The sequence below is a fragment of the Caretta caretta genome, chromosome 13, assembly GCF_965140235.1.
Source record: "Caretta caretta isolate rCarCar2 chromosome 13, rCarCar1.hap1, whole genome shotgun sequence".
Classification (NCBI taxonomy): Eukaryota; Metazoa; Chordata; order Testudines; family Cheloniidae; genus Caretta; species Caretta caretta.
The window spans coordinates 36,260,671-36,331,771 of NC_134218.1; the positions used below are offsets into that span (position 1 = coordinate 36,260,671).

The 71,101-nt window shown below is 41.1% G+C and overlaps 10 protein-coding genes across 10 annotated transcripts; all 10 read left to right on the forward strand.

Moving 5' to 3' along the window:
- The first annotated feature begins 3,856 nt into the window (after positions 1–3,856).
- LOC142068743 (olfactory receptor 10A4-like) lies at positions 3,857–4,825 on the forward strand. The gene has a single exon (XM_075118563.1). The coding sequence runs from the start codon at positions 3,857–3,859 to the stop codon at positions 4,823–4,825; it is 969 nt and encodes a 322-aa protein (XP_074974664.1).
- A 5,830-nt stretch (positions 4,826–10,655) lies between these two features.
- On the forward strand, positions 10,656–11,624 carry LOC142068744 (olfactory receptor 10A4-like). The gene has a single exon (XM_075118564.1). The coding sequence runs from the start codon at positions 10,656–10,658 to the stop codon at positions 11,622–11,624; it is 969 nt and encodes a 322-aa protein (XP_074974665.1).
- A 5,871-nt stretch (positions 11,625–17,495) lies between these two features.
- Positions 17,496–18,464, forward strand: LOC142068745 (olfactory receptor 10A4-like). Its single transcript, XM_075118565.1, has one exon. It carries the CDS (start codon positions 17,496–17,498, stop codon positions 18,462–18,464), a length of 969 nt encoding a protein of 322 aa, XP_074974666.1.
- Positions 18,465–24,294: 5,830 nt separating this feature from the next.
- Positions 24,295–25,263, forward strand: LOC142068746 (olfactory receptor 10A4-like). Its single transcript, XM_075118566.1, has one exon. The coding sequence runs from the start codon at positions 24,295–24,297 to the stop codon at positions 25,261–25,263; it is 969 nt and encodes a 322-aa protein (XP_074974667.1).
- Positions 25,264–31,110: 5,847 nt separating this feature from the next.
- LOC142068747 (olfactory receptor 10A4-like) lies at positions 31,111–32,079 on the forward strand. The gene has a single exon (XM_075118567.1). It carries the CDS (start codon positions 31,111–31,113, stop codon positions 32,077–32,079), a length of 969 nt encoding a protein of 322 aa, XP_074974668.1.
- Positions 32,080–37,902: 5,823 nt separating this feature from the next.
- LOC142068748 (olfactory receptor 10A4-like) lies at positions 37,903–38,871 on the forward strand. Its single transcript, XM_075118569.1, has one exon. The coding sequence runs from the start codon at positions 37,903–37,905 to the stop codon at positions 38,869–38,871; it is 969 nt and encodes a 322-aa protein (XP_074974670.1).
- Positions 38,872–44,678: 5,807 nt separating this feature from the next.
- LOC142068749 (olfactory receptor 10A4-like) lies at positions 44,679–45,647 on the forward strand. The gene has a single exon (XM_075118570.1). The coding sequence runs from the start codon at positions 44,679–44,681 to the stop codon at positions 45,645–45,647; it is 969 nt and encodes a 322-aa protein (XP_074974671.1).
- A 5,855-nt stretch (positions 45,648–51,502) lies between these two features.
- LOC142068750 (olfactory receptor 10A4-like) lies at positions 51,503–52,471 on the forward strand. Its single transcript, XM_075118571.1, has one exon. It carries the CDS (start codon positions 51,503–51,505, stop codon positions 52,469–52,471), a length of 969 nt encoding a protein of 322 aa, XP_074974672.1.
- A 5,840-nt stretch (positions 52,472–58,311) lies between these two features.
- Positions 58,312–59,280, forward strand: LOC142068751 (olfactory receptor 10A4-like). The gene has a single exon (XM_075118572.1). The coding sequence runs from the start codon at positions 58,312–58,314 to the stop codon at positions 59,278–59,280; it is 969 nt and encodes a 322-aa protein (XP_074974673.1).
- A 5,830-nt stretch (positions 59,281–65,110) lies between these two features.
- On the forward strand, positions 65,111–66,079 carry LOC142068752 (olfactory receptor 10A4-like). The gene has a single exon (XM_075118573.1). The coding sequence runs from the start codon at positions 65,111–65,113 to the stop codon at positions 66,077–66,079; it is 969 nt and encodes a 322-aa protein (XP_074974674.1).
- The last annotated feature ends 5,022 nt before the right edge of the window (positions 66,080–71,101 follow it).

Sequence of the window (71,101 nt, forward strand, 5' to 3'; positions counted from 1 at the left end):
AAAACGTTGTCTGGAAACATCTTTCCCCCCAAAATCCTCCCAACTCTTGCACCCCACTTCCTGGGGAAGGTTTGGTAAAAATCCTCACCAATTTGCATAGGTGACCACAGACCCAAACCCTTGGATCTGAGAACAATGAAAAAATCATGCAGTTCTTGAAAAGAAACACTTTAATAGAAGAAACAGTAAAAAGAATCACCTCTGTAAAATCAGGATGGTAAATACCTTACAGAGTAACTAGAATCCCTCTAGGCAAAACCTTAAGTTACAAAAAGACACACAGACAGAAATATTCATTCTATTCAGCACAACTTAATTTTCTCAGCCATTTAAAGAAATCATAATCTAAAACATACCTAGCTGGATTACTTACTAAGTTCTAAGATTCCATTCCTGTTCTGTCCCTGGCAAAAGCATCACACAGACAGACACAGACCCTTTGTTTTTTTCCCTCCTCCCAGCTTTTGAAAGTATCTTGTCTCCTCATTGGTCATTTTGGTCAGGTGCCAGCGAGGTTATCCTAGCTTCTTAACCCTTTACAGGGGAGAGGATTTTTCCTCTGGCCAGGAGGGATTTTAGAGGTGTTTACCCTTCCCTTTATATTTATAACACCTTCCATGGCTCTTTGTCGCATGGGATTATTTACAATAGTGGAACTTTTAATGGCTAGTGATTCAGTCTCACTGGGTCAGAACATCGGAGGAATTCAGTGTTGCAGAGTTTTTTTATATCTGATTTTCAACTTCTGCTGGGATGGATTGCCCGACCTTTCTTTCTTTCTTTCTTTCTTTCTTTCTTTCTTTCTTTCTTTCTTTCTTTCTTTCTTTCTTTCTTTCTTTCTTTCTTTCTTTCTTAGCAATCACTATTTTTACCTTTACTCAGATGACACTAAAACAAAACACCGTTAGGCTGCAAGTGCAATGGTGCATGGCATTTTAAAAACATTTAACTCATACGGGTTGTAGTTATCTCAGAGAGAGTGAACAGTTATAAAGGACCAGAAGTCCAGCTGGTGTTAACCAGTGTAGCTCCATTGGAGTCAATGGGTCCATCTATAGCTCTGCTGGATTAAATGGGTCAGTTCCCCCCTTTTGTAAATGGATGCAGTTCCATTGAAATCAATGGGGCCAGATTCCTAGCTGCTGTAAACCAGACATAACCACAGTATAGTCAATTCTGCCATTTCCAAAGATGGGTTGAATTATTTTAGTGCTATGGAGTTATGGTAATTTACATGAGCTAAATATCCTTCCTGTAATGCCTAATTTTGTCTATCTTGGTGTCTGAGATTCTTATTTCTTAACGCCACTATCCCATATTACACCTCATGGAAGATTCAAGATCACGGTTAATAGACATATGGAGAGACTGCCGAGACTTAAGACCTCGGATCACTACCCTTTCCTGCTTCTGCACGTGGGCACCAATGATACTGCCAAGAATGACTTTGAGCAGATCACTGCAGACTACGTGGCCCTGGGAAGAAGGATAAAGGAGTTTGAGGCGCAAGTGGTGTTCTCGTCCATCCTCCCCGTGGAAGGAAAAGGCCTGGGTAGAGACCGTCCAATCGTGGAAGTCAACGTGGAAGTCAATATTGAAGGTGGTAAGGATATGCAAAATACAATAATTGTTATTGCTCATTTTTATTTCAACTCTGTCATTTCACTGTCATGCCTTTTATTAAGAAGTTCCTTGTCAACAAATAACCTAGAAGTAAAACTTCTCTGGAAATCATCTCTTCATACATTGTAGGATCTTCCTTCTAAAATTCTTTGTAGCAAGGTGATTAGACAAAGATCCTCCACTGTTGTAAAGCAGTATAGCTCTTTTTATACCCATGGAGTTGTTAAGATTTACACCAGCAAAGGGATTGGCCCTAGCTCTTACTTTGAATATTGAGAGAAACCAATGCATTACAAATGTTGTGATGATAATGGCAGGAATGATTTAAGTTGTTCTCTAATATTTAAGGAAGAATAACTTTTAATAGTACACAAAAGTTCAAAGTTCCCCATTGTTTTCACCATTTATTGCACTTCTCATTATTTAAAGTGCTTCAATCATGTTGGGCTCAGCAGCATCAGTTTACTCATGTGAGTAGTCCTCACGTATGTGAATTGTAATTGCAGTGGGAATACTTGCATTCGTATCACAATTCTCATGATTAAGATCTGAATGAGATCAGAATTTGCCCTAATTTGAGAAATCTTATTTGATAAACGTGGCTGTAGAAAGAAACAAAGAAAGAAAGAAAGAAAGAAAGAAAGAAAGAAAGAAAGAAAGAAAGAAAGAAAGAAAGAAAGAAAATCCCTTTTTGAATTATCGTGTAGACAGAAAAGAAATGTGTTCGAAGAGGAAGAACAGAACCCCTGATATTAGAAACTGGTATTCCTCCATTGCTGGTATAAACTGATGTAGCTCCTTTAGAGTAAATTTATCAGATCCCCATGTGTTGTAAATCAGTTGTATTTCCACTGGTGTCAAAGTGGTCATTGTGATGGGTTGCTCCCCCGCCCCTGAGGTGCCACCTGATGTACTGGGGTAACACTCAGCCCACCTGTTCCACAAGCCTGGGGTTCCTTACATTGTCCTGCTGAGCCAGGCCGACACCCTCCTCCAGCACAAATGAAGGCAGGGACACATCCAGCTGTGGAAAGAAACAGACACTGAAATCACAACTGCATGGGAAGGCTTCAGCTAGGGAATTGCCCAGGACTAGAGTTGGTGGAATCTCCATCCTTAGAGGTTTTTAAGGCCTGGTTTGACAAAGTCCTGGCTGTGATGATTTAGTTGGTGTTGGTCCTCCTGAGGTCTCTTCCAACCCCCGTCTTCTATGATTCTATGATTAGCCAGCAAATAAAACAAAAACACAATATAAGCTTAATACACTAAAGAAACTCGTTACAAATAGTAATTTCTCACCCTAAATGTTCATTTAGGCAGATTTCAGAAGTTCTTGAAAGCAAGCTGCTCTTGCTTGCAGTTAAAACTCCAGGTATTTCTTTCACAGGTCAGACACCTTTTCAACCTGGGCTCAACCCTTATCCCCCCCTTTATCTTTGTTCCTTATATGTTTCCAGCAGTCATCCTGGGCGGGGATTCAGTGAAGAATGAACCCTAATTATCTCACTCCCCTGCCTTAAATAAGATTTACATATGGCAGGAATCCTTTGTCTTTCAGTGTGATTCCCACACCCCTCAGTGGAAAAATACTGGTGTTTTATCATGGAAACCAGTACCTTGTGACTTGAACACATGACCGTGCACTGTCAAAGCAGCCATAGGTCACAGGCAGTTTGTAGCTTCCCTGGAAAGCTTCTCAGGAAGGTGGGAGATTAGCATCTTTAAAGACCTATTGTTCTTCCTAATGGTCCATTGACTTGTTCCCAGCTAGCCAGCCGGAATGATTGCATTCTGTCTAGTGGGCATTCCCCAGGTACAAACACTTTTGCTAACTTTAGATACAGCAATGATACTTGCATACAGATAAGCTAATCATATTCAGTCGATCATAACCTCTCCAATGATACCTCATATAACCTATTTTGCATAAAATACATTAGGATTATGACACAATCATATCATATTATTACTATGAAAAATATGGGAAGCAGTGTCACAGTCATATCTCCAGGTGATCTACAAAGTCACAGCTTGATTGATATCAATACAGCTATACCAGTTTATACTCAATGATGATTGGGCCCAGTTACATCTTTATATCCAGAACTGCAGCAAGTTTTTGTCTGACGCGTCCCAACATGTAGGAAACCAGTATGAATTGTATGATTCACATGCACACATATGGTATTCTTCAGATTCAGCTCCAGTGTCTCTCTCTTTGTCACCCTTGCAGATGACATATTCTGAGAGAGAGCCTGATGAGAACCAGACCATTTCTGAGGTGTTCATCTTGGTGGGGTTTTCGTACCTTACCAGACTCCAAATCCTTCTGTTTCTGGTGTTTCTGGTCATCTACCTGGTCACCCTGGTGGGGAACCTGCTCACTATCCTCCTTATAAAGCTAAACCCCTCACTTCATACCCCCATGTATTTCTTCCTGCTCAACTTGTCCTTCTTGGAAATCTGCTACACAAGCAGTGTGGTCCCTCAGCTGCTGGCTCACCTCCTGGTGGAGCAAAAGACCCTCTCCATTGCAGGCTGCGCTGCCCAGATGTACATCTTCACCATCATGGGCCTCACGGAATGCTGCCTTCTAGCAGCCATGGCGTATGATCGCTACATAGCTATATGCAACCCCCTGCACTACAGAACCATCATGAGTGGCCAGGTGTGCGCACAGCTTGTGGGTGCTTCATGGACCATTGGCATCTTGGTGGAAGTAGCTCAAACCACGTGGATCTTCAGCCTTCCCTTCTGTGGCTCCAACCGCATCCACCACTTCTTCTGCGACATCCCACCAGTGATAAAGAGGGCATGCACAGACACATCCAAAAACCAAATTGTGGTCTTGGCTCTGTCCGTGCTGTTTATCATGAGCCCTTTCCTGCTGATAATCCTGTCCTACATCTGCATTATCTCCACCATACTCAAACTGCCGTCGGTAGAGGGAAGGCGTAAAGCCTTCTCCACCTGCTCCTCCCACCTCATGGTGGTGACTTTGTTCTATGGAACAGCCCTTTTCACCTACCTGAGGCCCAAGTCTATCTCCACCCCGGAGGGTGATCAACTGATTTCCCTCATGTACACAGTTGTCACCCCAGTGTTGAACCCCATAATATACACTCTCAGGAACAAAGAGGTGAAGGGAGCCTTTAGAAAAACAATAGGGAAGAGCATCTCTTCACACAACCAGAGAAATTAAAGAACGAAAAGCAGAGTCAATCAAAATGGGGGGAATAAGGGAAATTCATAAACATTTTGTTGAATTTCTCCCGATGACCCTCACTTTTTTAATTGGAATTTTTCATTTGAAAAACTTTGGCTTGTTCTAAACCTGTTGGGAAAATAGGAAGAGAAACTTTTCTTAAATGAAATAAATAAATAAATAAACTTTCTTCAAACTTTTGATAGCCAGAACCTTTTGACCAGATCTAAAGATCATTGAAAAATCAAATGATCATCTTTAATCAAAGTAGTGTCCTGATTTTACATCTTCAAAATTTGAAATGAGACAAAGCAAAAAAAAAAAACAATTAACATAAAAAGCATTTCATAAAATGTTCATCTTGGTTAGTTGGAATTTAACAATTTTCACCAAAATTTTAATAGTTGAATAATTCCAACCAGCTCTATAGAAAAGTCAATTTAGGCTTCCCCTTTTCCTACTCTGGAAGTCCAGTGCAGCATTTTAGGTTTTGGGTCGGGTTGTGATTTTTCGGCTGTCGAATGCATTTCCCCAGTGCTCCCTCTGGCCTAATTTAAAATAACATTCCTCGGCACTTATGGCTTCCTATATAAGACACTGATCTATTTTTCAATGCCCAACCTGATCATATCACACAACAACTCTGGGAGATGGCTCTTGACTTCCATGGCATTTTTTACTAGCAGATCAGATTGTAAGATTATGGTGTTTATCATAGATTCATCAATTTTAAGGTAATAAGGGTCCATTTTGATTATCTAGTCTGATATCAGCAATTTCAAGGGATGTCCAACATTGCTTATTTTGCCTGGTACTGGAGCACGCCCTGTGGGGATGGGCATGCACTGTCCAGTCATGGATAGGAGCTCTAAGCCCAGAACTCTAAGAAGCAACTATTGAGCATGTGGAAACTGAGATTTTTTCAAATGCTCATAACTTGGCCAAGTCTGGGTGTTGTTTCCTGGAAGCAGCAAAAGGTGCATCCCTGAAACCAGGGTGATCCCCCCCCCCCCATATTTAATTTTTCTGCTTCAATGCCTACCGGTGCTAGAGTGTCCGGAAAGAGAATTCTTCCTCTTTGTTAACACAGGGGAACCAATGTATTTTCCCGTAATCTCTTTCTTGGAAATGACTGAACCTTTTTTGGGGGGAACCCTTAAGAAAATTTTCTATTGAGGCAGACATCCAACACGAAAACTTTCAGCCCAAATGGTTAAAGTTTTAGGACGTTATAAGGAATTAAAAATGGGGTCTTGTAAATGCAAAGTGTTGGGTAACATCATTTATAGGGTTTTCTCCCATTGCCACCCCTTGTCTGGAGTCTATCTAGATTCATAGATTCTAAGGCCAGACAGAACCACAGTGATAATCTAGTCTGACGTCCGGTATAACATGGGCCATAAAACTTCCTCAAAATAATTCCTAAAGCATAACTTTTAGTAAAAACATCCAGTCTTGACTGGATCCACCACATACCTCAATAATTTTTTGCAGTGGTTAATTGACCTCACCATTAAAAATGTACAATATATTTCCAGTCTGAATCAGCGCCAGGTCCTGAGCTTGTGTAAACTGACACAGTTCAACTGATTCCAGAGTAGCTAGGGCTATTTATGCCAACTCAGGATCTGGTTCTTTCAGTGGAACTACCATGATTTAAACCACCTGGAGATCTGTCCCATTGACTTCCACGGACCTGTGGTTGATTTACTCCCACTCGGGATCCAGTCTATTACACAGTTTCAGATCCATAATCTTTGCCTGTCATTCTGAAAGAAAGATGAGTCAAAAGTTCTTAACCCATCTGCCCTTCTGTCAAGGTTTCTTCCCCACTCTGAACTCTAGGGTACAGATGTGGGGACCTGCATGAAAACCTCCTAAACTTACTTTTACCAGCTTAGATTAAAACTTCCCCAAGGCACAAACTATTTTACCCTTTGCCCTTGGACTTCCACTGCCACCACCAAACTTTATCTGGGTTCCTGAGAAAACGTTGTCTGGAAACATCTTTCCCCCCAAAATCCTCCCAACTCTTGCACCCCACTTCCTGGGGAAGGTTTGGTAAAAATCCTCACCAATTTGCATAGGTGACCACAGACCCAAACCCTTGGATCTGAGAACAATGAAAAAATCATGCAGTTCTTGAAAAGAAACACTTTAATAGAAGAAACAGTAAAAAGAATCACCTCTGTAAAATCAGGATGGTAAATACCTTACAGAGTAACTAGAATCCCTCTAGGCAAAACCTTAAGTTACAAAAAGACACACAGACAGAAATATTCATTCTATTCAGCACAACTTAATTTTCTCAGCCATTTAAAGAAATCATAATCTAAAACATACCTAGCTGGATTACTTACTAAGTTCTAAGATTCCATTCCTGTTCTGTCCCTGGCAAAAGCATCACACAGACAGACACAGACCCTTTGTTTTTTTCCCTCCTCCCAGCTTTTGAAAGTATCTTGTCTCCTCATTGGTCATTTTGGTCAGGTGCCAGCGAGGTTATCCTAGCTTCTTAACCCTTTACAGGGGAGAGGATTTTTCCTCTGGCCAGGAGGGATTTTAGAGGTGTTTACCCTTCCCTTTATATTTATAACACCTTCCATGGCTCTTTGTCGCATGGGATTATTTACAATAGTGGAACTTTTAATGGCTAGTGATTCAGTCTCACTGGGTCAGAACATCGGAGGAATTCAGTGTTGCAGAGTTTTTTTATATCTGATTTTCAACTTCTGCTGGGATGGATTGCCCGACCTTTCTTTCTTTCTTTCTTTCTTTCTTTCTTTCTTTCTTTCTTTCTTTCTTTCTTTCTTTCTTTCTTTCTTAGCAATCACTATTTTTACCTTTACTCAGATGACACTAAAACAAAACACCGTTAGGCTGCAAGTGCAATGGTGCATGGCATTTTAAAAACATTTAACTCATACGGGTTGTAGTTATCTCAGAGAGAGTGAACAGTTATAAAGGACCAGAAGTCCAGCTGGTGTTAACCAGTGTAGCTCCATTGGAGTCAATGGGTCCATCTATAGCTCTGCTGGATTAAATGGGTCAGTTCCCCCCTTTTGTAAATGGATGCAGTTCCATTGAAATCAATGGGGCCAGATTCCTAGCTGCTGTAAACCAGACATAACCACAGTATAGTCAATTCTGCCATTTCCAAAGATGGGTTGAATTATTTTAGTGCTATGGAGTTATGGTAATTTACATGAGCTAAATATCCTTCCTGTAATGCCTAATTTTGTCTATCTTGGTGTCTGAGATTCTTATTTCTTAACGCCACTATCCCATATTACACCTCATGGAAGATTCAAGATCACAGTTAATAGACATATGGAGAGACTGCCGAGACTTAAGACCTCGGATCACTACCCTTTCCTGCTTCTGCACGTGGGCACCAATGATACTGCCAAGAATGACTTTGAGCAGATCACTGCAGACTACGTGGCCCTGGGAAGAAGGATAAAGGAGTTTGAGGCGCAAGTGGTGTTCTCGTCCATCCTCCCCGTGGAAGGAAAAGGCCTGGGTAGAGACCGTCCAATCGTGGAAGTCAACGTGGAAGTCAATATTGAAGGTGGTAAGGATATGCAAAATACAATAATTGTTATTGCTCATTTTTATTTCAACTCTGTCATTTCACTGTCATGCCTTTTATTAAGAAGTTCCTTGTCAACAAATAACCTAGAAGTAAAACTTCTCTGGAAATCATCTCTTCATACATTGTAGGATCTTCCTTCTAAAATTCTTTGTAGCAAGGTGATTAGACAAAGATCCTCCACTGTTGTAAAGCAGTATAGCTCTTTTTATACCCATGGAGTTGTTAAGATTTACACCAGCAAAGGGATTGGCCCTAGCTCTTACTTTGAATATTGAGAGAAACCAATGCATTACAAATGTTGTGATGATAATGGCAGGAATGATTTAAGTTGTTCTCTAATATTTAAGGAAGAATAACTTTTAATAGTACACAAAAGTTCAAAGTTCCCCATTGTTTTCACCATTTATTGCACTTCTCATTATTTAAAGTGCTTCAATCATGTTGGGCTCAGCAGCATCAGTTTACTCATGTGAGTAGTCCTCACGTATGTGAATTGTAATTGCAGTGGGAATACTTGCATTCGTATCACAATTCTCATGATTAAGATCTGAATGAGATCAGAATTTGCCCTAATTTGAGAAATCTTATTTGATAAACGTGGCTGTAGAAAGAAAGAAAGAAAGAAAGAAAGAAAGAAAGAAAGAAAGAAAGAAAGAAAGAAAGAAAGAAAGAAAGAAAGAAAATCCCTTTTTGAATTATCGTGTAGACAGAAAAGAAATGTGTTCGAAGAGGAAGAACAGAACCCCTGATATTAGAAACTGGTATTCCTCCATTGCTGGTATAAACTGATGTAGCTCCTTTAGAGTAAATTTATCAGATCCCCATGTGTTGTAAATCAGTTGTATTTCCACTGGTGTCAAAGTGGTCATTGTGATGGGTTGCTCCCCCGCCCCTGAGGTGCCACCTGATGTACTGGGGTAACACTCAGCCCACCTGTTCCACAAGCCTGGGGTTCCTTACATTGTCCTGCTGAGCCAGGCCGACACCCTCCTCCAGCACAAATGAAGGCAGGGACACATCCAGCTGTGGAAAGAAACAGACACTGAAATCACAACTGCATGGGAAGGCTTCAGCTAGGGAATTGCCCAGGACTAGAGTTGGTGGAATCTCCATCCTTAGAGGTTTTTAAGGCCTGGTTTGACAAAGTCCTGGCTGTGATGATTTAGTTGGTGTTGGTCCTCCTGAGGTCTCTTCCAACCCCCGTCTTCTATGATTCTATGATTAGCCAGCAAATAAAACAAAAACACAATATAAGCTTAATATACTAAAGAAACTCGTTACAAATAGTAATTTCTCACCCTAAATGTTCATTTAGGCAGATTTCAGAAGTTCTTGAAAGCAAGCTGCTCTTGCTTGCAGTTAAAACTCCAGGTATTTCTTTCACAGGTCAGACACCTTTTCAACCTGGGCTCAACCCTTATCCCCCCCTTTATCTTTGTTCCTTATATGTTTCCAGCAGTCATCCTGGGCGGGGATTCAGTGAAGAATGAACCCTAATTATCTCACTCCCCTGCCTTAAATAAGATTTACATATGGCAGGAATCCTTTGTCTTTCAGTGTGATTCCCACACCCCTCAGTGGAAAAATACTGGTGTTTTATCATGGAAACCAGTACCTTGTGACTTGAACACATGACCGTGCACTGTCAAAGCAGCCATAGGTCACAGGCAGTTTGTAGCTTCCCTGGAAAGCTTCTCAGGAAGGTGGGAGATTAGCATCTTTAAAGACCTATTGTTCTTCCTAATGGTCCATTGACTTGTTCCCAGCTAGCCAGCCGGAATGATTGCATTCTGTCTAGTGGGCATTCCCCAGGTACAAACACTTTTGCTAACTTTAGATACAGCAATGATACTTGCATACAGATAAGCTAATCATATTCAGTCGATCATAACCTCTCCAATGATACCTCATATAACCTATTTTGCATAAAATACATTAGGATTATGACACAATCATATCATATTATTACTATGAAAAATATGGGAAGCAGTGTCACAGTCATATCTCCAGGTGATCTACAAAGTCACAGCTTGATTGATATCAATACAGCTATACCAGTTTATACTCAATGATGATTGGGCCCAGTTACATCTTTATATCCAGAACTGCAGCAAGTTTTTGTCTGACGCGTCCCAACATGTAGGAAACCAGTATGAATTGTATGATTCACATGCACACATATGGTATTCTTCAGATTCAGCTCCAGTGTCTCTCTCTTTGTCACCCTTGCAGATGACATATTCTGAGAGAGAGCCTGATGAGAACCAGACCGTTTCTGAGGTGTTCATCTTGGTGGGGTTTTCGTACCTTACCAGACTCCAAATCCTTCTGTTTCTGGTGTTTCTGGTCATCTACCTGGTCACCCTGGTGGGGAACCTGCTCATTATCCTCCTTATAAAGCTAAACCCCTCACTTCATACCCCCATGTATTTCTTCCTGCTCAACTTGTCCTTCTTGGAAATCTGCTACACAAGCAGTGTGGTCCCTCAGCTGCTGGCTCACCTCCTGGTGGAGCAAAAGACCCTCTCCATTGCAGGCTGCGCTGCCCAGATGTACATCTTCACCATCATGGGCCTCACGGAATGCTGCCTTCTAGCAGCCATGGCGTATGATCGCTACATAGCTATATGCAACCCCCTGCACTACAGAACCATCATGAGTGGCCAGGTGTGCGCACAGCTTGTGGGTGCTTCATGGACCATTGGCATCTTGGTGGAAGTAGCTCAAACCACGTGGATCTTCAGCCTTCCCTTCTGTGGCTCCAACCGCATCCACCACTTCTTCTGCGACATCCCACCAGTGATAAAGAGGGCATGCACAGACACATCCAAAAACCAAATTGTGGTCTTGGCTCTGTCCGTGCTGTTTATCATGAGCCCTTTCCTGCTGATAATCCTGTCCTACATCTGCATTATCTCCACCATACTCAAACTGCCGTCGGTAGAGGGAAGGCGTAAAGCCTTCTCCACCTGCTCCTCCCACCTCATGGTGGTGACTTTGTTCTATGGAACAGCCCTTTTCACCTACCTGAGGCCCAAGTCTATCTCCACCCCGGAGGGTGATCAACTGATTTCCCTCATGTACACAGTTGTCACCCCAGTGTTGAACCCCATAATATACACTCTCAGGAACAAAGAGGTGAAGGGAGCCTTTAGAAAAACAATAGGGAAGAGCATCTCTTCACACAACCAGAGAAATTAAAGAACGAAAAGCAGAGTCAATCAAAATGGGGGGAATAAGGGAAATTCATAAACATTTTGTTGAATTTCTCCCGATGACCCTCACTTTTTTAATTGGAATTTTTCCATTTGAAAAACTTTGGCTTGTTCTAAACCTGTTGGGAAAATAGGAAGAGAAACTTTTCTTAAATGAAATAAATAAATAAATAAACTTTCTTCAAACTTTTGATAGCCAGAACCTTTTGACCAGATCTAAAGATCATTGAAAAATCAAATGATCATCTTTAATCAAAGTAGTGTCCTGATTTTACATCTTCAAAATTTGAAATGAGACAAAGCAAAAAAAAAAAACAATTAACATAAAAAGCATTTCATAAAATGTTCATCTTGGTTAGTTGGAATTTAACAATTTTCACCAAAATTTTAATAGTTGAATAATTCCAACCAGCTCTATAGAAAAGTCAATTTAGGCTTCCCCTTTTCCTACTCTGGAAGTCCAGTGCAGCATTTTAGGTTTTGGGTCGGGTTGTGATTTTTCGGCTGTCGAATGCATTTCCCCAGTGCTCCCTCTGGCCTAATTTAAAATAACATTCCTCGGCACTTATGGCTTCCTATATAAGACACTGATCTATTTTTCAATGCCCAACCTGATCATATCACACAACAACTCTGGGAGATGGCTCTTGACTTCCATGGCATTTTTTACTAGCAGATCAGATTGTAAGATTATGGTGTTTATCATAGATTCATCAATTTTAAGGTAATAAGGGTCCATTTTGATTATCTAGTCTGATATCAGCAATTTCAAGGGATGTCCAACATTGCTTATTTTGCCTGGTACTGGAGCACGCCCTGTGGGGATGGGCATGCACTGTCCAGTCATGGATAGGAGCTCTAAGCCCAGAACTCTAAGAAGCAACTATTGAGCATGTGGAAACTGAGATTTTTTCAAATGCTCATAACTTGGCCAAGTCTGGGTGTTGTTTCCTGGAAGCAGCAAAAGGTGCATCCCTGAAACCAGGGTGATCCCCCCCCCCCCATATTTAATTTTTCTGCTTCAATGCCTACCGGTGCTAGAGTGTCCGGAAAGAGAATTCTTCCTCTTTGTTAACACAGGGGAACCAATGTATTTTCCCGTAATCTCTTTCTTGGAAATGACTGAACCTTTTTTGGGGGGAACCCTTAAGAAAATTTTCTATTGAGGCAGACATCCAACACGAAAACTTTCAGCCCAAATGGTTAAAGTTTTAGGACGTTATAAGGAATTAAAAATGGGGTCTTGTAAATGCAAAGTGTTGGGTAACATCATTTATAGGGTTTTCTCCCATTGCCACCCCTTGTCTGGAGTCTATCTAGATTCATAGATTCTAAGGCCAGACAGAACCACAGTGATAATCTAGTCTGACGTCCGGTATAACATGGGCCATAAAACTTCCTCAAAATAATTCCTAAAGCATAACTTTTAGTAAAAACATCCAGTCTTGACTGGATCCACCACATACCTCAATAATTTTTTGCAGTGGTTAATTGACCTCACCATTAAAAATGTACAATATATTTCCAGTCTGAATCAGCGCCAGGTCCTGAGCTTGTGTAAACTGACACAGTTCAACTGATTCCAGAGTAGCTAGGGCTATTTATGCCAACTCAGGATCTGGTTCTTTCAGTGGAACTACAATGATTTAAACCACCTGGAGATCTGTCCCATTGACTTCCACGGACCTGTGGTTGATTTACTCCCACTCGGGATCCAGTCTATTACACAGTTTCAGATCCATAATCTTTGCCTGTCATTCTGAAAGAAAGATGAGTCAAAAGTTCTTAACCCATCTGCCCTTCTGTCAAGGTTTCTTCCCCACTCTGAACTCTAGGGTACAGATGTGGGGACCTGCATGAAAACCTCCTAAACTTACTTTTACCAGCTTAGATTAAAACTTCCCCAAGGCACAAACTATTTTACCCTTTGCCCTTGGACTTCCACTGCCACCACCAAACTTTATCTGGGTTCCTGAGAAAACGTTGTCTGGAAACATCTTTCCCCCCAAAATCCTCCCAACTCTTGCACCCCACTTCCTGGGGAAGGTTTGGTAAAAATCCTCACCAATTTGCATAGGTGACCACAGACCCAAACCCTTGGATCTGAGAACAATGAAAAAATCATGCAGTTCTTGAAAAGAAACACTTTAATAGAAGAAACAGTAAAAAGAATCACCTCTGTAAAATCAGGATGGTAAATACCTTACAGAGTAACTAGAATCCCTCTAGGCAAAACCTTAAGTTACAAAAAGACACACAGACAGAAATATTCATTCTATTCAGCACAACTTAATTTTCTCAGCCATTTAAAGAAATCATAATCTAAAACATACCTAGCTGGATTACTTACTAAGTTCTAAGATTCCATTCCTGTTCTGTCCCTGGCAAAAGCATCACACAGACAGACACAGACCCTTTGTTTTTTTCCCTCCTCCCAGCTTTTGAAAGTATCTTGTCTCCTCATTGGTCATTTTGGTCAGGTGCCAGCGAGGTTATCCTAGCTTCTTAACCCTTTACAGGGGAGAGGATTTTTCCTCTGGCCAGGAGGGATTTTAGAGGTGTTTACCCTTCCCTTTATATTTATAACACCTTCCATGGCTCTTTGTCGCATGGGATTATTTACAATAGTGGAACTTTTAATGGCTAGTGATTCAGTCTCACTGGGTCAGAACATCGGAGGAATTCAGTGTTGCAGAGTTTTTTTATATCTGATTTTCAACTTCTGCTGGGATGGATTGCCCGACCTTTCTTTCTTTCTTTCTTTCTTTCTTTCTTTCTTTCTTTCTTTCTTTCTTTCTTTCTTTCTTTCTTTCTTTCTTTCTTTCTTTCTTTCTTTCTTTCTTTCTTTCTTTCTTTCTTAGCAATCACTATTTTTACCTTTACTCAGATGACACTAAAACAAAACACCGTTAGGCTGCAAGTGCAATGGTGCATGGCATTTTAAAAACATTTAACTCATACGGGTTGTAGTTATCTCAGAGAGAGTGAACAGTTATAAAGGACCAGAAGTCCAGCTGGTGTTAACCAGTGTAGCTCCATTGGAGTCAATGGGTCCATCTATAGCTCTGCTGGATTAAATGGGTCAGTTCCCCCCTTTTGTAAATGGATGCAGTTCCATTGAAATCAATGGGGCCAGATTCCTAGCTGCTGTAAACCAGACATAACCACAGTATAGTCAATTCTGCCATTTCCAAAGATGGGTTGAATTATTTTAGTGCTATGGAGTTATGGTAATTTACATGAGCTAAATATCCTTCCTGTAATGCCTAATTTTGTCTATCTTGGTGTCTGAGATTCTTAATTCTTAACGCCACTATCCCATATTACACCTCATGGAAGATTCAAGATCACGGTTAATAGACATATGGAGAGACTGCCGAGACTTAAGACCTCGGATCACTACCCTTTCCTGCTTCTGCACGTGGGCACCAATGATACTGCCAAGAATGACTTTGAGCAGATCACTGCAGACTACGTGGCCCTGGGAAGAAGGATAAAGGAGTTTGAGGCGCAAGTGGTGTTCTCGTCCATCCTCCCCGTGGAAGGAAAAGGCCTGGGTAGAGACCGTCCAATCGTGGAAGTCAACGTGGAAGTCAATATTGAAGGTGGTAAGGATATGCAAAATACAATAATTGTTATTGCTCATTTTTATTTCAACTCTGTCATTTCACTGTCATGCCTTTTATTAAGAAGTTCCTTGTCAACAAATAACCTAGAAGTAAAACTTCTCTGGAAATCATCTCTTCATACATTGTAGGATCTTCCTTCTAAAATTCTTTGTAGCAAGGTGATTAGACAAAGATCCTCCACTGTTGTAAAGCAGTATAGCTCTTTTTATACCCATGGAGTTGTTAAGATTTACACCAGCAAAGGGATTGGCCCTAGCTCTTACTTTGAATATTGAGAGAAACCAATGCATTACAAATGTTGTGATGATAATGGCAGGAATGATTTAAGTTGTTCTCTAATATTTAAGGAAGAATAACTTTTAATAGTACACAAAAGTTCAAAGTTCCCCATTGTTTTCACCATTTATTGCACTTCTCATTATTTAAAGTGCTTCAATCATGTTGGGCTCAGCAGCATCAGTTTACTCATGTGAGTAGTCCTCACGTATGTGAATTGTAATTGCAGTGGGAATACTTGCATTCGTATCACAATTCTCATGATTAAGATCTGAATGAGATCAGAATTTGCCCTAATTTGAGAAATCTTATTTGATAAACGTGGCTGTAGAAAGAAAGAAAGAAAGAAAGAAAGAAAGAAAGAAAGAAAGAAAGAAAGAAAGAAAGAAAGAAAGAAAGAAAATCCCTTTTTGAATTATCGTGTAGACAGAAAAGAAATGTGTTCGAAGAGGAAGAACAGAACCCCTGATATTAGAAACTGGTATTCCTCCATTGCTGGTATAAACTGATGTAGCTCCTTTAGAGTAAATTTATCAGATCCCCATGTGTTGTAAATCAGTTGTATTTCCACTGGTGTCAAAGTGGTCATTGTGATGGGTTGCTCCCCCGCCCCTGAGGTGCCACCTGATGTACTGGGGTAACACTCAGCCCACCTGTTCCACAAGCCTGGGGTTCCTTACATTGTCCTGCTGAGCCAGGCCGACACCCTCCTCCAGCACAAATGAAGGCAGGGACACATCCAGCTGTGGAAAGAAACAGACACTGAAATCACAACTGCATGGGAAGGCTTCAGCTAGGGAATTGCCCAGGACTAGAGTTGGTGGAATCTCCGTCCTTAGAGGTTTTTAAGGCCTGGTTTGACAAAGTCCTGGCTGTGATGATTTAGTTGGTGTTGGTCCTCCTGAGGTCTCTTCCAACCCCCGTCTTCTATGATTCTATGATTAGCCAGCAAATAAAACAAAAACACAATATAAGCTTAATATACTAAAGAAACTCGTTACAAATAGTAATTTCTCACCCTAAATGTTCATTTAGGCAGATTTTAGAAGTTCTTGAAAGCAAGCTGCTCTTGCTTGCAGTTAAAACTCCAGGTATTTCTTTCACAGGTCAGACACCTTTTCAACCTGGGCTCAACCCTTATCCCCCCCTTTATCTTTGTTCCTTATATGTTTCCAGCAGTCATCCTGGGCGGGGATTCAGTGAAGAATGAACCCTAATTATCTCACTCCCCTGCCTTAAATAAGATTTACATATGGCAGGAATCCTTTGTCTTTCAGTGTGATTCCCACACCCCTCAGTGGAAAAATACTGGTGTTTTATCATGGAAACCAGTACCTTGTGACTTGAACACATGACCGTGCACTGTCAAAGCAGCCATAGGTCACAGGCAGTTTGTAGCTTCCCTGGAAAGCTTCTCAGGAAGGTGGGAGATTAGCATCTTTAAAGACCTATTGTTCTTCCTAATGGTCCATTGACTTGTTCCCAGCTAGCCAGCCGGAATGATTGCATTCTGTCTAGTGGGCATTCCCCAGGTACAAACACTTTTGCTAACTTTAGATACAGCAATGATACTTGCATACAGATAAGCTAATCATATTCAGTCGATCATAACCTCTCCAATGATACCTCATATAACCTATTTTGCATAAAATACATTAGGATTATGACACAATCATATCATATTATTACTATGAAAAATATGGGAAGCAGTGTCACAGTCATATCTCCAGGTGATCTACAAAGTCACAGCTTGATTGATATCAATACAGCTATACCAGTTTATACTCAATGATGATTGGGCCCAGTTACATCTTTATATCCAGAACTGCAGCAAGTTTTTGTCTGACGCGTCCCAACATGTAGGAAACCAGTATGAATTGTATGATTCACATGCACACATATGGTATTCTTCAGATTCAGCTCCAGTGTCTCTCTCTTTGTCACCCTTGCAGATGACATATTCTGAGAGAGAGCCTGATGAGAACCAGACCATTTCTGAGGTGTTCATCTTGGTGGGGTTGTCGTACCTTACCAGACTCCAAATCCTTCTGTTTCTGGTGTTTCTGGTCATCTACCTGGTCACCCTGGTGGGGAACCTGCTCACTATCCTCCTTATAAAGCTAAACCCCTCACTTCATACCCCCATGTATTTCTTCCTGCTCAACTTGTCCTTCTTGGAAATCTGCTACACAAGCAGTGTGGTCCCTCAGCTGCTGGCTCACCTCCTGGTGGAGCAAAAGACCCTCTCCATTGCAGGCTGCGCTGCCCAGATGTACATCTTCACCATCATGGGCCTCACGGAATGCTGCCTTCTAGCAGCCATGGCGTATGATCGCTACATAGCTATATGCAACCCCCTGCACTACAGAACCATCATGAGTGGCCAGGTGTGCGCACAGCTTGTGGGTGCTTCATGGACCATTGGCATCTTGGTGGAAGTAGCTCAAACCACGTGGATCTTCAGCCTTCCCTTCTGTGGCTCCAACCGCATCCACCACTTCTTCTGCGACATCCCACCAGTGATAAAGAGGGCATGCACAGACACATCCAAAAACCAAATTGTGGTCTTGGCTCTGTCCGTGCTGTTTATCATGAGCCCTTTCCTGCTGATAATCCTGTCCTACATCTGCATTATCTCCACCATACTCAAACTGCCGTCGGTAGAGGGAAGGCGTAAAGCCTTCTCCACCTGCTCCTCCCACCTCATGGTGGTGACTTTGTTCTATGGAACAGCCCTTTTCACCTACCTGAGGCCCAAGTCTATCTCCACCCCGGAGGGTGATCAACTGATTTCCCTCATGTACACAGTTGTCACCCCAGTGTTGAACCCCATAATATACACTCTCAGGAACAAAGAGGTGAAGGGAGCCTTTAGAAAAACAATAGGGAAGAGCATCTCTTCACACAACCAGAGAAATTAAAGAACGAAAAGCAGAGTCAATCAAAATGGGGGGAATAAGGGAAATTCATAAACATTTTGTTGAATTTCTCCCGATGACCCTCACTTTTTTAATTGGAATTTTTCCATTTGAAAAACTTTGGCTTGTTCTAAACCTGTTGGGAAAATAGGAAGAGAAACTTTTCTTAAATGAAATAAATAAATAAATAAACTTTCTTCAAACTTTTGATAGCCAGAACCTTTTGACCAGATCTAAAGATCATTGAAAAATCAAATGATCATCTTTAATCAAAGTAGTGTCCTGATTTTACATCTTCAAAATTTGAAATGAGACAAAGCAAAAAAAAAAAACAATTAACATAAAAAGCATTTCATAAAATGTTCATCTTGGTTAGTTGGAATTTAACAATTTTCACCAAAATTTTAATAGTTGAATAATTCCAACCAGCTCTATAGAAAAGTCAATTTAGGCTTCCCCTTTTCCTACTCTGGAAGTCCAGTGCAGCATTTTAGGTTTTGGGTCGGGTTGTGATTTTTCGGCTGTCGAATGCATTTCCCCAGTGCTCCCTCTGGCCTAATTTAAAATAACATTCCTCGGCACTTATGGCTTCCTATATAAGACACTGATCTATTTTTCAATGCCCAACCTGATCATATCACACAACAACTCTGGGAGATGGCTCTTGACTTCCATGGCATTTTTTACTAGCAGATCAGATTGTAAGATTATGGTGTTTATCATAGATTCATCAATTTTAAGGTAATAAGGGTCCATTTTGATTATCTAGTCTGATATCAGCAATTTCAAGGGATGTCCAACATTGCTTATTTTGCCTGGTACTGGAGCACGCCCTGTGGGGATGGGCATGCACTGTCCAGTCATGGATAGGAGCTCTAAGCCCAGAACTCTAAGAAGCAACTATTGAGCATGTGGAAACTGAGATTTTTTCAAATGCTCATAACTTGGCCAAGTCTGGGTGTTGTTTCCTGGAAGCAGCAAAAGGTGCATCCCTGAAACCAGGGTGATCCCCCCCCCCCATATTTAATTTTTCTGCTTCAATGCCTACCGGTGCTAGAGTGTCCGGAAAGAGAATTCTTCCTCTTTGTTAACACAGGGGAACCAATGTATTTTCCCGTAATCTCTTTCTTGGAAATGACTGAACCTTTTTTGGGGGGAACCCTTAAGAAAATTTTCTATTGAGGCAGACATCCAACACGAAAACTTTCAGCCCAAATGGTTAAAGTTTTAGGACGTTATAAGGAATTAAAAATGGGGTCTTGTAAATGCAAAGTGTTGGGTAACATCATTTATAGGGTTTTCTCCCATTGCCACCCCTTGTCTGGAGTCTATCTAGATTCATAGATTCTAAGGCCAGACAGAACCACAGTGATAATCTAGTCTGACGTCCGGTATAACATGGGCCATAAAACTTCCTCAAAATAATTCCTAAAGCATAACTTTTAGTAAAAACATCCAGTCTTGACTGGATCCACCACATACCTCAATAATTTTTTGCAGTGGTTAATTGACCTCACCATTAAAAATGTACAATATATTTCCAGTCTGAATCAGCGCCAGGTCCTGAGCTTGTGTAAACTGACACAGTTCAACTGATTCCAGAGTAGCTAGGGCTATTTATGCCAACTCAGGATCTGGTTCTTTCAGTGGAACTACAATGATTTAAACCACCTGGAGATCTGTCCCATTGACTTCCACGGACCTGTGGTTGATTTACTCCCACTCGGGATCCAGTCTATTACACAGTTTCAGATCCATAATCTTTGCCTGTCATTCTGAAAGAAAGATGAGTCAAAAGTTCTTAACCCATCTGCCCTTCTGTCAAGGTTTCTTCCCCACTCTGAACTCTAGGGTACAGATGTGGGGACCTGCATGAAAACCTCCTAAACTTACTTTTACCAGCTTAGATTAAAACTTCCCCAAGGCACAAACTATTTTACCCTTTGCCCTTGGACTTCCACTGCCACCACCAAACTTTATCTGGGTTCCTGAGAAAACGTTGTCTGGAAACATCTTTCCCCCCAAAATCCTCCCAACTCTTGCACCCCACTTCCTGGGGAAGGTTTGGTAAAAATCCTCACCAATTTGCATAGGTGACCACAGACCCAAACCCTTGGATCTGAGAACAATGAAAAAATCATGCAGTTCTTGAAAAGAAACACTTTAATAGAAGAAACAGTAAAAAGAATCACCTCTGTAAAATCAGGATGGTAAATACCTTACAGAGTAACTAGAATCCCTCTAGGCAAAACCTTAAGTTACAAAAAGACACACAGACAGAAATATTCATTCTATTCAGCACAACTTAATTTTCTCAGCCATTTAAAGAAATCATAATCTAAAACATACCTAGCTGGATTACTTACTAAGTTCTAAGATTCCATTCCTGTTCTGTCCCTGGCAAAAGCATCACACAGACAGACACAGACCCTTTGTTTTTTTCCCTCCTCCCAGCTTTTGAAAGTATCTTGTCTCCTCATTGGTCATTTTGGTCAGGTGCCAGCGAGGTTATCCTAGCTTCTTAACCCTTTACAGGGGAGAGGATTTTTCCTCTGGCCAGGAGGGATTTTAGAGGTGTTTACCCTTCCCTTTATATTTATAACACCTTCCATGGCTCTTTGTCGCATGGGATTATTTACAATAGTAGAACTTTTAATGGCTAGTGATTCAGTCTCACTGGGTCAGAACATCGGAGGAATTCAGTGTTGCAGAGTTTTTTTATATCTGATTTTCAACTTCTGCTGGGATGGATTGCCTGACCTTTCTTTCTTTCTTTCTTTCTTTCTTTCTTTCTTTCTTTCTTTCTTTCTTTCTTTCTTTCTTTCTTTCTTTCTTTCTTTCTTAGCAATCACTATTTTTACCTTTACTCAGATGACACTAAAACAAAACACCGTTAGGCTGCAAGTGCAATGGTGCATGGCATTTTAAAAACATTTAACTCATACGGGTTGTAGTTATCTCAGAGAGAGTGAACAGTTATAAAGGACCAGAAGTCCAGCTGGTGTTAACCAGTGTAGCTCCATTGGAGTCAATGGGTCCATCTATAGCTCTGCTGGATTAAATGGGTCAGTTCCCCCCTTTTGTAAATGGATGCAGTTCCATTGAAATCAATGGGGCCAGATTCCTAGCTGCTGTAAACCAGACATAACCACAGTATAGTCAATTCTGCCATTTCCAAAGATGGGTTGAATTATTTTAGTGCTATGGAGTTATGGTAATTTACATGAGCTAAATATCCTTCCTGTAATGCCTAATTTTGTCTATCTTGGTGTCTGAGATTCTTATTTCTTAACGCCACTATCCCATATTACACCTCATGGAAGATTCAAGATCACGGTTAATAGACATATGGAGAGACTGCCGAGACTTAAGACCTCGGATCACTACCCTTTCCTGCTTCTGCACGTGGGCACCAATGATACTGCCAAGAATGACTTTGAGCAGATCACTGCAGACTACGTGGCCCTGGGAAGAAGGATAAAGGAGTTTGAGGCGCAAGTGGTGTTCTCGTCCATCCTCCCCGTGGAAGGAAAAGGCCTGGGTAGAGACCGTCCAATCGTGGAAGTCAACGTGGAAGTCAATATTGAAGGTGGTAAGGATATGCAAAATACAATAATTGTTATTGCTCATTTTTATTTCAACTCTGTCATTTCACTGTCATGCCTTTTATTAAGAAGTTCCTTGTCAACAAATAACCTAGAAGTAAAACTTCTCTGGAAATCATCTCTTCATACATTGTAGGATCTTCCTTCTAAAATTCTTTGTAGCAAGGTGATTAGACAAAGATCCTCCACTGTTGTAAAGCAGTATAGCTCTTTTTATACCCATGGAGTTGTTAAGATTTACACCAGCAAAGGGATTGGCCCTAGCTCTTACTTTGAATATTGAGAGAAACCAATGCATTACAAATGTTGTGATGATAATGGCAGGAATGATTTAAGTTGTTCTCTAATATTTAAGGAAGAATAACTTTTAATAGTACACAAAAGTTCAAAGTTCCCCATTGTTTTCACCATTTATTGCACTTCTCATTATTTAAAGTGCTTCAATCATGTTGGGCTCAGCAGCATCAGTTTACTCATGTGAGTAGTCCTCACGTATGTGAATTGTAATTGCAGTGGGAATACTTGCATTCGTATCACAATTCTCATGATTAAGATCTGAATGAGATCAGAATTTGCCCTAATTTGAGAAATCTTATTTGATAAACGTGGCTGTAGAAAGAAAGAAAGAAAGAAAGAAAGAAAGAAAGAAAGAAAGAAAGAAAGAAAGAAAGAAAGAAAATCCCTTTTTGAATTATCGTGTAGACAGAAAAGAAATGTGTTCGAAGAGGAAGAACAGAACCCCTGATATTAGAAACTGGTATTCCTCCATTGCTGGTATAAACTGATGTAGCTCCTTTAGAGTAAATTTATCAGATCCCCATGTGTTGTAAATCAGTTGTATTTCCACTGGTGTCAAAGTGGTCATTGTGATGGGTTGCTCCCCCGCCCCTGAGGTGCCACCTGATGTACTGGGGTAACACTCAGCCCACCTGTTCCACAAGCCTGGGGTTCCTTACATTGTCCTGCTGAGCCAGGCCGACACCCTCCTCCAGCACAAATGAAGGCAGGGACACATCCAGCTGTGGAAAGAAACAGACACTGAAATCACAACTGCATGGGAAGGCTTCAGCTAGGGAATTGCCCAGGACTAGAGTTGGTGGAATCTCCGTCCTTAGAGGTTTTTAAGGCCTGGTTTGACAAAGTCCTGGCTGTGATGATTTAGTTGGTGTTGGTCCTCCTGAGGTCTCTTCCAACCCCCGTCTTCTATGATTCTATGATTAGCCAGCAAATAAAACAAAAACACAATATAAGCTTAATATACTAAAGAAACTCGTTACAAATAGTAATTTCTCACCCTAAATGTTCATTTAGGCAGATTTTAGAAGTTCTTGAAAGCAAGCTGCTCTTGCTTGCAGTTAAAACTCCAGGTATTTCTTTCACAGGTCAGACACCTTTTCAACCTGGGCTCAACCCTTATCCCCCCCTTTATCTTTGTTCCTTATATGTTTCCAGCAGTCATCCTGGGCGGGGATTCAGTGAAGAATGAACCCTAATTATCTCACTCCCCTGCCTTAAATAAGATTTACATATGGCAGGAATCCTTTGTCTTTCAGTGTGATTCCCACACCCCTCAGTGGAAAAATACTGGTGTTTTATCATGGAAACCAGTACCTTGTGACTTGAACACATGACCGTGCACTGTCAAAGCAGCCATAGGTCACAGGCAGTTTGTAGCTTCCCTGGAAAGCTTCTCAGGAAGGTGGGAGATTAGCATCTTTAAAGACCTATTGTTCTTCCTAATGGTCCATTGACTTGTTCCCAGCTAGCCAGCCGGAATGATTGCATTCTGTCTAGTGGGCATTCCCCAGGTACAAACACTTTTGCTAACTTTAGATACAGCAATGATACTTGCATACAGATAAGCTAATCATATTCAGTCGATCATAACCTCTCCAATGATACCTCATATAACCTATTTTGCATAAAATACATTAGGATTATGACACAATCATATCATATTATTACTATGAAAAATATGGGAAGCAGTGTCACAGTCATATCTCCAGGTGATCTACAAAGTCACAGCTTGATTGATATCAATACAGCTATACCAGTTTATACTCAATGATGATTGGGCCCAGTTACATCTTTATATCCAGAACTGCAGCAAGTTTTTGTCTGACGCGTCCCAACATGTAGGAAACCAGTATGAATTGTATGATTCACATGCACACATATGGTATTCTTCAGATTCAGCTCCAGTGTCTCTCTCTTTGTCACCCTTGCAGATGACATATTCTGAGAGAGAGCCTGATGAGAACCAGACCATTTCTGAGGTGTTCATCTTGGTGGGGTTGTCGTACCTTACCAGACTCCAAATCCTTCTGTTTCTGGTGTTTCTGGTCATCTACCTGGTCACCCTGGTGGGGAACCTGCTCACTATCCTCCTTATAAAGCTAAACCCCTCACTTCATACCCCCATGTATTTCTTCCTGCTCAACTTGTCCTTCTTGGAAATCTGCTACACAAGCAGTGTGGTCCCTCAGCTGCTGGCTCACCTCCTGGTGGAGCAAAAGACCCTCTCCATTGCAGGCTGCGCTGCCCAGATGTACATCTTCACCATCATGGGCCTCACGGAATGCTGCCTTCTAGCAGCCATGGCGTATGATCGCTACATAGCTATATGCAACCCCCTGCACTACAGAACCATCATGAGTGGCCAGGTGTGCGCACAGCTTGTGGGTGCTTCATGGACCATTGGCATCTTGGTGGAAGTAGCTCAAACCACGTGGATCTTCAGCCTTCCCTTCTGTGGCTCCAACCGCATCCACCACTTCTTCTGCGACATCCCACCAGTGATAAAGAGGGCATGCACAGACACATCCAAAAACCAAATTGTGGTCTTGGCTCTGTCCGTGCTGTTTATCATGAGCCCTTTCCTGCTGATAATCCTGTCCTACATCTGCATTATCTCCACCATACTCAAACTGCCGTCGGTAGAGGGAAGGCGTAAAGCCTTCTCCACCTGCTCCTCCCACCTCATGGTGGTGACTTTGTTCTATGGAACAGCCCTTTTCACCTACCTGAGGCCCAAGTCTATCTCCACCCCGGAGGGTGATCAACTGATTTCCCTCATGTACACAGTTGTCACCCCAGTGTTGAACCCCATAATATACACTCTCAGGAACAAAGAGGTGAAGGGAGCCTTTAGAAAAACAATAGGGAAGAGCATCTCTTCACACAACCAGAGAAATTAAAGAACGAAAAGCAGAGTCAATCAAAATGGGGGGAATAAGGGAAATTCATAAACATTTTGTTGAATTTCTCCCGATGACCCTCACTTTTTTAATTGGAATTTTTCCATTTGAAAAACTTTGGCTTGTTCTAAACCTGTTGGGAAAATAGGAAGAGAAACTTTTCTTAAATGAAATAAATAAATAAATAAACTTTCTTCAAACTTTTGATAGCCAGAACCTTTTGACCAGATCTAAAGATCATTGAAAAATCAAATGATCATCTTTAATCAAAGTAGTGTCCTGATTTTACATCTTCAAAATTTGAAATGAGACAAAGCAAAAAAAAAAAACAATTAACATAAAAAGCATTTCATAAAATGTTCATCTTGGTTAGTTGGAATTTAACAATTTTCACCAAAATTTTAATAGTTGAATAATTCCAACCAGCTCTATAGAAAAGTCAATTTAGGCTTCCCCTTTTCCTACTCTGGAAGTCCAGTGCAGCATTTTAGGTTTTGGGTCGGGTTGTGATTTTTCGGCTGTCGAATGCATTTCCCCAGTGCTCCCTCTGGCCTAATTTAAAATAACATTCCTCGGCACTTATGGCTTCCTATATAAGACACTGATCTATTTTTCAATGCCCAACCTGATCATATCACACAACAACTCTGGGAGATGGCTCTTGACTTCCATGGCATTTTTTACTAGCAGATCAGATTGTAAGATTATGGTGTTTATCATAGATTCATCAATTTTAAGGTAATAAGGGTCCATTTTGATTATCTAGTCTGATATCAGCAATTTCAAGGGATGTCCAACATTGCTTATTTTGCCTGGTACTGGAGCACGCCCTGTGGGGATGGGCATGCACTGTCCAGTCATGGATAGGAGCTCTAAGCCCAGAACTCTAAGAAGCAACTATTGAGCATGTGGAAACTGAGATTTTTTCAAATGCTCATAACTTGGCCAAGTCTGGGTGTTGTTTCCTGGAAGCAGCAAAAGGTGCATCCCTGAAACCAGGGTGATCCCCCCCCCCCCATATTTAATTTTTCTGCTTCAATGCCTACCGGTGCTAGAGTGTCCGGAAAGAGAATTCTTCCTCTTTGTTAACACAGGGGAACCAATGTATTTTCCCGTAATCTCTTTCTTGGAAATGACTGAACCTTTTTTGGGGGGAACCCTTAAGAAAATTTTCTATTGAGGCAGACATCCAACACGAAAACTTTCAGCCCAAATGGTTAAAGTTTTAGGACGTTATAAGGAATTAAAAATGGGGTCTTGTAAATGCAAAGTGTTGGGTAACATCATTTATAGGGTTTTCTCCCATTGCCACCCCTTGTCTGGAGTCTATCTAGATTCATAGATTCTAAGGCCAGACAGAACCACAGTGATAATCTAGTCTGACGTCCGGTATAACATGGGCCATAAAACTTCCTCAAAATAATTCCTAAAGCATAACTTTTAGTAAAAACATCCAGTCTTGACTGGATCCACCACATACCTCAATAATTTTTTGCAGTGGTTAATTGACCTCACCATTAAAAATGTACAATATATTTCCAGTCTGAATCAGCGCCAGGTCCTGAGCTTGTGTAAACTGACACAGTTCAACTGATTCCAGAGTAGCTAGGGCTATTTATGCCAACTCAGGATCTGGTTCTTTCAGTGGAACTACAATGATTTAAACCACCTGGAGATCTGTCCCATTGACTTCCACGGACCTGTGGTTGATTTACTCCCACTCGGGATCCAGTCTATTACACAGTTTCAGATCCATAATCTTTGCCTGTCATTCTGAAAGAAAGATGAGTCAAAAGTTCTTAACCCATCTGCCCTTCTGTCAAGGTTTCTTCCCCACTCTGAACTCTAGGGTACAGATGTGGGGACCTGCATGAAAACCTCCTAAACTTACTTTTACCAGCTTAGATTAAAACTTCCCCAAGGCACAAACTATTTTACCCTTTGCCCTTGGACTTCCACTGCCACCACCAAACTTTATCTGGGTTCCTGAGAAAACGTTGTCTGGAAACATCTTTCCCCCCAAAATCCTCCCAACTCTTGCACCCCACTTCCTGGGGAAGGTTTGGTAAAAATCCTCACCAATTTGCATAGGTGACCACAGACCCAAACCCTTGGATCTGAGAACAATGAAAAAATCATGCAGTTCTTGAAAAGAAACACTTTAATAGAAGAAACAGTAAAAAGAATCACCTCTGTAAAATCAGGATGGTAAATACCTTACAGAGTAACTAGAATCCCTCTAGGCAAAACCTTAAGTTACAAAAAGACACACAGACAGAAATATTCATTCTATTCAGCACAACTTAATTTTCTCAGCCATTTAAAGAAATCATAATCTAAAACATACCTAGCTGGATTACTTACTAAGTTCTAAGATTCCATTCCTGTTCTGTCCCTGGCAAAAGCATCACACAGACAGACACAGACCCTTTGTTTTTTTCCCTCCTCCCAGCTTTTGAAAGTATCTTGTCTCCTCATTGGTCATTTTGGTCAGGTGCCAGCGAGGTTATCCTAGCTTCTTAACCCTTTACAGGGGAGAGGATTTTTCCTCTGGCCAGGAGGGATTTTAGAGGTGTTTACCCTTCCCTTTATATTTATAACACCTTCCATGGCTCTTTGTCGCATGGGATTATTTACAATAGTAGAACTTTTAATGGCTAGTGATTCAGTCTCACTGGGTCAGAACATCGGAGGAATTCAGTGTTGCAGAGTTTTTTTATATCTGATTTTCAACTTCTGCTGGGATGGATTGCCTGACCTTTCTTTCTTTCTTTCTTTCTTTCTTTCTTTCTTTCTTTCTTTCTTTCTTTCTTTCTTTCTTTCTTTCTTTCTTTCTTTCTTTCTTTCTTTCTTTCTTAGCAATCACTATTTTTACCTTTACTCAGATGACACTAAAACAAAACACCGTTAGGCTGCAAGTGCAATGGTGCATGGCATTTTAAAAACATTTAACTCATACGGGTTGTAGTTATCTCAGAGAGAGTGAACAGTTATAAAGGACCAGAAGTCCAGCTGGTGTTAACCAGTGTAGCTCCATTGGAGTCAATGGGTCCATCTATAGCTCTGCTGGATTAAATGGGTCAGTTCCCCCCTTTTGTAAATGGATGCAGTTCCATTGAAATCAATGGGGCCAGATTCCTAGCTGCTGTAAACCAGACATAACCACAGTATAGTCAATTCTGCCATTTCCAAAGATGGGTTGAATTATTTTAGTGCTATGGAGTTATGGTAATTTACATGAGCTAAATATCCTTCCTGTAATGCCTAATTTTGTCTATCTTGGTGTCTGAGATTCTTATTTCTTAACGCCACTATCCCATATTACACCTCATGGAAGATTCAAGATCACGGTTAATAGACATATGGAGAGACTGCCGAGACTTAAGACCTCGGATCACTACCCTTTCCTGCTTCTGCACGTGGGCACCAATGATACTGCCAAGAATGACTTTGAGCAGATCACTGCAGACTACGTGGCCCTGGGAAGAAGGATAAAGGAGTTTGAGGCGCAAGTGGTGTTCTCGTCCATCCTCCCCGTGGAAGGAAAAGGCCTGGGTAGAGACCGTCCAATCGTGGAAGTCAACGTGGAAGTCAATATTGAAGGTGGTAAGGATATGCAAAATACAATAATTGTTATTGCTCATTTTTATTTCAACTCTGTCATTTCACTGTCATGCCTTTTATTAAGAAGTTCCTTGTCAACAAATAACCTAGAAGTAAAACTTCTCTGGAAATCATCTCTTCATACATTGTAGGATCTTCCTTCTAAAATTCTTTGTAGCAAGGTGATTAGACAAAGATCCTCCACTGTTGTAAAGCAGTATAGCTCTTTTTATACCCATGGAGTTGTTAAGATTTACACCAGCAAAGGGATTGGCCCTAGCTCTTACTTTGAATATTGAGAGAAACCAATGCATTACAAATGTTGTGATGATAATGGCAGGAATGATTTAAGTTGTTCTCTAATATTTAAGGAAGAATAACTTTTAATAGTACACAAAAGTTCAAAGTTCCCCATTGTTTTCACCATTTATTGCACTTCTCATTATTTAAAGTGCTTCAATCATGTTGGGCTCAGCAGCATCAGTTTACTCATGTGAGTAGTCCTCACGTATGTGAATTGTAATTGCAGTGGGAATACTTGCATTCGTATCACAATTCTCATGATTAAGATCTGAATGAGATCAGAATTTGCCCTAATTTGAGAAATCTTATTTGATAAACGTGGCTGTAGAAAGAAAGAAAGAAAGAAAGAAAGAAAGAAAGAAAGAAAGAAAGAAAGAAAGAAAGAAAGAAAATCCCTTTTTGAATTATCGTGTAGACAGAAAAGAAATGTGTTCGAAGAGGAAGAACAGAACCCCTGATATTAGAAACTGGTATTCCTCCATTGCTGGTATAAACTGATGTAGCTCCTTTAGAGTAAATTTATCAGATCCCCATGTGTTGTAAATCAGTTGTATTTCCACTGGTGTCAAAGTGGTCATTGTGATGGGTTGCTCCCCCGCCCCTGAGGTGCCACCTGATGTACTGGGGTAACACTCAGCCCACCTGTTCCACAAGCCTGGGGTTCCTTACATTGTCCTGCTGAGCCAGGCCGACACCCTCCTCCAGCACAAATGAAGGCAGGGACACATCCAGCTGTGGAAAGAAACAGACACTGAAATCACAACTGCATGGGAAGGCTTCAGCTAGGGAATTGCCCAGGACTAGAGTTGGTGGAATCTCCATCCTTAGAGGTTTTTAAGGCCTGGTTTGACAAAGTCCTGGCTGTGATGATTTAGTTGGTGTTGGTCCTCCTGAGGTCTCTTCCAACCCCCGTCTTCTATGATTCTATGATTAGCCAGCAAATAAAACAAAAACACAATATAAGCTTAATATACTAAAGAAACTCGTTACAAATAGTAATTTCTCACCCTAAATGTTCATTTAGGCAGATTTCAGAAGTTCTTGAAAGCAAGCTGCTCTTGCTTGCAGTTAAAACTCCAGGTATTTCTTTCACAGGTCAGACACCTTTTCAACCTGGGCTCAACCCTTATCCCCCCCTTTATCTTTGTTCCTTATATGTTTCCAGCAGTCATCCTGGGCGGGGATTCAGTGAAGAATGAACCCTAATTATCTCACTCCCCTGCCTTAAATAAGATTTACATATGGCAGGAATCCTTTGTCTTTCAGTGTGATTCCCACACCCCTCAGTGGAAAAATACTGGTGTTTTATCATGGAAACCAGTACCTTGTGACTTGAACACATGACCGTGCACTGTCAAAGCAGCCATAGGTCACAGGCAGTTTGTAGCTTCCCTGGAAAGCTTCTCAGGAAGGTGGGAGATTAGCATCTTTAAAGACCTATTGTTCTTCCTAATGGTCCATTGACTTGTTCCCAGCTAGCCAGCCGGAATGATTGCATTCTGTCTAGTGGGCATTCCCCAGGTACAAACACTTTTGCTAACTTTAGATACAGCAATGATACTTGCATACAGATAAGCTAATCATATTCAGTCGATCATAACCTCTCCAATGATACCTCATATAACCTATTTTGCATAAAATACATTAGGATTATGACACAATCATATCATATTATTACTATGAAAAATATGGGAAGCAGTGTCACAGTCATATCTCCAGGTGATCTACAAAGTCACAGCTTGATTGATATCAATACAGCTATACCAGTTTATACTCAATGATGATTGGGCCCAGTTACATCTTTATATCCAGAACTGCAGCAAGTTTTTGTCTGACGCGTCCCAACATGTAGGAAACCAGTATGAATTGTATGATTCACATGCACACATATGGTATTCTTCAGATTCAGCTCCAGTGTCTCTCTCTTTGTCACCCTTGCAGATGACATATTCTGAGAGAGAGCCTGATGAGAACCAGACCATTTCTGAGGTGTTCATCTTGGTGGGGTTTTCGTACCTTACCAGACTCCAAATCCTTCTGTTTCTGGTGTTTCTGGTCATCTACCTGGTCACCCTGGTGGGGAACCTGCTCATTATCCTCCTTATAAAGCTAAACCCCTCACTTCATACCCCCATGTATTTCTTCCTGCTCAACTTGTCCTTCTTGGAAATCTGCTACACAAGCAGTGTGGTCCCTCAGCTGCTGGCTCACCTCCTGGTGGAGCAAAAGACCCTCTCCATTGCAGGCTGCGCTGCCCAGATGTACATCTTCACCATCATGGGCCTCACGGAATGCTGCCTTCTAGCAGCCATGGCGTATGATCGCTACATAGCTATATGCAACCCCCTGCACTACAGAACCATCATGAGTGGCCAGGTGTGCGCACAGCTTGTGGGTGCTTCATGGACCATTGGCATCTTGGTGGAAGTAGCTCAAACCACGTGGATCTTCAGCCTTCCCTTCTGTGGCTCCAACCGCATCCACCACTTCTTCTGCGACATCCCACCAGTGATAAAGAGGGCATGCACAGACACATCCAAAAACCAAATTGTGGTCTTGGCTCTGTCCGTGCTGTTTATCATGAGCCCTTTCCTGCTGATAATCCTGTCCTACATCTGCATTATCTCCACCATACTCAAACTGCCGTCGGTAGAGGGAAGGCGTAAAGCCTTCTCCACCTGCTCCTCCCACCTCATGGTGGTGACTTTGTTCTATGGAACAGCCCTTTTCACCTACCTGAGGCCCAAGTCTATCTCCACCCCGGAGGGTGATCAACTGATTTCCCTCATGTACACAGTTGTCACCCCAGTGTTGAACCCCATAATATACACTCTCAGGAACAAAGAGGTGAAGGGAGCCTTTAGAAAAACAATAGGGAAGAGCATCTCTTCACACAACCAGAGAAATTAAAGAACGAAAAGCAGAGTCAATCAAAATGGGGGGAATAAGGGAAATTCATAAACATTTTGTTGAATTTCTCCCGATGACCCTCACTTTTTTAATTGGAATTTTTCCATTTGAAAAACTTTGGCTTGTTCTAAACCTGTTGGGAAAATAGGAAGAGAAACTTTTCTTAAATGAAATAAATAAATAAATAAACTTTCTTCAAACTTTTGATAGCCAGAACCTTTTGACCAGATCTAAAGATCATTGAAAAATCAAATGATCATCTTTAATCAAAGTAGTGTCCTGATTTTACATCTTCAAAATTTGAAATGAGACAAAGCAAAAAAAAAAAACAATTAACATAAAAAGCATTTCATAAAATGTTCATCTTGGTTAGTTGGAATTTAACAATTTTCACCAAAATTTTAATAGTTGAATAATTCCAACCAGCTCTATAGAAAAGTCAATTTAGGCTTCCCCTTTTCCTACTCTGGAAGTCCAGTGCAGCATTTTAGGTTTTGGGTCGGGTTGTGATTTTTCGGCTGTCGAATGCATTTCCCCAGTGCTCCCTCTGGCCTAATTTAAAATAACATTCCTCGGCACTTATGGCTTCCTATATAAGACACTGATCTATTTTTCAATGCCCAACCTGATCATATCACACAACAACTCTGGGAGATGGCTCTTGACTTCCATGGCATTTTTTACTAGCAGATCAGATTGTAAGATTATGGTGTTTATCATAGATTCATCAATTTTAAGGTAATAAGGGTCCATTTTGATTATCTAGTCTGATATCAGCAATTTCAAGGGATGTCCAACATTGCTTATTTTGCCTGGTACTGGAGCACGCCCTGTGGGGATGGGCATGCACTGTCCAGTCATGGATAGGAGCTCTAAGCCCAGAACTCTAAGAAGCAACTATTGAGCATGTGGAAACTGAGATTTTTTCAAATGCTCATAACTTGGCCAAGTCTGGGTGTTGTTTCCTGGAAGCAGCAAAAGGTGCATCCCTGAAACCAGGGTGATCCCCCCCCCCCCATATTTAATTTTTCTGCTTCAATGCCTACCGGTGCTAGAGTGTCCGGAAAGAGAATTCTTCCTCTTTGTTAACACAGGGGAACCAATGTATTTTCCCGTAATCTCTTTCTTGGAAATGACTGAACCTTTTTTGGGGGGAACCCTTAAGAAAATTTTCTATTGAGGCAGACATCCAACACGAAAACTTTCAGCCCAAATGGTTAAAGTTTTAGGACGTTATAAGGAATTAAAAATGGGGTCTTGTAAATGCAAAGTGTTGGGTAACATCATTTATAGGGTTTTCTCCCATTGCCACCCCTTGTCTGGAGTCTATCTAGATTCATAGATTCTAAGGCCAGACAGAACCACAGTGATAATCTAGTCTGACGTCCGGTATAACATGGGCCATAAAACTTCCTCAAAATAATTCCTAAAGCATAACTTTTAGTAAAAACATCCAGTCTTGACTGGATCCACCACATACCTCAATAATTTTTTGCAGTGGTTAATTGACCTCACCATTAAAAATGTACAATATATTTCCAGTCTGAATCAGCGCCAGGTCCTGAGCTTGTGTAAACTGACACAGTTCAACTGATTCCAGAGTAGCTAGGGCTATTTATGCCAACTCAGGATCTGGTTCTTTCAGTGGAACTACAATGATTTAAACCACCTGGAGATCTGTCCCATTGACTTCCACGGACCTGTGGTTGATTTACTCCCACTCGGGATCCAGTCTATTACACAGTTTCAGATCCATAATCTTTGCCTGTCATTCTGAAAGAAAGATGAGTCAAAAGTTCTTAACCCATCTGCCCTTCTGTCAAGGTTTCTTCCCCACTCTGAACTCTAGGGTACAGATGTGGGGACCTGCATGAAAACCTCCTAAACTTACTTTTACCAGCTTAGATTAAAACTTCCCCAAGGCACAAACTATTTTACCCTTTGCCCTTGGACTTCCACTGCCACCACCAAACTTTATCTGGGTTCCTGAGAAAACGTTGTCTGGAAACATCTTTCCCCCCAAAATCCTCCCAACTCTTGCACCCCACTTCCTGGGGAAGGTTTGGTAAAAATCCTCACCAATTTGCATAGGTGACCACAGACCCAAACCCTTGGATCTGAGAACAATGAAAAAATCATGCAGTTCTTGAAAAGAAACACTTTAATAGAAGAAACAGTAAAAAGAATCACCTCTGTAAAATCAGGATGGTAAATACCTTACAGAGTAACTAGAATCCCTCTAGGCAAAACCTTAAGTTACAAAAAGACACACAGACAGAAATATTCATTCTATTCAGCACAACTTAATTTTCTCAGCCATTTAAAGAAATCATAATCTAAAACATACCTAGCTGGATTACTTACTAAGTTCTAAGATTCCATTCCTGTTCTGTCCCTGGCAAAAGCATCACACAGACAGACACAGACCCTTTGTTTTTTTCCCTCCTCCCAGCTTTTGAAAGTATCTTGTCTCCTCATTGGTCATTTTGGTCAGGTGCCAGCGAGGTTATCCTAGCTTCTTAACCCTTTACAGGGGAGAGGATTTTTCCTCTGGCCAGGAGGGATTTTAGAGGTGTTTACCCTTCCCTTTATATTTATAACACCTTCCATGGCTCTTTGTCGCATGGGATTATTTACAATAGTGGAACTTTTAATGGCTAGTGATTCAGTCTCACTGGGTCAGAACATCGGAGGAATTCAGTGTTGCAGAGTTTTTTTATATCTGATTTTCAACTTCTGCTGGGATGGATTGCCTGACCTTTCTTTCTTTCTTTCTTTCTTTCTTTCTTTCTTTCTTTCTTTCTTTCTTTCTTTCTTTCTTTCTTTCTTTCTTTCTTTCTTAGCAATCACTATTTTTACCTTTACTCAGATGACACTAAAACAAAACACCGTTAGGCTGCAAGTGCAATGGTGCATGGCATTTTAAAAACATTTAACTCATACGGGTTGTAGTTATCTCAGAGAGAGTGAACAGTTATAAAGGACCAGAAGTCCAGCTGGTGTTAACCAGTGTAGCTCCATTGGAGTCAATGGGTCCATCTATAGCTCTGCTGGATTAAATGGGTCAGTTCCCCCCTTTTGTAAATGGATGCAGTTCCATTGAAATCAATGGGGCCAGATTCCTAGCTGCTGTAAACCAGACATAACCACAGTATAGTCAATTCTGCCATTTCCAAAGATGGGTTGAATTATTTTAGTGCTATGGAGTTATGGTAATTTACATGAGCTAAATATCCTTCCTGTAATGCCTAATTTTGTCTATCTTGGTGTCTGAGATTCTTATTTCTTAACGCCACTATCCCATATTACACCTCATGGAAGATTCAAGATCACGGTTAATAGACATATGGAGAGACTGCCGAGACTTAAGACCTCGGATCACTACCCTTTCCTGCTTCTGCACGTGGGCACCAATGATACTGCCAAGAATGACTTTGAGCAGATCACTGCAGACTACGTGGCCCTGGGAAGAAGGATAAAGGAGTTTGAGGCGCAAGTGGTGTTCTCGTCCATCCTCCCCGTGGAAGGAAAAGGCCTGGGTAGAGACCGTCCAATCGTGGAAGTCAACGTGGAAGTCAATATTGAAGGTGGTAAGGATATGCAAAATACAATAATTGTTATTGCTCATTTTTATTTCAACTCTGTCATTTCACTGTCATGCCTTTTATTAAGAAGTTCCTTGTCAACAAATAACCTAGAAGTAAAACTTCTCTGGAAATCATCTCTTCATACATTGTAGGATCTTCCTTCTAAAATTCTTTGTAGCAAGGTGATTAGACAAAGATCCTCCACTGTTGTAAAGCAGTATAGCTCTTTTTATACCCATGGAGTTGTTAAGATTTACACCAGCAAAGGGATTGGCCCTAGCTCTTACTTTGAATATTGAGAGAAACCAATGCATTACAAATGTTGTGATGATAATGGCAGGAATGATTTAAGTTGTTCTCTAATATTTAAGGAAGAATAACTTTTAATAGTACACAAAAGTTCAAAGTTCCCCATTGTTTTCACCATTTATTGCACTTCTCATTATTTAAAGTGCTTCAATCATGTTGGGCTCAGCAGCATCAGTTTACTCATGTGAGTAGTCCTCACGTATGTGAATTGTAATTGCAGTGGGAATACTTGCATTCGTATCACAATTCTCATGATTAAGATCTGAATGAGATCAGAATTTGCCCTAATTTGAGAAATCTTATTTGATAAACGTGGCTGTAGAAAGAAAGAAAGAAAGAAAGAAAGAAAGAAAGAAAGAAAGAAAGAAAGAAAGAAAATCCCTTTTTGAATTATCGTGTAGACAGAAAAGAAATGTGTTCGAAGAGGAAGAACAGAACCCCTGATATTAGAAACTGGTATTCCTCCATTGCTGGTATAAACTGATGTAGCTCCTTTAGAGTAAATTTATCAGATCCCCATGTGTTGTAAATCAGTTGTATTTCCACTGGTGTCAAAGTGGTCATTGTGATGGGTTGCTCCCCCGCCCCTGAGGTGCCACCTGATGTACTGGGGTAACACTCAGCCCACCTGTTCCACAAGCCTGGGGTTCCTTACATTGTCCTGCTGAGCCAGGCCGACACCCTCCTCCAGCACAAATGAAGGCAGGGACACATCCAGCTGTGGAAAGAAACAGACACTGAAATCACAACTGCATGGGAAGGCTTCAGCTAGGGAATTGCCCAGGACTAGAGTTGGTGGAATCTCCGTCCTTAGAGGTTTTTAAGGCCTGGTTTGACAAAGTCCTGGCTGTGATGATTTAGTTGGTGTTGGTCCTCCTGAGGTCTCTTCCAACCCCCGTCTTCTATGATTCTATGATTAGCCAGCAAATAAAACAAAAACACAATATAAGCTTAATATACTAAAGAAACTCGTTACAAATAGTAATTTCTCACCCTAAATGTTCATTTAGGCAGATTTCAGAAGTTCTTGAAAGCAAGCTGCTCTTGCTTGCAGTTAAAACTCCAGGTATTTCTTTCACAGGTCAGACACCTTTTCAACCTGGGCTCAACCCTTATCCCCCCCTTTATCTTTGTTCCTTATATGTTTCCAGCAGTCATCCTGGGCGGGGATTCAGTGAAGAATGAACCCTAATTATCTCACTCCCCTGCCTTAAATAAGATTTACATATGGCAGGAATCCTTTGTCTTTCAGTGTGATTCCCACACCCCTCAGTGGAAAAATACTGGTGTTTTATCATGGAAACCAGTACCTTGTGACTTGAACACATGACCGTGCACTGTCAAAGCAGCCATAGGTCACAGGCAGTTTGTAGCTTCCCTGGAAAGCTTCTCAGGAAGGTGGGAGATTAGCATCTTTAAAGACCTATTGTTCTTCCTAATGGTCCATTGACTTGTTCCCAGCTAGCCAGCCGGAATGATTGCATTCTGTCTAGTGGGCATTCCCCAGGTACAAACACTTTTGCTAACTTTAGATACAGCAATGATACTTGCATACAGATAAGCTAATCATATTCAGTCGATCATAACCTCTCCAATGATACCTCATATAACCTATTTTGCATAAAATACATTAGGATTATGACACAATCATATCATATTATTACTATGAAAAATATGGGAAGCAGTGTCACAGTCATATCTCCAGGTGATCTACAAAGTCACAGCTTGATTGATATCAATACAGCTATACCAGTTTATACTCAATGATGATTGGGCCCAGTTACATCTTTATATCCAGAACTGCAGCAAGTTTTTGTCTGACGCGTCCCAACATGTAGGAAACCAGTATGAATTGTATGATTCACATGCACACATATGGTATTCTTCAGATTCAGCTCCAGTGTCTCTCTCTTTGTCACCCTTGCAGATGACATATTCTGAGAGAGAGCCTGATGAGAACCAGACCATTTCTGAGGTGTTCATCTTGGTGGGGTTGTCGTACCTTACCAGACTCCAAATCCTTCTGTTTCTGGTGTTTCTGGTCATCTACCTGGTCACCCTGGTGGGGAACCTGCTCACTATCCTCCTTATAAAGCTAAACCCCTCACTTCATACCCCCATGTATTTCTTCCTGCTCAACTTGTCCTTCTTGGAAATCTGCTACACAAGCAGTGTGGTCCCTCAGCTGCTGGCTCACCTCCTGGTGGAGCAAAAGACCCTCTCCATTGCAGGCTGCGCTGCCCAGATGTACATCTTCACCATCATGGGCCTCACGGAATGCTGCCTTCTAGCAGCCATGGCGTATGATCGCTACATAGCTATATGCAACCCCCTGCACTACAGAACCATCATGAGTGGCCAGGTGTGCGCACAGCTTGTGGGTGCTTCATGGACCATTGGCATCTTGGTGGAAGTAGCTCAAACCACGTGGATCTTCAGCCTTCCCTTCTGTGGCTCCAACCGCATCCACCACTTCTTCTGCGACATCCCACCAGTGATAAAGAGGGCATGCACAGACACATCCAAAAACCAAATTGTGGTCTTGGCTCTGTCCGTGCTGTTTATCATGAGCCCTTTCCTGCTGATAATCCTGTCCTACATCTGCATTATCTCCACCATACTCAAACTGCCGTCGGTAGAGGGAAGGCGTAAAGCCTTCTCCACCTGCTCCTCCCACCTCATGGTGGTGACTTTGTTCTATGGAACAGCCCTTTTCACCTACCTGAGGCCCAAGTCTATCTCCACCCCGGAGGGTGATCAACTGATTTCCCTCATGTACACAGTTGTCACCCCAGTGTTGAACCCCATAATATACACTCTCAGGAACAAAGAGGTGAAGGGAGCCTTTAGAAAAACAATAGGGAAGAGCATCTCTTCACACAACCAGAGAAATTAAAGAACGAAAAGCAGAGTCAATCAAAATGGGGGGAATAAGGGAAATTCATAAACATTTTGTTGAATTTCTCCCGATGACCCTCACTTTTTTAATTGGAATTTTTCCATTTGAAAAACTTTGGCTTGTTCTAAACCTGTTGGGAAAATAGGAAGAGAAACTTTTCTTAAATGAAATAAATAAATAAATAAACTTTCTTCAAACTTTTGATAGCCAGAACCTTTTGACCAGATCTAAAGATCATTGAAAAATCAAATGATCATCTTTAATCAAAGTAGTGTCCTGATTTTACATCTTCAAAATTTGAAATGAGACAAAGCAAAAAAAAAAAACAATTAACATAAAAAGCATTTCATAAAATGTTCATCTTGGTTAGTTGGAATTTAACAATTTTCACCAAAATTTTAATAGTTGAATAATTCCAACCAGCTCTATAGAAAAGTCAATTTAGGCTTCCCCTTTTCCTACTCTGGAAGTCCAGTGCAGCATTTTAGGTTTTGGGTCGGGTTGTGATTTTTCGGCTGTCGAATGCATTTCCCCAGTGCTCCCTCTGGCCTAATTTAAAATAACATTCCTCGGCACTTATGGCTTCCTATATAAGACACTGATCTATTTTTCAATGCCCAACCTGATCATATCACACAACAACTCTGGGAGATGGCTCTTGACTTCCATGGCATTTTTTACTAGCAGATCAGATTGTAAGATTATGGTGTTTATCATAGATTCATCAATTTTAAGGTAATAAGGGTCCATTTTGATTATCTAGTCTGATATCAGCAATTTCAAGGGATGTCCAACATTGCTTATTTTGCCTGGTACTGGAGCACGCCCTGTGGGGATGGGCATGCACTGTCCAGTCATGGATAGGAGCTCTAAGCCCAGAACTCTAAGAAGCAACTATTGAGCATGTGGAAACTGAGATTTTTTCAAATGCTCATAACTTGGCCAAGTCTGGGTGTTGTTTCCTGGAAGCAGCAAAAGGTGCATCCCTGAAACCAGGGTGATCCCCCCCCCCCCATATTTAATTTTTCTGCTTCAATGCCTACCGGTGCTAGAGTGTCCGGAAAGAGAATTCTTCCTCTTTGTTAACACAGGGGAACCAATGTATTTTCCCGTAATCTCTTTCTTGGAAATGACTGAACCTTTTTTGGGGGGAACCCTTAAGAAAATTTTCTATTGAGGCAGACATCCAACACGAAAACTTTCAGCCCAAATGGTTAAAGTTTTAGGACGTTATAAGGAATTAAAAATGGGGTCTTGTAAATGCAAAGTGTTGGGTAACATCATTTATAGGGTTTTCTCCCATTGCCACCCCTTGTCTGGAGTCTATCTAGATTCATAGATTCTAAGGCCAGACAGAACCACAGTGATAATCTAGTCTGACGTCCGGTATAACATGGGCCATAAAACTTCCTCAAAATAATTCCTAAAGCATAACTTTTAGTAAAAACATCCAGTCTTGACTGGATCCACCACATACCTCAATAATTTTTTGCAGTGGTTAATTGACCTCACCATTAAAAATGTACAATATATTTCCAGTCTGAATCAGCGCCAGGTCCTGAGCTTGTGTAAACTGACACAGTTCAACTGATTCCAGAGTAGCTAGGGCTATTTATGCCAACTCAGGATCTGGTTCTTTCAGTGGAACTACAATGATTTAAACCACCTGGAGATCTGTCCCATTGACTTCCACGGACCTGTGGTTGATTTACTCCCACTCGGGATCCAGTCTATTACACAGTTTCAGATCCATAATCTTTGCCTGTCATTCTGAAAGAAAGATGAGTCAAAAGTTCTTAACCCATCTGCCCTTCTGTCAAGGTTTCTTCCCCACTCTGAACTCTAGGGTACAGATGTGGGGACCTGCATGAAAACCTCCTAAACTTACTTTTACCAGCTTAGATTAAAACTTCCCCAAGGCACAAACTATTTTACCCTTTGCCCTTGGACTTCCACTGCCACCACCAAACTTTATCTGGGTTCCTGAGAAAACGTTGTCTGGAAACATCTTTCCCCCCAAAATCCTCCCAACTCTTGCACCCCACTTCCTGGGGAAGGTTTGGTAAAAATCCTCACCAATTTGCATAGGTGACCACAGACCCAAACCCTTGGATCTGAGAACAATGAAAAAATCATGCAGTTCTTGAAAAGAAACACTTTAATAGAAGAAACAGTAAAAAGAATCACCTCTGTAAAATCAGGATGGTAAATACCTTACAGAGTAACTAGAATCCCTCTAGGCAAAACCTTAAGTTACAAAAAGACACACAGACAGAAATATTCATTCTATTCAGCACAACTTAATTTTCTCAGCCATTTAAAGAAATCATAATCTAAAACATACCTAGCTGGATTACTTACTAAGTTCTAAGATTCCATTCCTGTTCTGTCCCTGGCAAAAGCATCACACAGACAGACACAGACCCTTTGTTTTTTTCCCTCCTCCCAGCTTTTGAAAGTATCTTGTCTCCTCATTGGTCATTTTGGTCAGGTGCCAGCGAGGTTATCCTAGCTTCTTAACCCTTTACAGGGGAGAGGATTTTTCCTCTGGCCAGGAGGGATTTTAGAGGTGTTTACCCTTCCCTTTATATTTATAACACCTTCCATGGCTCTTTGTCGCATGGGATTATTTACAATAGTGGAACTTTTAATGGCTAGTGATTCAGTCTCACTGGGTCAGAACATCGGAGGAATTCAGTGTTGCAGAGTTTTTTTATATCTGATTTTCAACTTCTGCTGGGATGGATTGCCTGACCTTTCTTTCTTTCTTTCTTTCTTTCTTTCTTTCTTTCTTTCTTTCTTTCTTTCTTTCTTTCTTTCTTTCTTTCTTTCTTAGCAATCACTATTTTTACCTTTACTCAGATGACACTAAAACAAAACACCGTTAGGCTGCAAGTGCAATGGTGCATGGCATTTTAAAAACATTTAACTCATACGGGTTGTAGTTATCTCAGAGAGAGTGAACAGTTATAAAGGACCAGAAGTCCAGCTGGTGTTAACCAGTGTAGCTCCATTGGAGTCAATGGGTCCATCTATAGCTCTGCTGGATTAAATGGGTCAGTTCCCCCCTTTTGTAAATGGATGCAGTTCCATTGAAATCAATGGGGCCAGATTCCTAGCTGCTGTAAACCAGACATAACCACAGTATAGTCAATTCTGCCATTTCCAAAGATGGGTTGAATTATTTTAGTGCTATGGAGTTATGGTAATTTACATGAGCTAAATATCCTTCCTGTAATGCCTAATTTTGTCTATCTTGGTGTCTGAGATTCTTATTTCTTAACGCCACTATCCCATATTACACCTCATGGAAGATTCAAGATCACGGTTAATAGACATATGGAGAGACTGCCGAGACTTAAGACCTCGGATCACTACCCTTTCCTGCTTCTGCACGTGGGCACCAATGATACTGCCAAGAATGACTTTGAGCAGATCACTGCAGACTACGTGGCCCTGGGAAGAAGGATAAAGGAGTTTGAGGCGCAAGTGGTGTTCTCGTCCATCCTCCCCGTGGAAGGAAAAGGCCTGGGTAGAGACCGTCCAATCGTGGAAGTCAACGTGGAAGTCAATATTGAAGGTGGTAAGGATATGCAAAATACAATAATTGTTATTGCTCATTTTTATTTCAACTCTGTCATTTCACTGTCATGCCTTTTATTAAGAAGTTCCTTGTCAACAAATAACCTAGAAGTAAAACTTCTCTGGAAATCATCTCTTCATACATTGTAGGATCTTCCTTCTAAAATTCTTTGTAGCAAGGTGATTAGACAAAGATCCTCCACTGTTGTAAAGCAGTATAGCTCTTTTTATACCCATGGAGTTGTTAAGATTTACACCAGCAAAGGGATTGGCCCTAGCTCTTACTTTGAATATTGAGAGAAACCAATGCATTACAAATGTTGTGATGATAATGGCAGGAATGATTTAAGTTGTTCTCTAATATTTAAGGAAGAATAACTTTTAATAGTACACAAAAGTTCAAAGTTCCCCATTGTTTTCACCATTTATTGCACTTCTCATTATTTAAAGTGCTTCAATCATGTTGGGCTCAGCAGCATCAGTTTACTCATGTGAGTAGTCCTCACGTATGTGAATTGTAATTGCAGTGGGAATACTTGCATTCGTATCACAATTCTCATGATTAAGATCTGAATGAGATCAGAATTTGCCCTAATTTGAGAAATCTTATTTGATAAACGTGGCTGTAGAAAGAAAGAAAGAAAGAAAGAAAGAAAGAAAGAAAGAAAGAAAATCCCTTTTTGAATTATCGTGTAGACAGAAAAGAAATGTGTTCGAAGAGGAAGAACAGAACCCCTGATATTAGAAACTGGTATTCCTCCATTGCTGGTATAAACTGATGTAGCTCCTTTAGAGTAAATTTATCAGATCCCCATGTGTTGTAAATCAGTTGTATTTCCACTGGTGTCAAAGTGGTCATTGTGATGGGTTGCTCCCCCGCCCCTGAGGTGCCACCTGATGTACTGGGGTAACACTCAGCCCACCTGTTCCACAAGCCTGGGGTTCCTTACATTGTCCTGCTGAGCCAGGCCGACACCCTCCTCCAGCACAAATGAAGGCAGGGACACATCCAGCTGTGGAAAGAAACAGACACTGAAATCACAACTGCATGGGAAGGCTTCAGCTAGGGAATTGCCCAGGACTAGAGTTGGTGGAATCTCCGTCCTTAGAGGTTTTTAAGGCCTGGTTTGACAAAGTCCTGGCTGTGATGATTTAGTTGGTGTTGGTCCTCCTGAGGTCTCTTCCAACCCCCGTCTTCTATGATTCTATGATTAGCCAGCAAATAAAACAAAAACACAATATAAGCTTAATATACTAAAGAAACTCGTTACAAATAGTAATTTCTCACCCTAAATGTTCATTTAGGCAGATTTTAGAAGTTCTTGAAAGCAAGCTGCTCTTGCTTGCAGTTAAAACTCCAGGTATTTCTTTCACAGGTCAGACACCTTTTCAACCTGGGCTCAACCCTTATCCCCCCCTTTATCTTTGTTCCTTATATGTTTCCAGCAGTCATCCTGGGCGGGGATTCAGTGAAGAATGAACCCTAATTATCTCACTCCCCTGCCTTAAATAAGATTTACATATGGCAGGAATCCTTTGTCTTTCAGTGTGATTCCCACACCCCTCAGTGGAAAAATACTGGTGTTTTATCATGGAAACCAGTACCTTGTGACTTGAACACATGACCGTGCACTGTCAAAGCAGCCATAGGTCACAGGCAGTTTGTAGCTTCCCTGGAAAGCTTCTCAGGAAGGTGGGAGATTAGCATCTTTAAAGACCTATTGTTCTTCCTAATGGTCCATTGACTTGTTCCCAGCTAGCCAGCCGGAATGATTGCATTCTGTCTAGTGGGCATTCCCCAGGTACAAACACTTTTGCTAACTTTAGATACAGCAATGATACTTGCATACAGATAAGCTAATCATATTCAGTCGATCATAACCTCTCCAATGATACCTCATATAACCTATTTTGCATAAAATACATTAGGATTATGACACAATCATATCATATTATTACTATGAAAAATATGGGAAGCAGTGTCACAGTCATATCTCCAGGTGATCTACAAAGTCACAGCTTGATTGATATCAATACAGCTATACCAGTTTATACTCAATGATGATTGGGCCCAGTTACATCTTTATATCCAGAACTGCAGCAAGTTTTTGTCTGACGCGTCCCAACATGTAGGAAACCAGTATGAATTGTATGATTCACATGCACACATATGGTATTCTTCAGATTCAGCTCCAGTGTCTCTCTCTTTGTCACCCTTGCAGATGACATATTCTGAGAGAGAGCCTGATGAGAACCAGACCATTTCTGAGGTGTTCATCTTGGTGGGGTTGTCGTACCTTACCAGACTCCAAATCCTTCTGTTTCTGGTGTTTCTGGTCATCTACCTGGTCACCCTGGTGGGGAACCTGCTCACTATCCTCCTTATAAAGCTAAACCCCTCACTTCATACCCCCATGTATTTCTTCCTGCTCAACTTGTCCTTCTTGGAAATCTGCTACACAAGCAGTGTGGTCCCTCAGCTGCTGGCTCACCTCCTGGTGGAGCAAAAGACCCTCTCCATTGCAGGCTGCGCTGCCCAGATGTACATCTTCACCATCATGGGCCTCACGGAATGCTGCCTTCTAGCAGCCATGGCGTATGATCGCTACATAGCTATATGCAACCCCCTGCACTACAGAACCATCATGAGTGGCCAGGTGTGCGCACAGCTTGTGGGTGCTTCATGGACCATTGGCATCTTGGTGGAAGTAGCTCAAACCACGTGGATCTTCAGCCTTCCCTTCTGTGGCTCCAACCGCATCCACCACTTCTTCTGCGACATCCCACCAGTGATAAAGAGGGCATGCACAGACACATCCAAAAACCAAATTGTGGTCTTGGCTCTGTCCGTGCTGTTTATCATGAGCCCTTTCCTGCTGATAATCCTGTCCTACATCTGCATTATCTCCACCATACTCAAACTGCCGTCGGTAGAGGGAAGGCGTAAAGCCTTCTCCACCTGCTCCTCCCACCTCATGGTGGTGACTTTGTTCTATGGAACAGCCCTTTTCACCTACCTGAGGCCCAAGTCTATCTCCACCCCGGAGGGTGATCAACTGATTTCCCTCATGTACACAGTTGTCACCCCAGTGTTGAACCCCATAATATACACTCTCAGGAACAAAGAGGTGAAGGGAGCCTTTAGAAAAACAATAGGGAAGAGCATCTCTTCACACAACCAGAGAAATTAAAGAACGAAAAGCAGAGTCAATCAAAATGGGGGGAATAAGGGAAATTCATAAACATTTTGTTGAATTTCTCCCGATGACCCTCACTTTTTTAATTGGAATTTTTCCATTTGAAAAACTTTGGCTTGTTCTAAACCTGTTGGGAAAATAGGAAGAGAAACTTTTCTTAAATGAAATAAATAAATAAATAAACTTTCTTCAAACTTTTGATAGCCAGAACCTTTTGACCAGATCTAAAGATCATTGAAAAATCAAATGATCATCTTTAATCAAAGTAGTGTCCTGATTTTACATCTTCAAAATTTGAAATGAGACAAAGCAAAAAAAAAAAACAATTAACATAAAAAGCATTTCATAAAATGTTCATCTTGGTTAGTTGGAATTTAACAATTTTCACCAAAATTTTAATAGTTGAATAATTCCAACCAGCTCTATAGAAAAGTCAATTTAGGCTTCCCCTTTTCCTACTCTGGAAGTCCAGTGCAGCATTTTAGGTTTTGGGTCGGGTTGTGATTTTTCGGCTGTCGAATGCATTTCCCCAGTGCTCCCTCTGGCCTAATTTAAAATAACATTCCTCGGCACTTATGGCTTCCTATATAAGACACTGATCTATTTTTCAATGCCCAACCTGATCATATCACACAACAACTCTGGGAGATGGCTCTTGACTTCCATGGCATTTTTTACTAGCAGATCAGATTGTAAGATTATGGTGTTTATCATAGATTCATCAATTTTAAGGTAATAAGGGTCCATTTTGATTATCTAGTCTGATATCAGCAATTTCAAGGGATGTCCAACATTGCTTATTTTGCCTGGTACTGGAGCACGCCCTGTGGGGATGGGCATGCACTGTCCAGTCATGGATAGGAGCTCTAAGCCCAGAACTCTAAGAAGCAACTATTGAGCATGTGGAAACTGAGATTTTTTCAAATGCTCATAACTTGGCCAAGTCTGGGTGTTGTTTCCTGGAAGCAGCAAAAGGTGCATCCCTGAAACCAGGGTGATCCCCCCCCCCCCATATTTAATTTTTCTGCTTCAATGCCTACCGGTGCTAGAGTGTCCGGAAAGAGAATTCTTCCTCTTTGTTAACACAGGGGAACCAATGTATTTTCCCGTAATCTCTTTCTTGGAAATGACTGAACCTTTTTTGGGGGGAACCCTTAAGAAAATTTTCTATTGAGGCAGACATCCAACACGAAAACTTTCAGCCCAAATGGTTAAAGTTTTAGGACGTTATAAGGAATTAAAAATGGGGTCTTGTAAATGCAAAGTGTTGGGTAACATCATTTATAGGGTTTTCTCCCATTGCCACCCCTTGTCTGGAGTCTATCTAGATTCATAGATTCTAAGGCCAGACAGAACCACAGTGATAATCTAGTCTGACGTCCGGTATAACATGGGCCATAAAACTTCCTCAAAATAATTCCTAAAGCATAACTTTTAGTAAAAACATCCAGTCTTGACTGGATCCACCACATACCTCAATAATTTTTTGCAGTGGTTAATTGACCTCACCATTAAAAATGTACAATATATTTCCAGTCTGAATCAGCGCCAGGTCCTGAGCTTGTGTAAACTGACACAGTTCAACTGATTCCAGAGTAGCTAGGGCTATTTATGCCAACTCAGGATCTGGTTCTTTCAGTGGAACTACAATGATTTAAACCACCTGGAGATCTGTCCCATTGACTTCCACGGACCTGTGGTTGATTTACTCCCACTCGGGATCCAGTCTATTACACAGTTTCAGATCCATAATCTTTGCCTGTCATTCTGAAAGAAAGATGAGTCAAAAGTTCTTAACCCATCTGCCCTTCTGTCAAGGTTTCTTCCCCACTCTGAACTCTAGGGTACAGATGTGGGGACCTGCATGAAAACCTCCTAAACTTACTTTTACCAGCTTAGATTAAAACTTCCCCAAGGCACAAACTATTTTACCCTTTGCCCTTGGACTTCCACTGCCACCACCAAACTTTATCTGGGTTCCTGAGAAAACGTTGTCTGGAAACATCTTTCCCCCCAAAATCCTCCCAACTCTTGCACCCCACTTCCTGGGGAAGGTTTGGTAAAAATCCTCACCAATTTGCATAGGTGACCACAGACCCAAACCCTTGGATCTGAGAACAATGAAAAAATCATGCAGTTCTTGAAAAGAAACACTTTAATAGAAGAAACAGTAAAAAGAATCACCTCTGTAAAATCAGGATGGTAAATACCTTACAGAGTAACTAGAATCCCTCTAGGCAAAACCTTAAGTTACAAAAAGACACACAGACAGAAATATTCATTCTATTCAGCACAACTTAATTTTCTCAGCCATTTAAAGAAATCATAATCTAAAACATACCTAGCTGGATTACTTACTAAGTTCTAAGATTCCATTCCTGTTCTGTCCCTGGCAAAAGCATCACACAGACAGACACAGACCCTTTGTTTTTTTCCCTCCTCCCAGCTTTTGAAAGTATCTTGTCTCCTCATTGGTCATTTTGGTCAGGTGCCAGCGAGGTTATCCTAGCTTCTTAACCCTTTACAGGGGAGAGGATTTTTCCTCTGGCCAGGAGGGATTTTAGAGGTGTTTACCCTTCCCTTTATATTTATAACACCTTCCATGGCTCTTTGTCGCATGGGATTATTTACAATAGTGGAACTTTTAATGGCTAGTGATTCAGTCTCACTGGGTCAGAACATCGGAGGAATTCAGTGTTGCAGAGTTTTTTTATATCTGATTTTCAACTTCTGCTGGGATGGATTGCCCGACCTTTCTTTCTTTCTTTCTTTCTTTCTTTCTTTCTTTCTTTCTTTCTTTCTTTCTTTCTTTCTTTCTTTCTTTCTTTCTTTCTTTCTTTCTTTCTTTCTTTCTTAGCAATCACTATTTTTACCTTTACTCAGATGACACTAAAACAAAACACCGTTAGGCTGCAAGTGCAATGGTGCATGGCATTTTAAAAACATTTAACTCATACGGGTTGTAGTTATCTCAGAGAGAGTGAACAGTTATAAAGGACCAGAAGTCCAGCTGGTGTTAACCAGTGTAGCTCCATTGGAGTCAATGGGTCCATCTATAGCTCTGCTGGATTAAATGGGTCAGTTCCCCCCTTTTGTAAATGGATGCAGTTCCATTGAAATCAATGGGGCCAGATTCCTAGCTGCTGTAAACCAGACATAACCACAGTATAGTCAATTCTGCCATTTCCAAAGATGGGTTGAATTATTTTAGTGCTATGGAGTTATGGTAATTTACATGAGCTAAATATCCTTCCTGTAATGCCTAATTTTGTCTATCTTGGTGTCTGAGATTCTTATTTCTTAACGCCACTATCCCATATTACACCTCATGGAAGATTCAAGATCACGGTTAATAGACATATGGAGAGACTGCCGAGACTTAAGACCTCGGATCACTACCCTTTCCTGCTTCTGCACGTGGGCACCAATGATACTGCCAAGAATGACTTTGAGCAGATCACTGCAGACTACGTGGCCCTGGGAAGAAGGATAAAGGAGTTTGAGGCGCAAGTGGTGTTCTCGTCCATCCTCCCCGTGGAAGGAAAAGGCCTGGGTAGAGACCGTCCAATCGTGGAAGTCAACGTGGAAGTCAATATTGAAGGTGGTAAGGATATGCAAAATACAATAATTGTTATTGCTCATTTTTATTTCAACTCTGTCATTTCACTGTCATGCCTTTTATTAAGAAGTTCCTTGTCAACAAATAACCTAGAAGTAAAACTTCTCTGGAAATCATCTCTTCATACATTGTAGGATCTTCCTTCTAAAATTCTTTGTAGCAAGGTGATTAGACAAAGATCCTCCACTGTTGTAAAGCAGTATAGCTCTTTTTATACCCATGGAGTTGTTAAGATTTACACCAGCAAAGGGATTGGCCCTAGCTCTTACTTTGAATATTGAGAGAAACCAATGCATTACAAATGTTGTGATGATAATGGCAGGAATGATTTAAGTTGTTCTCTAATATTTAAGGAAGAATAACTTTTAATAGTACACAAAAGTTCAAAGTTCCCCATTGTTTTCACCATTTATTGCACTTCTCATTATTTAAAGTGCTTCAATCATGTTGGGCTCAGCAGCATCAGTTTACTCATGTGAGTAGTCCTCACGTATGTGAATTGTAATTGCAGTGGGAATACTTGCATTCGTATCACAATTCTCATGATTAAGATCTGAATGAGATCAGAATTTGCCCTAATTTGAGAAATCTTATTTGATAAACGTGGCTGTAGAAAGAAAGAAAGAAAGAAAGAAAGAAAGAAAGAAAGAAAGAAAGAAAGAAAGAAAGAAAGAAAGAAAATCCCTTTTTGAATTATCGTGTAGACAGAAAAGAAATGTGTTCGCAGAGGAAGAACAGAACCCCTGATATTAGAAACTGGTATTCCTCCATTGCTGGTATAAACTGATGTAGCTCCTTTAGAGTAAATTTATCAGATCCCCATGTGTTGTAAATCAGTTGTATTTCCACTGGTGTCAAAGTGGTCATTGTGATGGGTTGCTCCCCCGCCCCTGAGGTGCCACCTGATGTACTGGGGTAACACTCAGCCCACCTGTTCCACAAGCCTGGGGTTCCTTACATTGTCCTGCTGAGCCAGGCCGACACCCTCCTCCAGCACAAATGAAGGCAGGGACACATCCAGCTGTGGAAAGAAACAGACACTGAAATCACAACTGCATGGGAAGGCTTCAGCTAGGGAATTGCCCAGGACTAGAGTTGGTGGAATCTCCATCCTTAGAGGTTTTTAAGGCCTGGTTTGACAAAGTCCTGGCTGTGATGATTTAGTTGGTGTTGGTCCTCCTGAGGTCTCTTCCAACCCCCGTCTTCTATGATTCTATGATTAGCCAGCAAATAAAACAAAAACACAATATAAGCTTAATATACTAAAGAAACTCGTTACAAATAGTAATTTCTCACCCTAAATGTTCATTTAGGCAGATTTCAGAAGTTCTTGAAAGCAAGCTGCTCTTGCTTGCAGTTAAAACTCCAGGTATTTCTTTCACAGGTCAGACACCTTTTCAACCTGGGCTCAACCCTTATCCCCCCCTTTATCTTTGTTCCTTATATGTTTCCAGCAGTCATCCTGGGCGGGGATTCAGTGAAGAATGAACCCTAATTATCTCACTCCCCTGCCTTAAATAAGATTTACATATGGCAGGAATCCTTTGTCTTTCAGTGTGATTCCCACACCCCTCAGTGGAAAAATACTGGTGTTTTATCATGGAAACCAGTACCTTGTGACTTGAACACATGACCGTGCACTGTCAAAGCAGCCATAGGTCACAGGCAGTTTGTAGCTTCCCTGGAAAGCTTCTCAGGAAGGTGGGAGATTAGCATCTTTAAAGACCTATTGTTCTTCCTAATGGTCCATTGACTTGTTCCCAGCTAGCCAGCCGGAATGATTGCATTCTGTCTAGTGGGCATTCCCCAGGTACAAACACTTTTGCTAACTTTAGATACAGCAATGATACTTGCATACAGATAAGCTAATCATATTCAGTCGATCATAACCTCTCCAATGATACCTCATATAACCTATTTTGCATAAAATACATTAGGATTATGACACAATCATATCATATTATTACTATGAAAAATATGGGAAGCAGTGTCACAGTCATATCTCCAGGTGATCTACAAAGTCACAGCTTGATTGATATCAATACAGCTATACCAGTTTATACTCAATGATGATTGGGCCCAGTTACATCTTTATATCCAGAACTGCAGCAAGTTTTTGTCTGACGCGTCCCAACATGTAGGAAACCAGTATGAATTGTATGATTCACATGCACACATATGGTATTCTTCAGATTCAGCTCCAGTGTCTCTCTCTTTGTCACCCTTGCAGATGACATATTCTGAGAGAGAGCCTGATGAGAACCAGACCATTTCTGAGGTGTTCATCTTGGTGGGGTTGTCGTACCTTACCAGACTCCAAATCCTTCTGTTTCTGGTGTTTCTGGTCATCTACCTGGTCACCCTGGTGGGGAACCTGCTCACTATCCTCCTTATAAAGCTAAACCCCTCACTTCATACCCCCATGTATTTCTTCCTGCTCAACTTGTCCTTCTTGGAAATCTGCTACACAAGCAGTGTGGTCCCTCAGCTGCTGGCTCACCTCCTGGTGGAGCAAAAGACCCTCTCCATTGCAGGCTGCGCTGCCCAGATGTACATCTTCACCATCATGGGCCTCACGGAATGCTGCCTTCTAGCAGCCATGGCGTATGATCGCTACATAGCTATATGCAACCCCCTGCACTACAGAACCATCATGAGTGGCCAGGTGTGCGCACAGCTTGTGGGTGCTTCATGGACCATTGGCATCTTGGTGGAAGTAGCTCAAACCACGTGGATCTTCAGCCTTCCCTTCTGTGGCTCCAACCGCATCCACCACTTCTTCTGCGACATCCCACCAGTGATAAAGAGGGCATGCACAGACACATCCAAAAACCAAATTGTGGTCTTGGCTCTGTCCGTGCTGTTTATCATGAGCCCTTTCCTGCTGATAATCCTGTCCTACATCTGCATTATCTCCACCATACTCAAACTGCCGTCGGTAGAGGGAAGGCGTAAAGCCTTCTCCACCTGCTCCTCCCACCTCATGGTGGTGACTTTGTTCTATGGAACAGCCCTTTTCACCTACCTGAGGCCCAAGTCTATCTCCACCCCGGAGGGTGATCAACTGATTTCCCTCATGTACACAGTTGTCACCCCAGTGTTGAACCCCATAATATACACTCTCAGGAACAAAGAGGTGAAGGGAGCCTTTAGAAAAACAATAGGGAAGAGCATCTCTTCACACAACCAGAGAAATTAAAGAACGAAAAGCAGAGTCAATCAAAATGGGGGGAATAAGGGAAATTCATAAACATTTTGTTGAATTTCTCCCGATGACCCTCACTTTTTTAATTGGAATTTTTCATTTGAAAAACTTTGGCTTGTTCTAAACCTGTTGGGAAAATAGGAAGAGAAACTTTTCTTAAATGAAATAAATAAATAAATAAACTTTCTTCAAACTTTTGATAGCCAGAACCTTTTGACCAGATCTAAAGATCATTGAAAAATCAAATGATCATCTTTAATCAAAGTAGTGTCCTGATTTTACATCTTCAAAATTTGAAATGAGACAAAGCAAAAAAAAAAACAATTAACATAAAAAGCATTTCATAAAATGTTCATCTTGGTTAGTTGGAATTTAACAATTTTCACCAAAATTTTAATAGTTGAATAATTCCAACCAGCTCTATAGAAAAGTCAATTTAGGCTTCCCCTTTTCCTACTCTGGAAGTCCAGTGCAGCATTTTAGGTTTTGGGTCGGGTTGTGATTTTTCGGCTGTCGAATGCATTTCCCCAGTGCTCCCTCTGGCCTAATTTAAAATAACATTCCTCGGCACTTATGGCTTCCTATATAAGACACTGATCTATTTTTCAATGCCCAACCTGATCATATCACACAACAACTCTGGGAGATGGCTCTTGACTTCCATGGCATTTTTTACTAGCAGATCAGATTGTAAGATTATGGTGTTTATCATAGATTCATCAATTTTAAGGTAATAAGGGTCCATTTTGATTATCTAGTCTGATATCAGCAATTTCAAGGGATGTCCAACATTGCTTATTTTGCCTGGTACTGGAGCACGCCCTGTGGGGATGGGCATGCACTGTCCAGTCATGGATAGGAGCTCTAAGCCCAGAACTCTAAGAAGCAACTATTGAGCATGTGGAAACTGAGATTTTTTCAAATGCTCATAACTTGGCCAAGTCTGGGTGTTGTTTCCTGGAAGCAGCAAAAGGTGCATCCCTGAAACCAGGGTGATCCCCCCCCCCCATATTTAATTTTTCTGCTTCAATGCCTACCGGTGCTAGAGTGTCCGGAAAGAGAATTCTTCCTCTTTGTTAACACAGGGGAACCAATGTATTTTCCCGTAATCTCTTTCTTGGAAATGACTGAACCTTTTTTGGGGGGAACCCTTAAGAAAATTTTCTATTGAGGCAGACATCCAACACGAAAACTTTCAGCCCAAATGGTTAAAGTTTTAGGACGTTATAAGGAATTAAAAATGGGGTCTTGTAAATGCAAAGTGTTGGGTAACATCATTTATAGGGTTTTCTCCCATTGCCACCCCTTGTCTGGAGTCTATCTAGATTCATAGATTCTAAGGCCAGACAGAACCACAGTGATAATCTAGTCTGACGTCCGGTATAACATGGGCCATAAAACTTCCTCAAAATAATTCCTAAAGCATAACTTTTAGTAAAAACATCCAGTCTTGACTGGATCCACCACATACCTCAATAATTTTTTGCAGTGGTTAATTGACCTCACCATTAAAAATGTACAATATATTTCCAGTCTGAATCAGCGCCAGGTCCTGAGCTTGTGTAAACTGACACAGTTCAACTGATTCCAGAGTAGCTAGGGCTATTTATGCCAACTCAGGATCTGGTTCTTTCAGTGGAACTACAATGATTTAAACCACCTGGAGATCTGTCCCATTGACTTCCACGGACCTGTGGTTGATTTACTCCCACTCGGGATCCAGTCTATTACACAGTTTCAGATCCATAATCTTTGCCTGTCATTCTGAAAGAAAGATGAGTCAAAAGTTCTTAACCCATCTGCCCTTCTGTCAAGGTTTCTTCCCCACTCTGAACTCTAGGGTACAGATGTGGGGACCTGCATGAAAACCTCCTAAACTTACTTTTACCAGCTTAGATTAAAACTTCCCCAAGGCACAAACTATTTTACCCTTTGCCCTTGGACTTCCACTGCCACCACCAAACTTTATCTGGGTTCCTGAGAAAACGTTGTCTGGAAACATCTTTCCCCCCAAAATCCTCCCAACTCTTGCACCCCACTTCCTGGGGAAGGTTTGGTAAAAATCCTCACCAATTTGCATAGGTGACCACAGACCCAAACCCTTGGATCTGAGAACAATGAAAAAATCATGCAGTTCTTGAAAAGAAACACTTTAATAGAAGAAACAGTAAAAAGAATCACCTCTGTAAAATCAGGATGGTAAATACCTTACAGAGTAACTAGAATCCCTCTAGGCAAAACCTTAAGTTACAAAAAGACACACAGACAGAAATATTCATTCTATTCAGCACAACTTAATTTTCTCAGCCATTTAAAGAAATCATAATCTAAAACATACCTAGCTGGATTACTTACTAAGTTCTAAGATTCCATTCCTGTTCTGTCCCTGGCAAAAGCATCACACAGACAGACACAGACCCTTTGTTTTTTTCCCTCCTCCCAGCTTTTGAAAGTATCTTGTCTCCTCATTGGTCATTTTGGTCAGGTGCCAGCGAGGTTATCCTAGCTTCTTAACCCTTTACAGGGGAGAGGATTTTTCCTCTGGCCAGGAGGGATTTTAGAGGTGTTTACCCTTCCCTTTATATTTATAACACCTTCCATGGCTCTTTGTCGCATGGGATTATTTACAATAGTGGAACTTTTAATGGCTAGTGATTCAGTCTCACTGGGTCAGAACATCGGAGGAATTCAGTGTTGCAGAGTTTTTTTATATCTGATTTTCAACTTCTGCTGGGATGGATTGCCCGACCTTTCTTTCTTTCTTTCTTTCTTTCTTTCTTTCTTTCTTTCTTTCTTTCTTTCTTTCTTTCTTTCTTTCTTTCTTTCTTTCTTAGCAATCACTATTTTTACCTTTACTCAGATGACACTAAAACAAAACACCGTTAGGCTGCAAGTGCAATGGTGCATGGCATTTTAAAAACATTTAACTCATACGGGTTGTAGTTATCTCAGAGAGAGTGAACAGTTATAAAGGACCAGAAGTCCAGCTGGTGTTAACCAGTGTAGCTCCATTGGAGTCAATGGGTCCATCTATAGCTCTGCTGGATTAAATGGGTCAGTTCCCCCCTTTTGTAAATGGATGCAGTTCCATTGAAATCAATGGGGCCAGATTCCTAGCTGCTGTAAACCAGACATAACCACAGTATAGTCAATTCTGCCATTTCCAAAGATGGGTTGAATTATTTTAGTGCTATGGAGTTATGGTAATTTACATGAGCTAAATATCCTTCCTGTAATGCCTAATTTTGTCTATCTTGGTGTCTGAGATTCTTATTTCTTAACGCCACTATCCCATATTACACCTCATGGAAGATTCAAGATCACGGTTAATAGACATATGGAGAGACTGCCGAGACTTAAGACCTCGGATCACTACCCTTTCCTGCTTCTGCACGTGGGCACCAATGATACTGCCAAGAATGACTTTGAGCAGATCACTGCAGACTACGTGGCCCTGGGAAGAAGGATAAAGGAGTTTGAGGCGCAAGTGGTGTTCTCGTCCATCCTCCCCGTGGAAGGAAAAGGCCTGGGTAGAGACCGTCCAATCGTGGAAGTCAACGTGGAAGTCAATATTGAAGGTGGTAAGGATATGCAAAATACAATAATTGTTATTGCTCATTTTTATTTCAACTCTGTCATTTCACTGTCATGCCTTTTATTAAGAAGTTCCTTGTCAACAAATAACCTAGAAGTAAAACTTCTCTGGAAATCATCTCTTCATACATTGTAGGATCTTCCTTCTAAAATTCTTTGTAGCAAGGTGATTAGACAAAGATCCTCCACTGTTGTAAAGCAGTATAGCTCTTTTTATACCCATGGAGTTGTTAAGATTTACACCAGCAAAGGGATTGGCCCTAGCTCTTACTTTGAATATTGAGAGAAACCAATGCATTACAAATGTTGTGATGATAATGGCAGGAATGATTTAAGTTGTTCTCTAATATTTAAGGAAGAATAACTTTTAATAGTACACAAAAGTTCAAAGTTCCCCATTGTTTTCACCATTTATTGCACTTCTCATTATTTAAAGTGCTTCAATCATGTTGGGCTCAGCAGCATCAGTTTACTCATGTGAGTAGTCCTCACGTATGTGAATTGTAATTGCAGTGGGAATACTTGCATTCGTATCACAATTCTCATGATTAAGATCTGAATGAGATCAGAATTTGCCCTAATTTGAGAAATCTTATTTGATAAACGTGGCTGTAGAAAGAAAGAAAGAAAGAAAGAAAGAAAGAAAGAAAGAAAGAAAGAAAGAAAGAAAGAAAGAAAGAAAGAAAGAAAATCCCTTTTTGAATTATCGTGTAGACAGAAAAGAAATGTGTTCGCAGAGGAAGAACAGAACCCCTGATATTAGAAACTGGTATTCCTCCATTGCTGGTATAAACTGATGTAGCTCCTTTAGAGTAAATTTATCAGATCCCCATGTGTTGTAAATCAGTTGTATTTCCACTGGTGTCAAAGTGGTCATTGTGATGGGTTGCTCCCCCGCCCCTGAGGTGCCACCTGATGTACTGGGGTAAGACTCAGCCCACCTGTTCCACAAGCCTGGGGTTCCTTACATTGTCCTGCTGAGCCAGGCCGACACCCTCCTCCAGCACAAATGAAGGCAGGGACACATCCAGCTGTGGAAAGAAACAGACACTGAAATCACAACTGCATGGGAAGGCTTCAGCTAGGGAATTGCCCAGGACTAGAGTTGGTGGAATCTCCATCCTTAGAGGTTTTTAAGGCCTGGTTTGACAAAGTCCTGGCTGTGATGATTTAGTTGGTGTTGGTCCTCCTGAGGTCTCTTCCAACCCCCGTCTTCTATGATTCTATGATTAGCCAGCAAATAAAACAAAAACACAATATAAGCTTAATATACTAAAGAAACTCGTTACAAATAGTAATTTCTCACCCTAAATGTTCATTTAGGCAGATTTCAGAAGTTCTTGAAAGCAAGCTGCTCTTGCTTGCAGTTAAAACTCCAGGTATTTCTTTCACAGGTCAGACACCTTTTCAACCTGGGCTCAACCCTTATCCCCCCCTTTATCTTTGTTCCTTATATGTTTCCAGCAGTCATCCTGGGCGGGGATTCAGTGAAGAATGAACCCTAATTATCTCACTCCCCTGCCTTAAATAAGATTTACATATGGCAGGAATCCTTTGTCTTTCAGTGTGATTCCCACACCCCTCAGTGGAAAAATACTGGTGTTTTATCATGGAAACCAGTACCTTGTGACTTGAACACATGACCGTGCACTGTCAAAGCAGCCATAGGTCACAGGCAGTTTGTAGCTTCCCTGGAAAGCTTCTCAGGAAGGTGGGAGATTAGCATCTTTAAAGACCTATTGTTCTTCCTAATGGTCCATTGACTTGTTCCCAGCTAGCCAGCCGGAATGATTGCATTCTGTCTAGTGGGCATTCCCCAGGTACAAACACTTTTGCTAACTTTAGATACAGCAATGATACTTGCATACAGATAAGCTAATCATATTCAGTCGATCATAACCTCTCCAATGATACCTCATATAACCTATTTTGCATAAAATACATTAGGATTATGACACAATCATATCATATTATTACTATGAAAAATATGGGAAGCAGTGTCACAGTCATATCTCCAGGTGATCTACAAAGTCACAGCTTGATTGATATCAATACAGCTATACCAGTTTATACTCAATGATGATTGGGCCCAGTTACATCTTTATATCCAGAACTGCAGCAAGTTTTTGTCTGACGCGTCCCAACATGTAGGAAACCAGTATGAATTGTATGATTCACATGCACACATATGGTATTCTTCAGATTCAGCTCCAGTGTCTCTCTCTTTGTCACCCTTGCAGATGACATATTCTGAGAGAGAGCCTGATGAGAACCAGACCATTTCTGAGGTGTTCATCTTGGTGGGGTTTTCGTACCTTACCAGACTCCAAATCCTTCTGTTTCTGGTGTTTCTGGTCATCTACCTGGTCACCCTGGTGGGGAACCTGCTCACTATCCTCCTTATAAAGCTAAACCCCTCACTTCATACCCCCATGTATTTCTTCCTGCTCAACTTGTCCTTCTTGGAAATCTGCTACACAAGCAGTGTGGTCCCTCAGCTGCTGGCTCACCTCCTGGTGGAGCAAAAGACCCTCTCCATTGCAGGCTGCGCTGCCCAGATGTACATCTTCACCATCATGGGCCTCACGGAATGCTGCCTTCTAGCAGCCATGGCGTATGATCGCTACATAGCTATATGCAACCCCCTGCACTACAGAACCATCATGAGTGGCCAGGTGTGCGCACAGCTTGTGGGTGCTTCATGGACCATTGGCATCTTGGTGGAAGTAGCTCAAACCACGTGGATCTTCAGCCTTCCCTTCTGTGGCTCCAACCGCATCCACCACTTCTTCTGCGACATCCCACCAGTGATAAAGAGGGCATGCACAGACACATCCAAAAACCAAATTGTGGTCTTGGCTCTGTCCGTGCTGTTTATCATGAGCCCTTTCCTGCTGATAATCCTGTCCTACATCTGCATTATCTCCACCATACTCAAACTGCCGTCGGTAGAGGGAAGGCGTAAAGCCTTCTCCACCTGCTCCTCCCACCTCATGGTGGTGACTTTGTTCTATGGAACAGCCCTTTTCACCTACCTGAGGCCCAAGTCTATCTCCACCCCGGAGGGTGATCAACTGATTTCCCTCATGTACACAGTTGTCACCCCAGTGTTGAACCCCATAATATACACTCTCAGGAACAAAGAGGTGAAGGGAGCCTTTAGAAAAACAATAGGGAAGAGCATCTCTTCACACAACCAGAGAAATTAAAGAACGAAAAGCAGAGTCAATCAAAATGGGGGGAATAAGGGAAATTCATAAACATTTTGTTGAATTTCTCCCGATGACCCTCACTTTTTTAATTGGAATTTTTCATTTGAAAAACTTTGGCTTGTTCTAAACCTGTTGGGAAAATAGGAAGAGAAACTTTTCTTAAATGAAATAAATAAATAAATAAACTTTCTTCAAACTTTTGATAGCCAGAACCTTTTGACCAGATCTAAAGATCATTGAAAAATCAAATGATCATCTTTAATCAAAGTAGTGTCCTGATTTTACATCTTCAAAATTTGAAATGAGACAAAGCAAAAAAAAACAACAATTAACATAAAAAGCATTTCATAAAATGTTCATCTTGGTTAGTTGGAATTTAACAATTTTCACCAAAATTTTAATAGTTGAATAATTCCAACCAGCTCTATAGAAAAGTCAATTTAGGCTTCCCCTTTTCCTACTCTGGAAGTCCAGTGCAGCATTTTAGGTTTTGGGTCGGGTTGTGATTTTTCGGCTGTCGAATGCATTTCCCCAGTGCTCCCTCTGGCCTAATTTAAAATAACATTCCTCGGCACTTATGGCTTCCTATATAAGACACTGATCTATTTTTCAATGCCCAACCTGATCATATCACACAACAACTCTGGGAGATGGCTCTTGACTTCCATGGCATTTTTTACTAGCAGATCAGATTGTAAGATTATGGTGTTTATCATAGATTCATCAATTTTAAGGTAATAAGGGTCCATTTTGATTATCTAGTCTGATATCAGCAATTTCAAGGGATGTCCAACATTGCTTATTTTGCCTGGTACTGGAGCACGCCCTGTGGGGATGGGCATGCACTGTCCAGTCATGGATAGGAGCTCTAAGCCCAGAACTCTAAGAAGCAACTATTGAGCATGTGGAAACTGAGATTTTTTCAAATGCTCATAACTTGGCCAAGTCTGGGTGTTGTTTCCTGGAAGCAGCAAAAGGTGCATCCCTGAAACCAGGGTGATCCCCCCCCCCCCATATTTAATTTTTCTGCTTCAATGCCTACCGGTGCTAGAGTGTCCGGAAAGAGAATTCTTCCTCTTTGTTAACACAGGGGAACCAATGTATTTTCCCGTAATCTCTTTCTTGGAAATGACTGAACCTTTTTTGGGGGGAACCCTTAAGAAAATTTTCTATTGAGGCAGACATCCAACACGAAAACTTTCAGCCCAAATGGTTAAAGTTTTAGGACGTTATAAGGAATTAAAAATGGGGTCTTGTAAATGCAAAGTGTTGGGTAACATCATTTATAGGGTTTTCTCCCATTGCCACCCCTTGTCTGGAGTCTATCTAGATTCATAGATTCTAAGGCCAGACAGAACCACAGTGATAATCTAGTCTGACGTCCGGTATAACATGGGCCATAAAACTTCCTCAAAATAATTCCTAAAGCATAACTTTTAGTAAAAACATCCAGTCTTGACTGGATCCACCACATACCTCAATAATTTTTTGCAGTGGTTAATTGACCTCACCATTAAAAATGTACAATATATTTCCAGTCTGAATCAGCGCCAGGTCCTGAGCTTGTGTAAACTGACACAGTTCAACTGATTCCAGAGTAGCTAGGGCTATTTATGCCAACTCAGGATCTGGTTCTTTCAGTGGAACTACAATGATTTAAACCACCTGGAGATCTGTCCCATTGACTTCCACGGACCTGTGGTTGATTTACTCCCACTCGGGATCCAGTCTATTACACAGTTTCAGATCCATAATCTTTGCCTGTCATTCTGAAAGAAAGATGAGTCAAAAGTTCTTAACCCATCTGCCCTTCTGTCAAGGTTTCTTCCCCACTCTGAACTCTAGGGTACAGATGTGGGGACCTGCATGAAAACCTCCTAAACTTACTTTTACCAGCTTAGATTAAAACTTCCCCAAGGCACAAACTATTTTACCCTTTGCCCTTGGACTTCCACTGCCACCACCAAACTTTATCTGGGTTCCTGAGAAAACGTTGTCTGGAAACATCTTTCCCCCCAAAATCCTCCCAACTCTTGCACCCCACTTCCTGGGGAAGGTTTGGTAAAAATCCTCACCAATTTGCATAGGTGACCACAGACCCAAACCCTTGGATCTGAGAACAATGAAAAAATCATGCAGTTCTTGAAAAGAAACACTTTAATAGAAGAAACAGTAAAAAGAATCACCTCTGTAAAATCAGGATGGTAAATACCTTACAGAGTAACTAGAATCCCTCTAGGCAAAACCTTAAGTTACAAAAAGACACACAGACAGAAATATTCATTCTATTCAGCACAACTTAATTTTCTCAGCCATTTAAAGAAATCATAATCTAAAACATACCTAGCTGGATTACTTACTAAGTTCTAAGATTCCATTCCTGTTCTGTCCCTGGCAAAAGCATCACACAGACAGACACAGACCCTTTGTTTTTTTCCCTCCTCCCAGCTTTTGAAAGTATCTTGTCTCCTCATTGGTCATTTTGGTCAGGTGCCAGCGAGGTTATCCTAGCTTCTTAACCCTTTACAGGGGAGAGGATTTTTCCTCTGGCCAGGAGGGATTTTAGAGGTGTTTACCCTTCCCTTTATATTTATAACACCTTCCATGGCTCTTTGTCGCATGGGATTATTTACAATAGTGGAACTTTTAATGGCTAGTGATTCAGTCTCACTGGGTCAGAACATCGGAGGAATTCAGTGTTGCAGAGTTTTTTTATATCTGATTTTCAACTTCTGCTGGGATGGATTGCCCGACCTTTCTTTCTTTCTTTCTTTCTTTCTTTCTTTCTTTCTTTCTTTCTTTCTTTCTTTCTTTCTTTCTTTCTTTCTTTCTTTCTTTCTTTCTTAGCAATCACTATTTTTACCTTTACTCAGATGACACTAAAACAAAACACCGTTAGGCTGCAAGTGCAATGGTGCATGGCATTTTAAAAACATTTAACTCATACGGGTTGTAGTTATCTCAGAGAGAGTGAACAGTTATAAAGGACCAGAAGTCCAGCTGGTGTTAACCAGTGTAGCTCCATTGGAGTCAATGGGTCCATCTATAGCTCTGCTGGATTAAATGGGTCAGTTCCCCCCTTTTGTAAATGGATGCAGTTCCATTGAAATCAATGGGGCCAGATTCCTAGCTGCTGTAAACCAGACATAACCACAGTATAGTCAATTCTGCCATTTCCAAAGATGGGTTGAATTATTTTAGTGCTATGGAGTTATGGTAATTTACATGAGCTAAATATCCTTCCTGTAATGCCTAATTTTGTCTATCTTGGTGTCTGAGATTCTTATTTCTTAACGCCACTATCCCATATTACACCTCATGGAAGATTCAAGATCACGGTTAATAGACATATGGAGAGACTGCCGAGACTTAAGACCTCGGATCACTACCCTTTCCTGCTTCTGCACGTGGGCACCAATGATACTGCCAAGAATGACTTTGAGCAGATCACTGCAGACTACGTGGCCCTGGGAAGAAGGATAAAGGAGTTTGAGGCGCAAGTGGTGTTCTCGTCCATCCTCCCCGTGGAAGGAAAAGGCCTGGGTAGAGACCGTCCAATCGTGGAAGTCAACGTGGAAGTCAATATTGAAGGTGGTAAGGATATGCAAAATACAATAATTGTTATTGCTCATTTTTATTTCAACTCTGTCATTTCACTGTCATGCCTTTTATTAAGAAGTTCCTTGTCAACAAATAACCTAGAAGTAAAACTTCTCTGGAAATCATCTCTTCATACATTGTAGGATCTTCCTTCTAAAATTCTTTGTAGCAAGGTGATTAGACAAAGATCCTCCACTGTTGTAAAGCAGTATAGCTCTTTTTATACCCATGGAGTTGTTAAGATTTACACCAGCAAAGGGATTGGCCCTAGCTCTTACTTTGAATATTGAGAGAAACCAATGCATTACAAATGTTGTGATGATAATGGCAGGAATGATTTAAGTTGTTCTCTAATATTTAAGGAAGAATAACTTTTAATAGTACACAAAAGTTCAAAGTTCCCCATTGTTTTCACCATTTATTGCACTTCTCATTATTTAAAGTGCTTCAATCATGTTGGGCTCAGCAGCATCAGTTTACTCATGTGAGTAGTCCTCACGTATGTGAATTGTAATTGCAGTGGGAATACTTGCATTCGTATCACAATTCTCATGATTAAGATCTGAATGAGATCAGAATTTGCCCTAATTTGAGAAATCTTATTTGATAAACGTGGCTGTAGAAAGAAAGAAAGAAAGAAAGAAAGAAAGAAAGAAAGAAAGAAAGAAAGAAAGAAAATCCCTTTTTGAATTATCGTGTAGACAGAAAAGAAATGTGTTCGAAGAGGAAGAACAGAACCCCTGATATTAGAAACTGGTATTCCTCCATTGCTGGTATAAACTGATGTAGCTCCTTTAGAGTAAATTTATCAGATCCCCATGTGTTGTAAATCAGTTGTATTTCCACTGGTGTCAAAGTGGTCATTGTGATGGGTTGCTCCCCCGCCCCTGAGGTGCCACCTGATGTACTGGGGTAACACTCAGCCCACCTGTTCCACAAGCCTGGGGTTCCTTACATTGTCCTGCTGAGCCAGGCCGACACCCTCCTCCAGCACAAATGAAGGCAGGGACACATCCAGCTGTGGAAAGAAACAGACACTGAAATCACAACTGCATGGGAAGGCTTCAGCTAGGGAATTGCCCAGGACTAGAGTTGGTGGAATCTCCATCCTTAGAGGTTTTTAAGGCCTGGTTTGACAAAGTCCTGGCTGTGATGATTTAGTTGGTGTTGGTCCTCCTGAGGTCTCTTCCAACCCCCGTCTTCTATGATTCTATGATTAGCCAGCAAATAAAACAAAAACACAATATAAGCTTAATATACTAAAGAAACTCGTTACAAATAGTAATTTCTCACCCTAAATGTTCATTTAGGCAGATTTCAGAAGTTCTTGAAAGCAAGCTGCTCTTGCTTGCAGTTAAAACTCCAGGTATTTCTTTCACAGGTCAGACACCTTTTCAACCTGGGCTCAACCCTTATCCCCCCCTTTATCTTTGTTCCTTATATGTTTCCAGCAGTCATCCTGGGCGGGGATTCAGTGAAGAATGAACCCTAATTATCTCACTCCCCTGCCTTAAATAAGATTTACATATGGCAGGAATCCTTTGTCTTTCAGTGTGATTCCCACACCCCTCAGTGGAAAAATACTGGTGTTTTATCATGGAAACCAGTACCTTGTGACTTGAACACATGACCGTGCACTGTCAAAGCAGCCATAGGTCACAGGCAGTTTGTAGCTTCCCTGGAAAGCTTCTCAGGAAGGTGGGAGATTAGCATCTTTAAAGACCTATTGTTCTTCCTAATGGTCCATTGACTTGTTCCCAGCTAGCCAGCCGGAATGATTGCATTCTGTCTAGTGGGCATTCCCCAGGTACAAACACTTTTGCTAACTTTAGATACAGCAATGATACTTGCATACAGATAAGCTAATCATATTCAGTCGATCATAACCTCTCCAATGATACCTCATATAACCTATTTTGCATAAAATACATTAGGATTATGACACAATCATATCATATTATTACTATGAAAAATATGGGAAGCAGTGTCACAGTCATATCTCCAGGTGATCTACAAAGTCACAGCTTGATTGATATCAATACAGCTATACCAGTTTATACTCAATGATGATTGGGCCCAGTTACATCTTTATATCCAGAACTGCAGCAAGTTTTTGTCTGACGCGTCCCAACATGTAGGAAACCAGTATGAATTGTATGATTCACATGCACACATATGGTATTCTTCAGATTCAGCTCCAGTGTCTCTCTCTTTGTCACCCTTGCAGATGACATATTCTGAGAGAGAGCCTGATGAGAACCAGACCATTTCTGAGGTGTTCATCTTGGTGGGGTTTTCGTACCTTACCAGACTCCAAATCCTTCTGTTTCTGGTGTTTCTGGTCATCTACCTGGTCACCCTGGTGGGGAACCTGCTCACTATCCTCCTTATAAAGCTAAACCCCTCACTTCATACCCCCATGTATTTCTTCCTGCTCAACTTGTCCTTCTTGGAAATCTGCTACACAAGCAGTGTGGTCCCTCAGCTGCTGGCTCACCTCCTGGTGGAGCAAAAGACCCTCTCCATTGCAGGCTGCGCTGCCCAGATGTACATCTTCACCATCATGGGCCTCATGGAATGCTGCCTTCTAGCAGCCATGGCGTATGATCGCTACATAGCTATATGCAACCCCCTGCACTACAGAACCATCATGAGTGGCCAGGTGTGCGCACAGCTTGTGGGTGCTTCATGGACCATTGGCATCTTGGTGGAAGTAGCTCAAACCACGTGGATCTTCAGCCTTCCCTTCTGTGGCTCCAACCGCATCCACCACTTCTTCTGCGACATCCCACCAGTGATAAAGAGGGCATGCACAGACACATCCAAAAACCAAATTGTGGTCTTGGCTCTGTCCGTGCTGTTTATCATGAGCCCTTTCCTGCTGATAATCCTGTCCTACATCTGCATTATCTCCACCATACTCAAACTGCCGTCGGTAGAGGGAAGGCGTAAAGCCTTCTCCACCTGCTCCTCCCACCTCATGGTGGTGACTTTGTTCTATGGAACAGCCCTTTTCACCTACCTGAGGCCCAAGTCTATCTCCACCCCGGAGGGTGATCAACTGATTTCCCTCATGTACACAGTTGTCACCCCAGTGTTGAACCCCATAATATACACTCTCAGGAACAAAGAGGTGAAGGGAGCCTTTAGAAAAACAATAGGGAAGAGCATCTCTTCACACAACCAGAGAAATTAAAGAACGAAAAGCAGAGTCAATCAAAATGGGGGGAATAAGGGAAATTCATAAACATTTTGTTGAATTTCTCCCGATGACCCTCACTTTTTTAATTGGAATTTTTCATTTGAAAAACTTTGGCTTGTTCTAAACCTGTTGGGAAAATAGGAAGAGAAACTTTTCTTAAATGAAATAAATAAATAAATAAACTTTCTTCAAACTTTTGATAGCCAGAACCTTTTGACCAGATCTAAAGATCATTGAAAAATCAAATGATCATCTTTAATCAAAGTAGTGTCCTGATTTTACATCTTCAAAATTTGAAATGAGACAAAGCAAAAAAAAAAAACAATTAACATAAAAAGCATTTCATAAAATGTTCATCTTGGTTAGTTGGAATTTAACAATTTTCACCAAAATTTTAATAGTTGAATAATTCCAACCAGCTCTATAGAAAAGTCAATTTAGGCTTCCCCTTTTCCTACTCTGGAAGTCCAGTGCAGCATTTTAGGTTTTGGGTCGGGTTGTGATTTTTCGGCTGTCGAATGCATTTCCCCAGTGCTCCCTCTGGCCTAATTTAAAATAACATTCCTCGGCACTTATGGCTTCCTATATAAGACACTGATCTATTTTTCAATGCCCAACCTGATCATATCACACAACAACTCTGGGAGATGGCTCTTGACTTCCATGGCATTTTTTACTAGCAGATCAGATTGTAAGATTATGGTGTTTATCATAGATTCATCAATTTTAAGGTAATAAGGGTCCATTTTGATTATCTAGTCTGATATCAGCAATTTCAAGGGATGTCCAACATTGCTTATTTTGCCTGGTACTGGAGCACGCCCTGTGGGGATGGGCATGCACTGTCCAGTCATGGATAGGAGCTCTAAGCCCAGAACTCTAAGAAGCAACTATTGAGCATGTGGAAACTGAGATTTTTTCAAATGCTCATAACTTGGCCAAGTCTGGGTGTTGTTTCCTGGAAGCAGCAAAAGGTGCATCCCTGAAACCAGGGTGATCCCCCCCCCCCCATATTTAATTTTTCTGCTTCAATGCCTACCGGTGCTAGAGTGTCCGGAAAGAGAATTCTTCCTCTTTGTTAACACAGGGGAACCAATGTATTTTCCCGTAATCTCTTTCTTGGAAATGACTGAACCTTTTTTGGGGGGAACCCTTAAGAAAATTTTCTATTGAGGCAGACATCCAACACGAAAACTTTCAGCCCAAATGGTTAAAGTTTTAGGACGTTATAAGGAATTAAAAATGGGGTCTTGTAAATGCAAAGTGTTGGGTAACATCATTTATAGGGTTTTCTCCCATTGCCACCCCTTGTCTGGAGTCTATCTAGATTCATAGATTCTAAGGCCAGACAGAACCACAGTGATAATCTAGTCTGACGTCCGGTATAACATGGGCCATAAAACTTCCTCAAAATAATTCCTAAAGCATAACTTTTAGTAAAAACATCCAGTCTTGACTGGATCCACCACATACCTCAATAATTTTTTGCAGTGGTTAATTGACCTCACCATTAAAAATGTACAATATATTTCCAGTCTGAATCAGCGCCAGGTCCTGAGCTTGTGTAAACTGACACAGTTCAACTGATTCCAGAGTAGCTAGGGCTATTTATGCCAACTCAGGATCTGGTTCTTTCAGTGGAACTACCATGATTTAAACCACCTGGAGATCTGTCCCATTGACTTCCACGGACCTGTGGTTGATTTACTCCCACTCGGGATCCAGTCTATTACACAGTTTCAGATCCATAATCTTTGCCTGTCATTCTGAAAGAAAGATGAGTCAAAAGTTCTTAACCCATCTGCCCTTCTGTCAAGGTTTCTTCCCCACTCTGAACTCTAGGGTACAGATGTGGGGACCTGCATGAAAACCTCCTAAACTTACTTTTACCAGCTTAGATTAAAACTTCCCCAAGGCACAAACTATTTTACCCTTTGCCCTTGGACTTCCACTGCCACCACCAAACTTTATCTGGGTTCCTGAGAAAACGTTGTCTGGAAACATCTTTCCCCCCAAAATCCTCCCAACTCTTGCACCCCACTTCCTGGGGAAGGTTTGGTAAAAATCCTCACCAATTTGCATAGGTGACCACAGACCCAAACCCTTGGATCTGAGAACAATGAAAAAATCATGCAGTTCTTGAAAAGAAACACTTTAATAGAAGAAACAGTAAAAAGAATCACCTCTGTAAAATCAGGATGGTAAATACCTTACAGAGTAACTAGAATCCCTCTAGGCAAAACCTTAAGTTACAAAAAGACACACAGACAGAAATATTCATTCTATTCAGCACAACTTAATTTTCTCAGCCATTTAAAGAAATCATAATCTAAAACATACCTAGCTGGATTACTTACTAAGTTCTAAGATTCCATTCCTGTTCTGTCCCTGGCAAAAGCATCACACAGACAGACACAGACCCTTTGTTTTTTTCCCTCCTCCCAGCTTTTGAAAGTATCTTGTCTCCTCATTGGTCATTTTGGTCAGGTGCCAGCGAGGTTATCCTAGCTTCTTAACCCTTTACAGGGGAGAGGATTTTTCCTCTGGCCAGGAGGGATTTTAGAGGTGTTTACCCTTCCCTTTATATTTATAACACCTTCCATGGCTCTTTGTCGCATGGGATTATTTACAATAGTGGAACTTTTAATGGCTAGTGATTCAGTCTCACTGGGTCAGAACATCGGAGGAATTCAGTGTTGCAGAGTTTTTTTATATCTGATTTTCAACTTCTGCTGGGATGGATTGCCCGACCTTTCTTTCTTTCTTTCTTTCTTTCTTTCTTTCTTTCTTTCTTTCTTTCTTTCTTAGCAATCACTATTTTTACCTTTACTCAGATGACACTAAAACAAAACACCGTTAGGCTGCAAGTGCAATGGTGCATGGCATTTTAAAAACATTTAACTCATACGGGTTGTAGTTATCTCAGAGAGAGTGAACAGTTATAAAGGACCAGAAGTCCAGCTGGTGTTAACCAGTGTAGCTCCATTGGAGTCAATGGGTCCATCTATAGCTCTGCTGGATTAAATGGGTCAGTTCCCCCCTTTTGTAAATGGATGCAGTTCCATTGAAATCAATGGGGCCAGATTCCTAGCTGCTGTAAACCAGACATAACCACAGTATAGTCAATTCTGCCATTTCCAAAGATGGGTTGAATTATTTTAGTGCTATGGAGTTATGGTAATTTACATGAGCTAAATATCCTTCCTGTAATGCCTAATTTTGTCTATCTTGGTGTCTGAGATTCTTATTTCTTAACGCCACTATCCCATATTACACCTCATGGAAGATTCAAGATCACGGTTAATAGACATATGGAGAGACTGCCGAGACTTAAGACCTCGGATCACTACCCTTTCCTGCTTCTGCACGTGGGCACCAATGATACTGCCAAGAATGACTTTGAGCAGATCACTGCAGACTACGTGGCCCTGGGAAGAAGGATAAAGGAGTTTGAGGCGCAAGTGGTGTTCTCGTCCATCCTCCCCGTGGAAGGAAAAGGCCTGGGTAGAGACCGTCCAATCGTGGAAGTCAACGTGGAAGTCAATATTGAAGGTGGTAAGGATATGCAAAATACAATAATTGTTATTGCTCATTTTTATTTCAACTCTGTCATTTCACTGTCATGCCTTTTATTAAGAAGTTCCTTGTCAACAAATAACCTAGAAGTAAAACTTCTCTGGAAATCATCTCTTCATACATTGTAGGATCTTCCTTCTAAAATTCTTTGTAGCAAGGTGATTAGACAAAGATCCTCCACTGTTGTAAAGCAGTATAGCTCTTTTTATACCCATGGAGTTGTTAAGATTTACACCAGCAAAGGGATTGGCCCTAGCTCTTACTTTGAATATTGAGAGAAACCAATGCATTACAAATGTTGTGATGATAATGGCAGGAATGATTTAAGTTGTTCTCTAATATTTAAGGAAGAATAACTTTTAATAGTACACAAAAGTTCAAAGTTCCCCATTGTTTTCACCATTTATTGCACTTCTCATTATTTAAAGTGCTTCAATCATGTTGGGCTCAGCAGCATCAGTTTACTCATGTGAGTAGTCCTCACGTATGTGAATTGTAATTGCAGTGGGAATACTTGCATTCGTATCACAATTCTCATGATTAAGATCTGAATGAGATCAGAATTTGCCCTAATTTGAGAAATCTTATTTGATAAACGTGGCTGTAGAAAGAAAGAAAGAAAGAAAGAAAGAAAGAAAGAAAGAAAGAAAGAAAATCCCTTTTTGAATTATCGTGTAGACAGAAAAGAAATGTGTTCGCAGAGGAAGAACAGAACCCCTGATATTAGAAACTGGTATTCCTCCATTGCTGGTATAAACTGATGTAGCTCCTTTAGAGTAAATTTATCAGATCCCCATGTGTTGTAAATCAGTTGTATTTCCACTGGTGTCAAAGTGGTCATTGTGATGGGTTGCTCCCCCGCCCCTGAGGTGCCACCTGATGTACTGGGGTAAGACTCAGCCCACCTGTTCCACAAGCCTGGGGTTCCTTACATTGTCCTGCTGAGCCAGGCCGACACCCTCCTCCAGCACAAATGAAGGCAGGGACACATCCAGCTGTGGAAAGAAACAGACACTGAAATCACAACTGCATGGGAAGGCTTCAGCTAGGGAATTGCCCAGGACTAGAGTTGGTGGAATCTCCATCCTTAGAGGTTTTTAAGGCCTGGTTTGACAAAGTCCTGGCTGTGATGATTTAGTTGGTGTTGGTCCTCCTGAGGTCTCTTCCAACCCCCGTCTTCTATGATTCTATGATTAGCCAGCAAATAAAACAAAAACACAATATAAGCTTAATATACTAAAGAAACTCGTTACAAATAGTAATTTCTCACCCTAAATGTTCATTTAGGCAGATTTCAGAAGTTCTTGAAAGCAAGCTGCTCTTGCTTGCAGTTAAAACTCCAGGTATTTCTTTCACAGGTCAGACACCTTTTCAACCTGGGCTCAACCCTTATCCCCCCCTTTATCTTTGTTCCTTATATGTTTCCAGCAGTCATCCTGG

Bases quoted from the DNA above. Each gene is read 5' to 3' on its own strand.
- LOC142068743 (XM_075118563.1), top strand. From the start codon at position 3,857: ATGACATATTCTGAGAGAGAGCCTGATGAGAACCAGACCATTTCTGAG.
- LOC142068744 (XM_075118564.1), top strand. From the start codon at position 10,656: ATGACATATTCTGAGAGAGAGCCTGATGAGAACCAGACCGTTTCTGAG.
- LOC142068745 (XM_075118565.1), top strand. From the start codon at position 17,496: ATGACATATTCTGAGAGAGAGCCTGATGAGAACCAGACCATTTCTGAG.
- LOC142068746 (XM_075118566.1), top strand. From the start codon at position 24,295: ATGACATATTCTGAGAGAGAGCCTGATGAGAACCAGACCATTTCTGAG.
- LOC142068747 (XM_075118567.1), top strand. From the start codon at position 31,111: ATGACATATTCTGAGAGAGAGCCTGATGAGAACCAGACCATTTCTGAG.
- LOC142068748 (XM_075118569.1), top strand. From the start codon at position 37,903: ATGACATATTCTGAGAGAGAGCCTGATGAGAACCAGACCATTTCTGAG.
- LOC142068749 (XM_075118570.1), top strand. From the start codon at position 44,679: ATGACATATTCTGAGAGAGAGCCTGATGAGAACCAGACCATTTCTGAG.
- LOC142068750 (XM_075118571.1), top strand. From the start codon at position 51,503: ATGACATATTCTGAGAGAGAGCCTGATGAGAACCAGACCATTTCTGAG.
- LOC142068751 (XM_075118572.1), top strand. From the start codon at position 58,312: ATGACATATTCTGAGAGAGAGCCTGATGAGAACCAGACCATTTCTGAG.
- LOC142068752 (XM_075118573.1), top strand. From the start codon at position 65,111: ATGACATATTCTGAGAGAGAGCCTGATGAGAACCAGACCATTTCTGAG.